The sequence below is a fragment of the Phacochoerus africanus genome, chromosome 2 (genome assembly GCF_016906955.1).
Source record: "Phacochoerus africanus isolate WHEZ1 chromosome 2, ROS_Pafr_v1, whole genome shotgun sequence".
NCBI classification, from domain to species: Eukaryota; Metazoa; Chordata; class Mammalia; order Artiodactyla; family Suidae; genus Phacochoerus; species Phacochoerus africanus.
In genome coordinates this window covers 17,789,711-17,861,799 of record NC_062545.1, presented here as the reverse complement: position 1 = coordinate 17,861,799, position 72,089 = coordinate 17,789,711, and positions in this window count along the sequence as shown.

Below are 72,089 nucleotides of genomic sequence, written 5' to 3'. Positions count from 1 at the left end.
ATTGAGTCTTCAATGAGCCCATGCCTTGTGTTCAACTTCTAAAAAATACTGTTTTAAAGAAGATGAGTCTATGTTATGGAGCATATTGGGAGGAGCGAATCAGTTATATCCATCACTAATCTATCTTAAGCAAAGTTTCAGCCCCTCACTTCTATAGCTAGTTGTTTTGAAGATATGGAAGAGAAGCATGTTTTCATTACTACTTTCATTACTAAATCAAAGAACATTTTTTTACTGACAACAGTATTAATCAAAGGACAGAGATATTTTTCATTCAATTGCTATTTATCGAGCACTTCTTTGGTACTGACTATCAGATAATAGACACTCAATGGAAATGTAGATGCAGACCCTACACCCGTGGAGCTTGTAGAGCAGTAGAAGAGACTGACTAATAAACAGACAGTTGCATGCATGTATGATAACCTATCTCCCCTTGTCCGCGTATGGCCCCCTAACAACAAGGGTGGACCTCAACAACCATGTTAAGATGCAGGACTCTGTATCCTTCAGCCACTGTGATTATCCCAAGGTTGGGTACGTACTTCCCACTGGTTGGGCAGAATCTCTTTCCTGTCTTTAAGGATTGGGATTGAGAAATGCTAGTGTATCAGAGTGGATGGCTTGAACTGGGTAAGGAGGAGCTGGGGCCAGAAGAAAAGGAGCATTTGAGCTGGCATGGAGATGCCTAACAGAGAATGCTGGCCTTTAAGAGAGATGTAAGAAGAGAAGGCAGGAGACTGCAAGACTCTGAAGGGAGGAGGGGAGGGAGACCGAGCCATGACTTAGCTTCCCGGCTACTGAATTGGTTCCTACCTTTCTTGAGGCCTAAGTCGTGCACCTTTGCTTTGGGTTCCATGAGATATCCCAGCGCATTCTTTCCGTAATGTTTTAGCTTGCTTTATTTAAAATGCGGTTCCTGGAGTTCCTGTCGTGGCTCAGTGGTCAACGAATCCAACTAGGAACCAAGAGGTTGCGGGTTCGATCCCTGGCCTTGCTCAGTGGGTTAAGGATCCGGCGTTGCCGTGAGCTGTGGTGTAGGTTGCAGACGTGGCTTGGATCCTGCATTGCTATGGCTCTGGTGTAGGCCAGTGGCTACAGCTCCGACTCGACCCCTAGCCTGGGAACCTCCATATGCTGCAAGAGCAGCCCAAGAAATGGCAAAAAGACAAAAATAAAAATAAAAAAAGACAAAAAGATAAAAATAAAATAAAATGCGCTTCCTTTAGTTATTTCGAAAATATCTGGACTAAGACAGGTTCTTATAGGGATAAGACTGTGATGTTATGAGATCACCTAGGAAGGAACTAACTCAATTTTATGGGAATCCTGAAGGATTCCCAAGTGAAGTAGTATCTGAGCTGAATCTTAAAGAATGAGTAGAAGCCAGCCAGGCAGAGAGCAGGTGGGGAACAGGTAGAGGGAATAGCACACGCCGAGCCCAGAGGCTAGATACCATGGCACAGCATAGGAGCTATAAGAGGTTCTCTGTGGGTGAAGCATGGGTAGGGTGGTATATGTTTGTGGGAAGCAAGGATCAGTGTCAGGGGATGAGGCTTGGGAGGTAAACCGGACCCACATCATAGAGGGCCTTATCAAGTCATGCACCTTGTAACTTGGAATTTGAACAGAAAAGGCTTCTTTCAGAAAACAAATTCTGTTTGGCTTGGGCAGAAGCAGCACCATGCCAAGTCCCACTGGAGCCTGAGGCATAAAAACAAACATCAGTAATACTCATTCTGTCCTTATTTAAAGTGTTGATGTTTTGTTCATCATGGATCTTTTGGCGTTAACATCAACTTTTTAAAATACTGCATTAATGGGGTGGACCGAGAGATTGGGGTTGATAAATGCAAATGGTGACATTTAGAATGAATAGACAATGAGGTCCTACTGTACAGCACGGGGACTGTGTCCAGTCTCTTGGGACAGAGCATGATGGGGGGATGATATGAGAAAAAGAATGAGCACTTTGCTGTACAGAAGAAATTGATACAACATAATAAATCAACTATACCTTTAAAAATACAAAATAAAATACCGCATTAGCAATGTTGACTAAAAGCAACCTGCTGTATAGCACAGAGAACTCTACCCAATGTTTTGTGATAAGCTATGTGGGAAAAGAATGGGAAAGAGAATGGACTTGTCTGCATGTATAAATATATACATGTATAAATGAATCACTTTGTTGCACAGGAGAAATTATCATAACCTTGTAAATCAACTATACCTCAAGAAAACTTTTAAAAATGGGAAAAAAGTAAAAATTAGGTGTTCCCTTTGTGGCTCAGCGGTGAACGAACCTGACTAGGATCCATGAAGATACGGGTTCAATCCCTGGCCTCGCTCAGTGGGTTAAGGATCCAGTATTGCTGTGAGCTGTAGTGTAGGTCACAGATGCAGCTCGGATCCAGCATTGCTGTTGTTGTGGTGTAGGCCAGCTGCTTGCTGTAGCTCTAATTTGATCCCTAGCCTGGGGATTTCCATACGCTTTGGGTGCAGCCCTAAAAAGCAAAAAAAAAAAAAAAAAAAAAAGATTACTGCAGCATTAAAATATTGTTTATCTTTATTACTGCTTTTGTGGCTGCTCCCTTAAATTTTACACTTGAAAGAGGTGCCTCACTCACCTCACCTCATCCCTGGCTCTGGAGAGAAGCCAGACATTTAAAACTCATGCCACAGATGAGATTTGCTTCAAGCAATACAGCATCACATTGAAAACAATGTGCAACAACTGCTTAATAATTTTTAAAATTACATCCTAAGCCATGGTCCTTTTCTTCCATCAAATTTCCTAAAAACAAATTCCAAGGTAGGAGTTGAGTATTGAAGGGTTCCTTGGGCAGTACTCAGAAGGGAGGTGAGATTCAGCAGAGAAGCTGACCTGCCGAGCAGAGAACTCCCCAAGCTGGAGGCAATTATGGGCTGGAAAGCCACTTTTGATTAGTCCTAATTGAGGCAAGGGACCCAGGCCTTTGTGCCCATATAGCGTAGGCCAGCCATTGGCTGTGGGTGCTGCAGAAATGGTAGGGCAGTTCCCCAATGCCAAAGGCAGTTTCCAGGAATTGATGCAATAGTCAGGAACTGATGTTTAAAGTTTTCCTGTAGATCGTTGCATTTCATAGCTTTTAGACGCTGACCCTGTATTTACATATAGTGAGTGGGCCAGAAAGAGTTTAGCAGGTACTTAGGTGGAATCCTGCATAGTAGTTACATTGTGGAAAAGCGGTAACTATTAGTATGAGTAATAGCTGTAAAAGAACTGTAAATATGCCATAATATTAAGTAACTGGTTCAATATTTATGTCCACTGTGTTTCTTTCACTGTGTGAGATGTTGAGGATTTAAAGAACAAAACAGACAGGGCTTCTCAGTCTTTGAGAGATGAGTAGTTGCATGTGAGAGCCTTCGTACGGTTTTCATTGCAATAAATGTCTTGACAAAGGCATGCACAAGGGCTGTGGGAGAGCCCAGCTTGGGTTTTGAAAAGCAGAGGATGTCTGAATTGATGCTCAAAGGATGACAGAGAGTTATTCAGATGTGAGTGGTGAAATATGGAGTTAAGAAAGAAAGGGCCTCTTCCTAACATTACATGTAGTTCGGCAAGACCAGGGGATGGTGTGGGGTGATAAGAGAGAAGGCCACACCACACAAGGTCGTGAGCATCAGGAATAGAAGCAGCCACTCCGTGCCGTGTCTTCCTCCTTAGTCCAGTTGGGAATGGAGAGGTGGCAGCAGAGCATCCTCTCTGGCTCAATCCACTGTTCTATGATGGGGGTACTTGGAGCTTTGTAAAATTCTAGAAATTGAAAACTCTACCAGGAAATAGGTATGCAGTATCAGCAAAGATCATATAATTCTGCTTTACAATGTGTATTTGCAGCATCATTTGTGGTCTGAAGTGACGTTATATTTAGAAAGTCTATGACTAATTAAATTGGGCTGGAACATGTTTAGAGGACTTTTGAAAACAAATGCTCAGTCATCTTTGGCAATGTCTTTCTTGAAAGTCTAGCAATTGAAACATCTTAAAGTCTTTTTTTCTCCAGCTTGCTATCATATATGTTATTTTCCTCTTGGTTATACTTTATCTGTATAGTTTATGCTGATGCAAATGTTGGAGACGGCACCTACCTGTGTTTAGTGTGTTTTGTGTGATATGTAACACATCATCAGGGAATTTAGGTCTCTTTTACATGCCATCTGGTGATTCAGTGATATGTGTGTGAATAAACAGTGACTCTGCTGTTTAACTACTTAGTATGTGCATTTAATTAAGTGCACAAATTCCTACAGGCATGTGGTTAAAGGGGCTTTGGCAGATTTCCCCTCTGGAGGGCTTGGCATTATGTAGCTGGAACTCTCACTGGCATTGGAATTCCAAACATGCCTGCAATTGCAACAATAAGTAGTGGTTTAATATCGTCAAGGCTTTATCATCTCACGTTTCGGTTTATAGCCCAAGCAGTTTAATAACTCACATGGAAATAGAGTCTAGTTATTTTTAGATGTACTATTATCTGTTTGCCTTATACAAAATTATCGTTTATGAACCAAAGAAAAAGGGATGAATACCAAAATGACAAAGCAACTCAATGAGCATGGTATTTAAAAATTAAAAAAAAACCCACAAAACTAAAGTATTTCTTCTAAAATGCAATGACCAAAACATGATACTTTGGAATTTAAACTATTTCAGACTAAAATTGAGTGTGTGTGTGTGTGTGTGTGTGTGTGTATGTGTGTGGTATTTTTGAATGGGCACCTTTCCCAGTAGATAGTATTGAATCTCATTTGAAATGACGCATGGGGAAAAGAATGAAAACCAGGAAGAGATCGCCTCCAGCTCTCACACCTTCTCTGATTTAGAGAGAATGAATATATCCTGGATCTCAGTTTAGCTTTAACAATCATATCCCCTGAAAAGATGCAAAATAAAAGCAAGCATAAACGAGATGTGATAGAAAGTCCCATTTGACTTGATCTCTAGACATCAGGACATCTGTGTGACTAAATGCTCTGCTTACTTCTCAGCAACTTGTTTGTGATCAACAAAGAGAGAAGGGGGGCGAGGAGCGCAGGGAAGCCCCTCAAGGTGTGAGCATCTGAGGAGGTCAGTGTGAGGCTGCAGGAACACCCTGTCTTCCAAACAGGCAGGTATTGATCTGTCCTTGTTGGCTGAGAGCTCCCTGTGGAAAGGCTGCAGCCACAGCTGTGGGCTTGGAACCATGTTACGACTTGCCAAACAAATCCCCAATTAAACCAAAGAAGAAAGAGACAGTGAATCTATCTTTCCTTCTGAGGATAATCAGAGATTTTTTAAAAATCCTCTTGCCTGGTGAAAGAGACACTGTCATTGTAAATTGCATACGTGATATATATATGATATATATGATGCTTGTTGTATTCCTGATGCTTCTTTTCCATTGCTGCTTCTTGCTGGAGACTTCGAATCCCAGAACAGATTCCTGTAAGGTTTTGTAGACAGTTTGGCAGCTGAGAAACACTGTATCTGCCAGAGCATCATTTTATCTGCTAGGAAGTGTTCAGATCGTTCTTGAACGCCATATATCGTTCCTCAGAACGTGGGTTGGTGTATCCCCCTTAGCGCCTGCGTTTTTTCTACTCATGACCAGGAAAGTAGTAAATATAATGTGTCTATATTTGCTGGTCTGTGACGTGACCTCACACAACTCAGACTTCCACCTCAATCACCTTCTGGAAAGTTCCTGTAATCATGGAAACCCACCACCTCCCTCTGTGGTCATCCTCCCTCTGTGGTCATCCTCCCTGATCACTCTGCGTATTGGGCTCCACAGTTGCGCCTCCTCCTAGAAAACCTCCTCCTTGAGCTCCCAGGACAGGGCAGACTCCCACCCCAAAGCTGGCCTCCTGCCTTTCTTAGTCTCCTGTAAAAACTTCATTAGTTTGGATTCCTCCTTCCTGTCGATCTAGTTTATAGCTTTCACAAGAGTCTCTCCTTTCCCCTGGCCCTTCCTAATCTCATCCACTCTCGTGAAACAATAGCCTTTTTTTTTTTTTCCAGAAACTCAATCTCAGCCTCGCAGCCACACCCTAGACCATCCTTGTCATCCACGAGCAGACAGGCGTTACCTCCCATTCTGCAGATGTAAACATGGAACTCGACTCAATGCCCATTGTCTTCTGAGTCACACTGGCTCAAGTCCTAGCTGTTTTGTCTCTTTTCCCTGGTTTTCTGACTGCCTGCAAGCCATGAGAATGTGCCTGGCAGAACTCCTAATTGATAGAAGGCACCTGCCAGGCTTCCTGCTCCCCCCTGGTGACCTGCTACAGGACATGGGGGTACCAAGAATCACCGCTTCCTGGAAGAGACTACAGGAGCCTCAGTGGCTTTGCCAGATCTCTCTCAGACTGCAGTCCAAGAGCCTTCCACCTTCCCTCCCTGCTGCCCTGGGGGGTCAGATTTGGCCCTGCCAGCCTCCCTAGGCTCTCTCCCCATCCCTCCCTCACAAGCATTTCCCCCACCCACCGCCGCCCCCTGAATCTTTGCAGGTCGAATTGTATCTTGGCATCTGATTCTCAGTGGATCTAAACTAATACAAATTCCCATCCAGATGGACATTTGACTATCCTAGTAATGATGCTGACAGACATCTTTGTCCTTTTTTTTCACAAATCTGTGTTAAGTTCTTAGGGCTGCTGTAACAGTGTCACCAACTGTGTGCCTTAAACAAGAGGAATTGATTGTCTCACAGTTGCAGAGGGTGAACGTCTGAAATCAAGATGTCAGCAGATTAGGGTCTGTTTGAACGAAAAATCGGTTCCACCGCCAATCGCTTCTTCCTGGTGACAGTTATCAGTTGTTAGCATCCCTAGGCCCGTAGGGGCACCAGTGCCATCTCTGCCTCTGTCTTCACACAGTGCTGCCCCTCTGTCTTCCATATTTTAACTAAAGTATAGTCAGCGGTCCTCCCCATCATGGCCAACCAGTTCCCTCCCAACTGCCTAATGCACCATATAAGGCCCTCTGAGGGTGGTGCTCTTCTTTCTATCCAGAGCCCACACCTCCGACCCTCCCACCCTAGTCTAGTCAAGCCTGAGTATCCTCTATTGCCTGAATGCTTCCCGTGCTTCCCTATCTCTTTGCCCCTTACACCCTCACTTCTTCTTCGCTGTTATCCCTCTCCTTCCCCACGATGGCTCCACTTAACAAAACACAGTCCATCTTCCAGACACACCCAAGGGTACCTTACGCAAGATGCCACAACCAGAACTGATCTTTGTCCGCGGAGATTTCCTATAGTATTATCGTTCCACCCCAGACTGCCTTATATTTCATGAGTTGTGCCTGTCTTATCCCCAAACTGTACATTTCTTGAAGATCTGAACAATAATATCTTTTCAGATTTTTAACCCCTAGACATTGCTTATCCATGTGTAAAGACACAGCAGGTGCTGACTTAAAACTCAATTAAAAGGATGAAATGTGTGGCATTCCTGTCGTGGCTCAGCAGAAATGAATCTGACTTGCATCCATGAGGATTCAGGTTCCATCCCTGGCCTCGCTCAGTGGGTTAGGAATCTGGCATTGCTGTGAGCTGTGGTGCAGGTTGCAGATGCAGCTCAGATCCTGAGTTGCTGTGGCTGTGGCTGGCAGCTGTAGTTCTAATTCAGCCCCTAGCCTGGAACTTCCATATGCTGCAGGTGTGGCCCTAAAAAAAAAAAAAGAAAAAAAAGAAATGTGGTCAAGCTACAGGGGAAAAAATATTATTATTTACGAAGAAGGATGAATTCATTGGATATTGGATTCATGGATATGGTGGAATACCACTCAGAAAAGTAGGGACTCTTCCTAGAGGGTAACAGTATTGGGGAGGGGGTGATGTAAGGTGGTTGAGAGGGGCATGAAGAGAGATGAGCAAGCAGTGATGCAGAGTGAGAGCCTTGAGAATATCAGCCCGTCGTCCTCAGGTCTGTGAATGAGAGGAAGCGAACCAATGTCTGCCAGTCTATCATGTTCCCACAAGAAAAGTGAGTCTGCTTCTAGTACCATCCCTTGTGCTAGGCAGTACCATCAGCAAAAAGAAGAGTAAGACGGGGTCACAGCAACAGTCATGTTAGCCAGCATATATGATCAAATGCATTTTGGTCTCTGCATGGCCAGCTTGCAATAAGGAGAGGTGAGAGGAGGAAGTGGTCCGCCTGGCATTCTTGGACCATTAAGCCATGACCCTCTTTCAGCTGCTCTTCCACCTTTCTCTCCCACTATTTTTTTTTTTTTTTGGCCAAGCCCATGGCATATGGAAGTTCCCAGGCCAGGGATGGAATGCAAGCCACTGCAGTGACCCAAGCTGCTGCCATTACAACACTGGATCCTTAACCCACTGCACCACAAAGGAATTCCTCTCCCGCTACTTTTTATGAGACACTCTTGAACTGAAATTGGATACCATTTGGACCTTGCGTAGACTGTATGGTGGATTTCACTCTGTCTATGTCTATATCATATATGACCTGGAGATGACTTCACGTCCCTCTGTCCGATATCTTCCCCCATCCTTAAATATGCTCCAGCTTTTCTCCATGAACCTCTCTAGTGACTCTAACCCATGTGAGCACACCCTTTTGACAGCATTTCATTTGTACCTCTCCTGTGACCACTGTTCCCCTCTACCACCCTCTTTGTCTGCACATCCTTCCCTGCAGGACTCTCAGCTACCTGGGAACATCAGTGTTACTTTTTGTAAGTATCTGATTTCCACGCAATGCCTAGGATGGTCTTTTATACACAATAGACATTCAATAAACATCTCTCTCTCTCTCTCTTTTTTTTTTCTTGTCTTTTTAGGGCCTCACCCTCAGCATGTGGAAGTTTCTAGGCTAGGGGTCGAATCAGAGCTACAGCCGCCAGCCTACACCATAGTCATGGCAATGCAGGATCCGAGCTGTGTGTGTGATCTACACCACAGCTCGTGGCAATGCCAAATCCTTAACCACTGAGGGAGGCCAGGGATCAAACTTGCATCCTCATGGATGCTTATCAGGTTCATTTCCACTGAGCCACGATGGAACTCCACATCTCTTGAATAAGTAAACAAATGGAGTGACTAAGGACATTTTCATGGCAGAGTAGAGGTGACTTTTGCCTGTAAACTACTCCTTCGCCTTTGTTTCTCAGACACGTCCAACTATGTTTTGTGTTCTCTTCTTTAATTCCTCCCTGCTCTTCACAAGACTTCAGAATTCAGAGGAAAGAACACCCTTCATTTAACATATAAGAATACTGCAATTTAAAGTAATTGGTTACATACTGGAGACTCCAGCTGCAATGAATTTTAAATATTGTTTAATTTCTAGTGCATCGTTTCTGTACCATTTTCTTCTGTTTTGTGATACATACTTGAGGTAGCACAGCCAATATTTTTCACTTGGTAACTAATTAGCAACTGAAATTAGAAAGTTCATACACATTATAAATGTTCTGCACTTTGAATAACTTGACAGTTAAAAGTGTTTTGAAACAGAGCTAATCCAAAATGACAAATACCTATGTTTCCTGATCCCTGCGCTCTGGGAGCCCATAAGCTCTCGTTAAATCTAGATGTGCCAGCTGGGGGTGGTCCAGCTGGGGTTTAGGGCATAGCTTCCTTTCCATGCCCTGATCTGGATTCATTGTCAAGCACTCTGGATTGTTTCCTAACAATCTTTTACTCTCCTTAGAAATAACAACAAGAGTGGGGTTTTCTTCCTTTCAGATTCCTGTTACCATTTTCCCCTTTGTGCCTGCCTGTTGTCATATGTCCTAGTGCCTTGGGGTGAAATGAACTCACAGGAGATTTTGCAACAGGGGGCTGTCTTGTTGAAGTCACTGCTCATACAACTCCCTTCATGCCATAAATCAATTAACAGTTGGTTTTGTTCTAAAATCCTAAGGACGTTCCTTGAGAAAATCTGGGCAATAGAGGGGCTGAAACAATCTAAGAATTGCTCTGTCCTTAGATGATAACATCCTAATCTCTCTATCCCTTTCTTCTTTTCCTAGGTAAGTGGTGTTTTCGTTGCTTCAGGGAGTGGTGATTTGTCTGGTAAGTGTTCATTTTATTGTGGTTTATGGTGTTGCTTCAATGCTGTACATGAATTGCCTGAGAGAACCAAAACGCAAACTGGAAAACACGAGGGGACTTTGGATATGCTTTATATTGAAAGTGCTGATATGTGTTCAATCTTTTTTAGATTAAATTTTTTTTTTCCCTGAGCTCTTTGGAGTTATGTCATAGCACACTTTGTTTTCCAGGCTGGAAAAGGGCCCAAGAGTTGATTAAGTGTTGATGAAAATTTGCCTTTCAGAAATTCTTTTTGTGTGACTTTCTTTTCTTTCTTTCTATTTACTTCTTTCTGCTTTTGTTGAATGCTTTTTAATCCCCTCCATTCATATTTTGATAAACCGTAAAACTCCACACGGAGACACGTCGCTTAAGTTTTTGCTTGTGTTGTGTTACTCCAGTCTGTCTCGGCTGGATCATTGCTACGAACCTTCTTCATCTTCCAGTCTCCTTCAGTAAAAAAAAAGTTCCTTCCTCTGTAGAATATTAGATGGTCCATTGGTACTCTGCATAATGTGGTGCTTAAATCCTACTTTATAAAAACACTTTTATGAAGTGACTGAAACTGACACATGCCTACCTTTTCTGGTGATGCTGACACGGATACATTCTTTTATGGATTTCCTGCTGCAGGTTAGTGAGTGAGGGTAGTTGTTTTTCTAGGCATGTTTTTGAGGGCAATATTTCTCCTTTCAAGGAATGGCTGAGGAGTAATCCCAAAGGGAAACGAAAATCAGGGAAAAGAACTAGAGTCCTTTGATTTGTAAGTCAGATTTCATAATAGAATATATACACAACATCTGGTGGTTTTATTTTATTTTATTTTTATGAGCCTGGACGTCCACCTCAAGCTAATACAGAAGATGCTAGACCACAGTGTCTTTTGCATGAAAACAGAGAAAATTAGGCCTCTCTGTGTCTAACATGTCCTTGATTATCTTAAAAGCTATTGATTCAGGTTATTGGTTTTGTTGGAAGTTGTTTTTCCTGAAAGACATTAGATTTGTTTCTGCTGTGTTCTGTTATCTACTCCTTCACAGTCTTTATCCAAAATCTCTTGTTTTTACATTAACTAAATGATCTGAGATATATGTAGTTTGTTGCTTGAAGAGCCTTTTTAAAAAAATGTTTGGAATTATTGGGCTTTTGACTTTTGATAATCTGACCTTAAAACATGTTTGACTCACATTTATGGGTGTTTAATAGAATGTGTTTCAAGAAAAGTACCCAGAGGTGAACTAAATTGCTCCTGAAACATTCAAAAGACTGTAGATGTTGCTTTAAATAACCTGTATGGGCTTTTGACCCCATGCTGTTTTCAGTCCTGTACCAGAATTTTTCTATTAAAGATTCTGGATTAAAAAGATCAGAAAACAGGAGACAGAAAGATGGAAGGGTGAGGAAGGTTAGATTTCAAACTTGCATAGGCTGCTCCCCAGGCTTTGAACCCCATCAGAGATCCACAGACATGTGAACCAAGACATTATTTGAACGGCTTGCTTAACAACGGGCTGAATAGTGAACCACATTTTAAATTGACAAAGTTGGCCCATGCTGGGAGTTTTTTATTCTTTTGCCTTTTGACCTTATTGGATGCCATAAATGAGAGATGGTGGTGTAGGTTTGAAAAGGCCAGGCGCTACTTATTTATACTGCCCCTGTGGTGGGGGAAAAAAATTGGAGGGGGAACAAATGCTGTGTGTTTAACTCCACATCCCTTAGCTCAGGCAACAGTACTAGAAAGACACTTTGTTTCTAGTCTGTAACCCATTTTGGTTTGAGAGCTTCCTTTGTTATTTTAAAATTCTTATCACCACCCAGAAAGGTCAACTCTGGAGGAACGGCTGATTTTTATTTTCACTATAAAGAGAACTCAAAAATATTTTACGTGGGGTAAAGTCTACTTTTCACTTAGGGCTTATGAGTTATAGTGTGCTGCTTCTATTAAGAACATCTTCCACTTTGGTATCAGATGTACTCGAGTTTCTGCCGATGATGTGTCTACGATATTATTTTTCTTATTAAAAAATGCTGACCTAGCATATGATCTATAACATATAATAACCATAAGGTATTTCCACTGTGGGGTATAAGGAAGTCTGAGCATATGGGTGATAGTTGCACAGCCTTCATTTCTGTATTGTTTGAAAATTCTGTGGTACTACAAACTAACTGATACCATACCTCTTCAACATTAAATGTTTAATTATGCTAGGTACAATCTGTTATAGAGTATTTATTACAGAATCCAAATATGATCAAATGTATTATAGAATTGGGCTGAATTATGAAAAAATTATAATTAATCTCTGTTCCAGTGGCTTGTGTTAGTGCTAGGCTTATAATATTTAGTAATAATAGAAATATAATATATAGAAATATAATGTATCCTTGTTCTCATGAAACCACATCATCAGGGAGAGACACAGGAAATACTAACCTTAAAAAAAAAGGTGGATAACAGTAGAAAATGGGATATGAAGCATGGTATAGAAAGTAAGTATTTTAGGAGGATAAAGGACACTGAAAATTTGCACATAGTTAGCTGTGCAGAGAAAATCCAGTTTCTTTTTCTAGCACTAGTCTGACTTTTTTGAGCTCTCAGCATACCAGGTAGGGAGAAATTCAGACTTGTTAGTTAACAAATCTCAATCTCTTCTCATTTAAATAGTCGTGAATAAGTAGGCAAAGTTCAACTTCTTGCAGGTTCTGGCTCAAATAATATCTGCTCTTTCTACCCCAGCTACCACCCTTAGTATGTCTGGGTGCAGAAGAGGGCTTGGGGCATTGTGGTATTGAACTTGGTTTACCTGTGTCCACTGACCTGTGTCAAGGTTTGTGTGGTACGTGCGTGGCTGACAGGCTGCTGCTGTGAACTGTGGGTTTGCCTTTGGGGGCTTGACACATCCTCCTGAGATCTAGCTGACTCACAGTTGGCTCCCAACAGGTCTGATCGCCCTGTCTCCAGGGTGCAGGGACAGTCTGAGCTGGAGACTTCCCAGCCAGCACCATCAGCTACCTCCTCCACTTGCCCGACATGGCACAGTGCAACTCTGGAATATCTCCCCAAAGCAGCCCAAGTTGCCTGGGTGCCGTCACTGTATCCAACCCTTTGGAGCTCCCAGCTTGTTCCAGTCACCCTGGGAAATTGTTTCTCTTGGAAAACTCAAAGAGAAAGCAAGATAAAATTGCTTTACCCTCAGTGTTACTCTCATCCAATCTAACACATCTACCTGCTGGGATTTTGAGATAGAGAAGGTCGAAAATCTTTCTCTGCTTTCCTTACATCCAGAACTTTCTCTTTCCAAAGTCCTGGAATGATGTTCTACTTTCTTTGTGTTATATCCTGAGTTCTCTCTTCTTCCGGTATATAATAAATTCTAAGCTCTAGTAGCCAGGCTTGGCTCTGAGTATGCCAAATGAGAGAAAATAGGACTTTAAGCAATTCTTTGCTCTGTCACTTCTGACCTGCGTGACCATTGGCTCAGGACTTGATTTTGGTCATCAACAGCTGAATGCGACACTTTCTTTTCTCCCTCTTTCTCTTCCTTGCTTCCTTTCTTTCATTCCTGCTAACACAGTTCTAATGACTTCTATATACTATACAGTTTGATGCCCTGGGTTCGCTTGTTAGCAGCTTATATACGGAGGAATGCAAATGAGGAAAGCACATTAAAATGCATCTACCATATTTTGCCCCCTGCAAGGAGATCCATGCAGATTCAGCAGGATTGTATGTTCAATCAACCAAGACATTAGACATTGTTTATTACATTTGACACCTTGTGTTGGGGGCATCTAGAAGGACCGAGAAAGAATGAAGAGGAATTTGGATGGTTGGCCAAGGGGTCAACCATACACAGCCACCTTCTCTAAGTGATTTTAGCAAAACAGTGGTCCAGTAAGATGTTCTGAGAGATAGAGAACAAATCTGTCTGGGGTTGCTACAAATCATAAATCCACCTTGGAGACTCATAATGTATGTTAACATATTAACATTTCAGAAAATTCCTGCCATGTAAGGAGCAGAGGTAACATCATTTAACTCCTATTGGCCATATTCATGTAACATGAACAACCCAGAAAAGTTTCTTTGAGAACTGCTGCTAAAGTATAGTGATGAAGCTGGGAATGGTGTTTGGTGGGAACTTACTTAAGGAAAATGGGGCTTTAGCCACTTCATTCCATTTTATTGAGGACTAACGACATACAATGCACTCTATGGTTAATCAGTCCAAAAAGATGAATGTCAAAGGAGTTCTTGGGGACTTAGAGTTTCTCAAAATTTCTCTCCTTCTATTTACAAAGTATAAAATATTTACAGTCAGTCTGCCAAATAGTACAAATAAAACAATCTGCTTTTATTTGAAATATCAGGGTAATCACAGAATCCCTCAAAGTAGTTGAGTGTAGTGAATAGTTATTATATTTTCTTCTCTGGGTAGAGCTGATGTATTATTGGTAATAACTATCAATTTTACTTGACATTTTAACATATCATTAAGATAGTCCAAAATATTCTTTTAGGGTAATATTGTTTAAACTAATCCTTTTTGGTTATCTCGGAAAGGACCTGTATTAGATAATACTTGGAGCAGCCTACATTTCATTTTATAATGAATTATCTCATTTTTAATTGAAAATGTTACAACTTTTTATGTTAATCATGATGAAATGCCTCAGAGGATTTTTTTAATTATATTTTTATGGCTTGACCAATTTTATGTTTTAATTTTTAATTTCTTTCTCCTTTCTTCATCTTGTGTTCTTCTTTTTAATGTGCTTATATCTTCACTGAGTATCCTGGCATATTCAAAGCATCCTGCGGTCAATGTCAGTAGCACTAAGGGGTCAAAATCTCCAAATCCATTCAAGGGCACTTTCTTTGTCAATAGCCACTTTGTACTCATTTTTTAAATGTAGCACATTTTTAAAACAATATCACATATTTAAAATCTTTGTAAAACTTTTGAGTTCACTGTAAGTTCTTGCTTTATCAAAGGTTGTTTATTTGGCTATAGCTTCTCTAATTTTTACATTTTTCTCTTTCTCTCTTCGTTTGGCCATTTCAGCCATTTGACTATCAGAAGTCCTGTCAGGGAAAATAAATGGATATGAAATTCGAAGATAAATTCAGATAGATGTTAGAGACATTTAGCCTGGTGTTTTATACGCGGAAAAGTACAATGAGAACCAGACATTAAGAAGGTGAAATGCCTTGTCCAAGTTCAGCCCTGTGTTTTGGCTCCCAATCCAATTCTTTTCCTGTTGTCTCAAGTAGGATTTTAAAGAAATTTGAAAATATGCCTTTACATGAGATTTGGCGATTATCTACAGCAATTTCCCATTCTGCTTATGTTTGTTAAAAGCAGCTAAAATATATAACACAAATATAGCTCTACTCAACATCATAATCTTCCTTCAGTAAGCTAACACAATTATATATTATAGGTAAACACACTTATTATTTGAAATGTAAATATTTGCATAGATAATGTCTAAAATTTCCCAAATATGGATCATAACCTATCCTATGGTCTCCTTGTTCATCCACACATGTCTCTGAGCACTCAGTTTTAAGTGCAATGCATTTTGTTCATTGATGTGCCAACAAATAGCCTGTCATCGTGGTGAAGATTGGGTCTACACTGCAACGAATTGTCCCCATTTTTTAGAAAAAGTTAAAAGTATATTTTTATCATAGAAAAACCCGAAAGAAAATAGGGTTATATTTTTATAGGTTTTATATAAACCATTTTGGAAACTTCACAGATACAACAACTTAACATCAGCTTGTGACAGTGTCCAGCTGCCAAAGAGACATCTTAGAATGGGTTATAATGTATCTTTACACCAACCTGACTTACTTACACTGTGCCTTGGAAAGTGCTCATGTGGTTGATGTTCTACTCTTTTTATTTTCACTGAATTATTTTTACTCAAACCTAACATCATTGCTTTATCACCTTAAGTTCTTCAGTTTCATTATATTGAATTCCATTTAGTAAGTCAAATAGTTTGTACTCTCCTGCAATCTTAATTTAGAAAAGGATGTCTGCAGGTGATCAAAGTCCATTTTAGAATGTCAGATTGAAAACAGCAACCTAATCATGAGCCATTTGATGCCATCTTCACTTTAGATATGTTTGCAATTTGGAAGTTAGCAAGTTTTTCCATACATGGAGACAATGTTATGAAATTCTAGGATTATTTAATGGAACTCTTACAGGTAAATTTCATAACATGTATTAACACCAAGGAAACTGGTAAGGACTGACACACACTGCACATGGAATGTTTTAATTCATACAGTCTAATCTTAATAAAGACATTTAATTCCCCTTGTTTGACATTAACAAAGAAAAAGTTAAAGGTGACTTTATCTTGTTAAATTGTATGTCTTAATTTTGACTGCAATTCACCTGAGAGCACTCAGCAGAAGTATTTATTCACCTGCATTAATTTGGACTATTCACACCTCAACTGTAATGGATTAAAATCTACATTTTTATATAAAACAGGTATAAATGTTTTATTACTTGTGCATAATATTTCAAGGCAGTTGTGTATTTCATTTTGTTGCCTCAGTAAACTCTAAAGCCTAATGCTTTTGTTTAATATAAAAATTAAGGTTTCAGAACCACCTTAGTGATTGCTTCCCATGGAAGAATGCATTACTTCACAGATTTTCAATTGCTCAATAGTACAAAGAAATATTAAAAAATAATTTCCTAGATTATAACAAAGCCAATGTGTTATGTTGTTTTTCGCAATTAAAAATTTTGTTTTTAAAATTAATTTGAACAGCTAAGTCTATTAACATCAAAGAGTAAATCTACTTAAGTGAAAAATTATTTTCATATGTAAGCTTTTTATGAAACAATTTTATGAAGAATATTAATGAAAATTTTTTCTTACATAGTGAATCATTTACCTTATTTGATCTGTTTTCTTGGAAAGCAAATATATTTTCCTTATTATATCCCTCTTAGGAGATATTAAAATGTCATGTATAATATTTTTGTTTTACAACCAGTGATACAGCATTCGTGCAGCTAACTCTGAACATTTCTTTCTGGATGCCTCTGCACTAGTGAGAAGGCTCTAGACGTAGATAGTCTCAATTAAAGGGACAGCACAAGTGACAGAACACTTCACATCTACAGTTATTTAATTTCACAGCCAAGTGCATCAGCTCCTTCAATTCCCATAATCCAATGTTTGTCCCTACCCAACTGCATTGTGGAGAGACAAGGAATTTGCTTTTATCTATTCCTGAGCCTCCTCTTCTATCTTAACCCCTCTTCTATATGCTTAATCTTATAAGCTGATTCAACTGCATCGGATGTTCAAAGTGCGCAGAACTTTAATTACCAAGTTAAATCAAAGGTATCATTGCTATCTGTCATTAATCAATTATCAAGCACCACCATCCAGCAGGTCGCAGATATTTTTGTCCAAAGACGCACATTTTATCAAAAAGGAAAACATGCTTTTTTCAATCATAAAGAAAGAAGGAAAATTCCAAGTGAAAATTCATGTCAGAGACACTTCACCTAAAACCGAAAGAACCACAGGTTGTTGTTTTTGGCATTTGAGATTTCACTGGTGATTTAAGTTTTGTCTTTTTTCACGATGGAAAATTCTTAAGTAAGATTCTTTCTGTTCAGAATTTTAGAGGAAAGTTGAAACCTATCTGAATGCTAGAGCTCTCCTGAAATGAGAAACTACCCAAGTTTTTTTTTCCATCAACTCCCCAGCACAGTTTTTTTTTTTTTTTCCCGATGACCCATGAGTGACGAGGGATGTCTGAGCCACTTGGCCTGTTCCCCGTTGAAGGGAAATTTGGCAATCCTTAATCTCCACACTGGTATCTTTGTGAGTTTCCAAGGAAGGCAAAGCAGACCTTTCCCTGGAGCCTAACTTGGAAAGATTTCTCCTGTCGGCACCTTTCACTGCATGTTGTGTGTCTTTGTGGAAGTGCTCAGGGAAGAAGGCCAGGTTTTTCTTTGGTTCTTTCTGCTACAGGGCAAACTCATTCACAAAGCACGCCCTTCTCTTTCTTAGTTTCCAAGGGCAGAGCCTAGTAGACGTGATCCAAATCAGGGGCTACATGATGGTGCTTTCACACATTGCCCCTCCTCTGCTACCGTACCAGAGAACAGCAGATGTAATCTAATTGAAATCCACTGCAGGGATTTATTTATGTTTTGCTCAAGGAATAGTCCCCTTGCTTAAGTCTGGCATTTGAAGTGAACTGTGAATAGTGTTATATATAATGAATACTAGTAAGGATGCAAGTGCTTAGAGTATGTAAGCAGTGAGTGTTCATTAATTGTTTCATAGATTTAAATATATTAAGTCTCAAGAGCCCTAGACATTATGCTATGTTTGATGACTCTTGTTGATCCAACGATAAAAATAACTCTGGGAGTTCCTGTCATGGTGCCGAAATGCATCCGACTAGGAACCATGAGGTTGTGGGTTCAGTCCCTGGCCTTGGTCAGTGGGTTAAGGATCTGGCATTGCCATGGTATAGGTCACAGACATGGCTCAGATCTGGTGTTGCTGTGGCTGTGGCGTAGGCTGGTGGCAATAGCTCCAATTAGACCCCTAGCCTGGGAACCTCCATATGCCACGGGTGTGGCTCTAAAAAGACAAAAGACAAAAAATAAATAAATAAATAAATAAATAAACAAATAAAAATAATTCTGTTGCTGGGACTTTCCCGTGATGGGTGGTTGCCTTGGCATTGATAGAAATCTCGGAAACAAGGCAGGTGATGTTAAAATTTGCAAGCTTTCCTCTAGCCCCAGGACAGAAAACCAAAGCATGATTACTAATGTGCATGCATGTCAAACTATCCACATCCACATTAACTGACTTATTGAAAAGCTCAGTGCTAAACCATGACCTTTAAGGAATAAGCCTGTAACATACTACATAAATTCACAATTTATTTAGAACTTAGAATGGCTGCAGTTATGACGTATAAAGTCATAAAATCTCTATGAAATATGAAAAAATTATCTAAACCCAACTAGTAGATTGAATTATATAAAAATGCCAATATTCAACTATTTTTGATCAGCAAGAATGGAAATAACTACCCAAGGATCGGGAGCTGTACTGACCAGTTGAATTTTTAAAAAAAATTTTTATTAAAGTATTTACAGTGTTGTATCAACTTCTGCTATACAGCAAAGTGACCCAGTCATACACACACACACACACACACACACACACACATACGCATTCTTTTTCTTATCTTCCACCATGTTCTATCACAAGATATTGGATATAGTTCCCTGTGCTGTACAGTAGGACCTTATTGCTCATCTATTCTAAATATAATAGTTTGTATCTACCAACCCCAAACTCCTGGTCCATACTATTTATTCCTCCCGCCCCGCTTGGCAACCACAAATCTGTTCTCCATGTCTGTGAATCTGTTTCCGTTCAGTAAGTAGGTTCATTTGCGCCACATTTTATTTAATTTACTGTGGTAATTATTGTTTAAGTCTTAAAGAGCAATGACTGTCAAATTAGGATTTCACTAATAATGACCATGTGTTTCCTTATTTTTTTTTCTTGGGGAAAAAAATGTGGCATCGGCACACTGTTGTCAATGCCGGGCTTTCTTCTAATTAAGACTTAGTCCCAAAACCCCAGATCAAAAGTGCTAGTCTAGCATTTTGGAATAATCAAAGAGAAAACCAAAGGACTTCTGAATTTTACATATTTTATAGCTAGCTCTCTGAATTAACTGTAACAAAAATGTGACCCCGATATTTAAAATTGAAATAATTGCCTCTGTGGAAGGATAAGAGTGAAGTGTCCCTGATTATTAACTCATTGCATTCCTCTCAGTGCCTTAGGCAGAGGCAGATTCGGTTTTCAAACAGGTAGAACTCCTGTTTTTCTGTCAGAAAAACTGTAGGGATGTAGCATTCATAGCCTATAAATCTGTAATTTGAGCCATAGTACTTGAAAAGCAAAAACAATTTTGAAATATACAGGGTAGCTTACATTCCATTTCTGTGATAAAGTGTGCATGACAAAGTAATACTGAGATCATACTACAGCCATTTGGGATAAAGATGTCCATAGAAAGAAACCATGGGTATTATTTTAAAATAATTGCAGAAACTGTCATTTTCTGGAAATAGTAGATATATATACAAATCTAATCACCTGACCCATCTCATTTTTGCGTTATGGCTCCAGCTGAATTTCTTGATAGAATTATACCTACATTACCACCAGCTGCCTCTTCTTAGTCTTAAGTATAATTCCATTTGGGGATTCTGTTATTATATCAAAACAGAATAAAAATCTAGTTACATAGTTCGAGAGTCTTCACAATTGGGTGCTCTTTGATTGGGCACTGTGTGAACGGCTCGTCTGACGAATCCTTGACCCATCTTTATTACCTGGTTTTATCTTGGCATCCTTCAGCAGCACCTGCCTGGAAGTGACTGCAATCGTTCCAGTTGCAGGCACCGTGTGTTACTAGGACTGTAAGCACGGAAGTTATACAACCGGAAAGAGCCTCTTACAGTGAGAAGAACTGTAGCTTGGAAGGTTACATCCAGTCACACAGCTACTTCCTGGCAGGATGAGAGCTCTTTCTGTTCAACCTTCATTCCTTGCCTCACATGCTTGTAGGTTTAGATGCATTCATCCGCTCCAACTCTATAGGGGTATCTATACCAATACCGCATTCTTGATCCCCTGCCAGCACTCCAGGATTCATTAGGTAAGAGTAAGTGAGCAACAAATGAATCAAAAGAATGAATGTATTCTGACGCCCCATTGTAAGATAAGCTTCCTAAGAACAGGCAATATACATCAAGTTTCTTTAGTACCTTTTCATCGTGAAAATAGGAAGGAAGGAGGGTATATTCCTGAATTTGAAGCCCTCAAAATATCTTACCTGCTTTAATTTTTCAAAAAAACATCCTTGACAGTGGATTTTTCTGTTCCAACTCTGCTTAGGTAGAACACCCAGAAATCACAAACTTGGTTGCAGTTCCTCAGAGGAGTTAATAATTCAACTCTAAAGAAACAACATCAAAACAGGTTCAGAATGATTAAAGTGCTTGAAATCCTCTTGGGGGCTATTCACTTGTAATTTGTTATTTCTTGGACTGTCAAAGGCAGCTGTTGTGAATGGGAAATAATTGTTATTTACAGCCTTGTTTGCCTTTGATGGAGGCTTATGTGCTGCCTAGGTTACTGGGTTTGAAAAGGAAGAAGATTCACTTTCCCTTTTCCCCCCTCAGACAGTGGTTTGTTAAATCTGAAATAAAGCAAAGAAGATTTTTTAAAGTTCTATTAATAAAAAGAGAAGAATTCTATTAATAAAAAGCGAGACTTGGACTGTGTTCATGTCAAGTGGAATGAAATACTGATTATGCCATTTAATTTGTATAATGTGGGCTGCCAATGTGAAAACCTCAATGCAAGCAGTAGAACTTTTAGCCTGAATTATCTGATATTTCTGTGGATAGTTTTTATCCTGGATTAGATCTCAGATTTTTTTTTAAAGAAAAAAACAGATGTTCAACAAAGATTCTGAACAGAGTTGAGAAATCCGTTCCACTCATATGGGTAGGGATACTGTGCCCAGTTAACAAATGTGACCTTAATTCTCGAGAGCTGCAGAGTTCCTCTTGCCATTGAACTTGGCTTCCTCCTCACATAATTTGAAGATATGATATACATTCAAGGGTAGCTTTGTTGGCATGTGCAGATCCCTGGGTTTCGGCTGCACAGCGGCGAGGCCGTTAGCACACAAGAAGTTGCCTCTCTGCCATACACAAATTCAATTAAAAGCTCCAGATAAAACTTTAATTAAAAGGTTGTAGAAACAAATGCATGTGTACCAGGCCTTACAACTTTCCAGACTCTGGCTCTGCTGAATCAGAGGGAGTGAATTCTGCAGACAATGGGCGTCTTCTATGAACAATACCTGGCTGCCAGCAACACACATTCTTGGCCATAATGAAAAACCTGAAAGGTTTGGAGGCTGGTGCCCTGATACTACTGAAGGGCCCCAGTGTCCTAATTCTATAAGGAGGCCCCCTGAGGCCCCACTGTGGCCCCTCCTCAGGTGCTGCAGAACACAAGTGGGAAACGCCTGATATAGTTCATTCCCTCCCCCGCTCATGGAAGAATCCAGATGCTGCTGGACAGTTTAAGTGACAAGGAGCTCATTCCCTCAAAATTCTGTGTGCAAACACATTAGAATATTAGAAAGGCCTTGCATACACCGATGCAGGCCTTGTCCCTATAACTTCAATGTGCTGGCTATCATCTTAGCCTTTGGACCTCGAGAAATCCCTTGTCCACATCAAAGCACTTCAGGATTGTAAAATTAGGTGTAATGTCTTCCTTTCATAGTCTAACTATTCCCACTTATTTCCATCTCTCCAGAAATGACCTCATTTCCAGGCCATTGCTGCCCTCATCACACGCCTGGAATTGCTCCAGGTCATCCTGGATGTACTAGTCCAGGTATGGACAGACTAGTAGTGAATACAGCAGGGAATACTCCTTTCCTCAACGCTCTCAAGGCTGTCCTTCTACTAGTGATATCTCAGATGACACTTTTTGGTAGTGCAGTTTCACTGTTGGCACACATTAAGCTTGCAGTCAACAGAAAACAGCTCTTCTCCGCATGAACTGATGATTTTCCAGTTCCCTTAAGCCTCTAACAGGTTGGGTGTTGAAGTGATTTTATAGACTCTTTGGAGAACAGTCACTGAAACACATCATAATGCTTTTAGAATGTAAATATTTTTTTCTGCTTCTTGACTATCGAGGATTAGCCATAATGTTGGTCACCCCATAGTAGGACTGCAAGAAGTTGAGGTGGAATATCTTTTTCAATATAATACATGGAAGAAAACTGAAGCCCAAGAGCCAGAACAAGGAGCAAATATTTGCCCAGCCAGTGATGGCCGTGTGACCACAAGTTCCAGTTTGCCTGTTGTAATTTACTCAGAACATAGTCAGAAAAACATAACTATCTAGGTTTGGACAACAATTTAAATGATTGCCTTAAGTAAGGGCTCTTTATGCTGAATTACACTGACGGTTTCTTATGCCAACTCTGTTCCCCTTTGGAGCCACATTTAATAGCGGTAAAAAGCATTCAGAGACCTGGGATTACATTTTCTTCATAGATTCTGGCATCAGAACACAGTCCCATGGCAATTTGTCTTGAATGACTTCCACCGCTGACACCCCTCCCTCAGAAGACCTTCTATACAGAACACTTGGTAGACAAAATAGTGCTGACCAATCAGGTTCTACAAAGAGGATCTAACAATATTTTTATGGTCCTAGGAGATGTTTGGAGTCAAGGCAAAGTCAAGTCTAAGTCAAAGTTTAAGAAGCTAGACCCGGTTGGCTCTAGTTCTTTCCTTCTGTGACCATGTCAAAGTTGAATGCACAGGAAATGGTTAAGACATTTGTTTGACATCAGGAAAAGAGAGTTCTGCCATCTTTTCTCAGCTCTCTCCTGTAAGCCCAAAAATATATAGGGTATTTTAGGAGGCTATTGTTTAGGATTCATAAATGATTGTCATATTTATGGAGGGTAAATGAGATGAAATTGTATTCTTGGTCATCCAGAAGTGGTTATTTAGTGACACACCTTTCTAACTGCTAGGACCTAGTTTCTGGAAGCTGTAAAAATATGAAGTGATCCATAAATATACTTTGAAGACACACCGTGTGTTTGGAAGAATTTTTTTCATGCTTTGATTGCCTCTTTGAGATAATAGCTTGAGCAAGAAACATCTTGGTATATAATGTACGACAGTGAGCCAGTCGAGGGGTTTGAAAAAATGGTGACAGTAATAAATGCCAACTATTAATATTATTGTTTGGGGCATCTATTAAGTTGAATTAGGCCTAAGTTCCTTCATGAGAATACCCGTGAACTCTCATCAATCATGTGTCATTCCCAAAGGCGACCAATCATAATGGCTATTTCCCCTTTAGGACAATGCCAAGCTCAACGAATCTAAGTCCTGCTAGTGTCAGTAAAACTAAGTGCTCTCAGGGGAAAGATATAGAGGGTCTTTTTTTTTTTTTTTTTTGGTAGGAGCATTAAAAACAGTCACCAAACAATTGACTTTGATGTGACGGCTCCCAAAGCATCATTTAAAAGATTTTCTGTAATCATATTTAAATTGCTCATGATTAGAAGAGCTTACCTATGAATGTCTGTATTTTATTACTTAAGTCATAGATAAACTATATTGTATACAGAGTTCTCCCTGACACTTCGGACGAGTCATTTTATTTGTGTGTGTGTGTATGTGTGTGAGTACATCTGTGAGTGAGTATGTGTCTGTGTGTCTCTTTTGTTCCTCATGGTAAAATTAGGGAATTTATTCCCCAAATTGGAAAGAATCTTATCAGGGTAATGTAGCTAATTCTTTGACCACATGCAGATATTTTTAAGACATTCGAGACCTTTATCTTGTTTAGATACATAGAAGCCTAAGCCTCGTAGACATACATTGGCTCATACCCTCTAGACACAAAAAATTCTCTACCTTATAGACGCATGGAGGCCTATATCTTATAAATACACGGCTCTGTACTGGATAGACACATATAAGCCTACACTTTATGGACACATACTGGCTTATACTTTTGAGACCCTTAGAAACCTGTGCTGTATAGACACATGCTGACCTAAAAGTGTGTGGGCTTACAGAGGCCTCTATGTACCTTAGACACATGTTCAGGACTTTATCCCATATATACATACAGGCCTATATAACCTATCAGCACATATAAGCCTCTAGCTTATAGACACACAGAGGCCTCTACCTTGTAGAAAGTGTCCCCAAATTCCTAATGAGTATTTTAAAGGCCCAAGCACACACCATTGAGATGTCCTTACAATCACAGAATTTTCAAACTTCAAGGTTTGTTATCCTGAGTTCTCTTTTCTCTGCAAATATTTGATAGGCAAGATGACTCTGACTCCAGATAATCTGTACTAGACTCACAGATTTGGTCCGCAGGGACAAGCCTCTAAGTGTTCTGATTCAAGGCCATTATATATGCTCTTAGTGTATAACCATAACTATATATTATGTACATAACATGGAGAGAGCTTTTCAGCCAGAAGTCCTCTTTAGATGTACATTCTGTATTTAAAAAACATTGATTCATGTTAACTGATCGTGTTTATTCACCAAATCAGCTTCCAAATTTAGCACTTCATTTTTGTGCAATTTTTTTTCTAAACCTCCCTCATGCTTATGTTCCTTTATCTGCAGGTATCTGCAAATCCACCACAGTAACAAAATGAGGTCTCTTAAGATATTCTAAAGCATTCTGATATCTTTGCAGTTAATACATTTCATTTAAAACATCACCAAGGCAGGTTGTTGTCAGCTTGTAATTTATTTAAATTGCTATTGGCTTCATTTCCATTTCTCTCGTCTGCAGCTTAACATTTCAGAGACAGAAAGTGAATCTGAATTCAGAAAATGCAACATTTTTTTTTTGAAAATATGTGTTAATTCTTGCTAGGCCTGTAAGGAACAACTGGTTTCAAAAATTAAAAATAAATAAAGATACCTAATGTTAAGCCGGATACCTTCCTTTCAAAATGAGAAAATGAACATTTTCAGAAAGGCCGTCATGGATATTGGAAGCTGCCAAGCAAGCTGGTGCAGGCTGGGTCTAGTATGGAGTATTGATTCAGATGTCATAATTAAATGAGCCTGAGACTGAGCTCAGATAGAAACTGTTTGGAAAGATGGATAAAGAGTCAGGAAGAGATATGAGTTAGAATCTCTTTCCCTAATAGTACTTGTCAGAATTTCAAGGGTGAGAGGTTCTATCAATTGGAACAAGAACGGTCTGGGAGTGATAGGGTTTGGCACCTTATCAATTCTCTCCCTTCTAAGAGAGCATGTGTGTGACATCTGTGATTTATTTCCGATCTACCAGTCTGCTGAGCATGAGTCTTGGGTTTGCTGCCAAATTACTGTACTCGTCTCCATGCTAAAAGGCTGCTGTCACATTTAAGACTGTCAGAAATTCAGATCCTTCCCATGGGTGATCCCAGAGAACACATATAAGAGGGACTTCCCTTTGCTTATGGAGAGCAATGTGTGGAAGTTATTTTGTTGCAGATCAATTTATATATACCAAATTGCTCCCCCCCCCATTTCTGTATCTATGATTAATACCATGGTATAGCCATATCTGTGGAAATGTAAAATATAAAAACAAATTGTCTCCTGATCTCACCACCCTAACACAAATGCTACTTCCCGAGTCTCTGCCCATATGCACCCTATAATATTAACTTTCACACTCAGAAAAAAAAATTCCTGATTATCAGCAATTTATTTCCATCAGCAGACATTGCCCAAAGCAGCGAGGAGGAGCTAGTCTGGGTTGAATATGAACAGGGAGGTGGGTTCTAATACCTGTGACACAAGAGTGGGATGAAATGAATGCCCTTGCAACCACCTGTGAAAGAGACACACTTTCCTTTATCTTTTGTGCAGCCCTTGGGAGATCTTCTCATTCACCAGCCAACTTCGTACAGATGCGATCCTCTCATCTTCACATCCTTACCGTCGAGAGAGAGGAGCAGGCAATGTGAGCAAAGAGGACAGTGGTGATAGTTGATATTTTTCCTTCAATGCCATCTCCTCGTAGGCCTGTAGCAAGGAGGGCTATCATTTAAAGTGGACACGGCAGTTCCTCTGGCCATTTGAATCACGACCCTCTGACCTGGGAGCAGGCCAGCATCTCTAGGATTTATGGGAAAGACCTTACTCTTGCAAAATGGCAGTGCTCACCAATCATTTGCTCACCATCTCCCTCTTTCGGCTTTCTCCTCGTTATTAGAAGAGTCATTCTTTTAAGCCACTCAGTTGCCTGGGAACTATAGAGTGGACCCAGCAATAATTCTCTATGACGCATATCTCTACATAATCTTTTTCTGATCATTTGACCTAGCCTGTGCCCTCACCCCCAGCAAAATTTACAAATGTCTCTTATTCTTAAGGCTCTGCAATTAATTTTCTTAACTAAGAATAGCAAACACACTAGAAAATCACAGATTGTATTTACATTCTGAGAAGCTAACTTCCTGCCCATTTACAATATGTAGCGGACAGATATTTGAGAATGATCAAAAATATTATAGGAATTGTTTTGTAAGTGTTGGGAAGTGCTTCCCTTTTTAGAAATCTAAAACTGGAGTTCCCGTTGTGGTGCATCAGGTTAAGAACCTGACATAGTGTCCGTGAGGATGAGGGTTCCATCCTTGGCCTCGACCAGTGGGTTAAAGGATCTGGCATTGCCATAAGCTGGGGCATAGGTTGCAGGAGTGGTCTGGATCCGGTGTTGCTGTGGCTGTGGCATAGGCCAACAGCTGTAGCTCTGATTCCACCCCTAGTCTGGGAACTTCCATATGCCCGCAGGTATAAAAAAGGAAAAAAAAAATTTTTTTAAAAAAGAGCAGATAACTTGAATTATTTTTTTAAATAAGTAAATAAATAAAATCATAAGACCCTTAGTTAATCCGTTGCCCAACTCCCTAATCCCACAAATAAGGAAGAGGAGGTTCAGAAAACTTGAGTGCGTCAGCCGAGATTTTGAGATACCACAGTCTGGTACAGACTTTGGAGGCAGAAGACCTGGTAGGAATCACTGACATGCTTTGTACTTAATCCCTGGGAGTCCTTAAAGCCATTTACTCAGCTCCTTTCTGTACTGTGGTTTTCTCAACTCTAAAATGGAGAGAAGATACGTATGTCTAAAGTTTTTGTGAGGATTAAATGAGATCCTGTTAGCAAAATGCCTAGCACCCTTCCCAGCATGTTTTAGTTAATGGGAGCCACCCTTTAATTAATGGAAATGATCCCTCAGGCTGGAGTTGGAGGTGGTAATTCTTATAGAATTAACATTCTTACGCCACCCAGAGAGCTTGGAGCTCTAAGACTTCATCTCTCCTGTGCCACGCCCTCCTTGATCTGAGCGGTAAGGGGGGGGGGGGGGTCTGTGTGTAAGGAGCATCATCTTGAAGAAATACTTCTTCCTCCAGCATTTGGACTTTCATTCTCCTATCTAGACCTAAGGAGTGTTTGTGTGTGTTGTGCATTGAGACAATCCCTGCTGGAGAGTGTTGCCAGAAATAAACAAGCTTGTCAGGAGCAAATGATTCATTTCTCATCTACTCAGATGACATCTGGTTTAAGTGTGATGAATACATGCTTGTTTAAATCACATGGTGACGGTGATGCTATCTGACAGAGATGCTTGCAAATATTTGGGGAATCTCCTAAGTGCTTGCTACCAAAAGAGTGTGCTTATTTCACAGAGGACAAGGTATAAAGTTCAGTCTATCAAATCAGCGCTCGCCTCAGTCTCCTCAGGCTATGAGAGTTGCAGCTACACCTGCCACGGTTTGAGGATTAAGAAGTGGTTATTTTGACATTAAATGTGGATGCCACTCACAACGTGCTGATGTGTAACAAATGCTCAGTGGTCATTAGGACATTTGGGAGACAGCCTCTGAATAAAAGACATGTCAAGCGCACCTACATGTTTGAATGGAATTCGGTACATTTAATGGTTTGGTTATTGTTTTCATTACCTTTGCAGCTATTCACTGCATAGTGTTGAGTGGGTTGTATTATGCCAAACGCAGAAGCATCTGAAAGGAAATGAAGACGTGTGCCTGCCAGGGGACCTCACATGGCCACTAAGGAAATAATCAGTGTTAACATAATGCTTGATTATTCGGGTTCATAATGGAAAGACGTGGCATGTCCTGCAAAGCGGTTATATCCTGAGAATTATAAGTCATTCTGGATTATTCTTGCCAAGCCGATTCCTTGTCATCCTGAATAACCTGAGAATTAGCAGTATTTAGCTGAAATATATTGATAGTCATTTGCATGTAGGGAATTTAAATTATAGGTAGAAATTCTAAATTATCTGAATATTGAAAGTTGAAGGCTTATGCATAATGCATAGCAATTGCTCAGTGAGTTAGGAATAAACATTTACATGGAGAAAGTCGTGTGAAACCTGTGTCAAAGCGTAAAGAATGCATGCTTGATATATAGCCCCTTTAATAATATATTTATGCAAGAGAGAAAGAACAAATTTCTCTTTTTATGCATGACATCAATAGGTACTGTTTGAATAGCCCATAACTGTTTTTAAAGTACTTGCCATGAATTATGTCATGTGAGATAATATCCTTCTTCTATCCAGGTATTTAATTATATTTTTCAACAATATAATCGACATTTCGAATACATGGTTGTTTTCCCAAAGCATCAATAAACAAAACTAATTTTATGAGCTATTTATAAAAACTTATATAAAACTGGCCCCACATATTTCAAAATAATTGATTTTTATATACGATGTCTATCATCTCTATCATTATAGTTTCTGAAAATTGTTTCTAATTTACTCTCAGAAAAATGAGGAGGTTTATCCACAGCATTGCAATAGGCATGTTATGGCGCACCCAAAAAAAAGGCCAATTTATATGGAACACAAATTACAGATGTTCCAGGCATGTCCAGAAGCGTGAATGGAGGTGGAGTGAATGAATGCAAAACGGGGAGAGAGAAATCACCTCTGCTCTGATGACAACGAGCTTCAATTCATGGTAAGAGGTCTGGCGACCTAGACTTGAACGGGGTCTTGGAATATCTTGATCAGACTAGAGATTTATAAAAATATAAAATGCAGGCTTTCCCATTGTGGCTCAGTGGGTTAAGAACCCGACGAGTTTCCATGGGCATGTGGATTTGACCCCTGGACTCGCTCAGTGGGTTGAGGATCTGGCGTAGCCACAAGCTGTGGCATAGATCACAGATGCAGCTCGGCTCTGGCGTTGCTGTGGCTGTGCTGTAGGCCAGCAGCTGCAGCTCCAATTCGACCCCTCGGCTGGGAACTTCCACGTGCTGTGGGTGCGGCCCTAAAAAGAAAAAAGTATGTAAGATGCGGAAGGGTACATATGAACACATACATGTGTGAAAATGTATGTTTATATTCATATATGTGTGTCTGTGCATAGAAAGAAGAGTGAAAGGGTACAGGAAACTGAGGAGTACTTGAGAAAAAGTAAAGAAGAAATCAGTGCGTGAAAAGGATCTATTTTTGCTCTGTACATTATTATTTCAATAATAATAGTAATAGTGTATTACTTCAATTTTTTTGCAATGAGACTGTATTTATTTGTTACTTAGGTAAAAATAAATAAATAAGCCTAAAATGTACAATGATACCAAGAGTCGAAAGTGGGAGTTTCCATTGTGGTGCATCGGGTTAAGAACTCAACATAGTGTTCGTGAGGATTCAGGTTCAATCCCTGGCCTCGATCTGTGGGTTAAGGATCTGGCATTGCTGCAAGCTGCAGCATAGTTTGCAGATGTAGCCTGGATCTGGCATTGCTGTGGCTGTGGCATGGGCCCGCAGCTGCAGCTCCAATTCTACCCCAGCCCAGGAACTTCCACATGCCACAGGAATGGCCTTAAAAAAAAAAAAAAAGGAAAAAAAGAGTAAAAAGTGGACCAACCTAGTCAGATCTTCAGGTCTGTCTTTATTGTTTGCTGTGTTTTAAAGGAACTTTCTGGTTGGCTCTCAAGCAGTTGTGGTTCTAGATATCTTAGGAGAGTGAATGTCCCTCTTATGTCACTTGATATATTTCTGTCTGGTGGTTCACTGTTGAATAACAGGTCTTGGGGGGAGGAGAGGAGCTCTAATTCGTAATATTTGTTCATCTTCATGATGTATATACTTTCCTGGTGGCCACTTTTAAGCTCCCAACCTGACATTAAACAGTCCATAAAATCCCTGGAAATTATTGACTTTCATCACAGTGGCTCAAATTGTGGCATCTGAAGCTTTGATTCTCTGCCACAGGGATGTTCCTTTGGACTGGGTACCAGATTTCCCTGAAAACCTGTGCCCTGAGCTAGGGGTGGGGTCTCATGACAGGAGGGAGAGGAAGACTTGTTTATTAATCCTGTAGTCGACATGAGTGTGGCACTGAAACCCAGGGCTGAGTCTTGCTGAGCTGCTTCCAGGTCCAGGTGGCAGCTACCGCTCTTCCCACAGTGGCCATGGGCCTATTCCCAACCCAGCACTGCCCGCGTAGAAGCAGATCTAGTTGGCCTCTTCAAGCCCTTCATTTTGGAAATAATAATTCATAGGGTGCCTAAGAACAATAAATCACTTAGAAACTGGTAATGCTCCTTAAATATTTGCACCTGATGTGTTTTCTTCAACACATCCATGTGTTCAAAGGCTGCCCGGTTTTTTTCCAAATGGCATGTTGTTTGTATGATTCCTACAGATGTACATCCAAACAACAGGTCAGATTTAGAGGCAGAGAAGGCAGGACCTCTGTACCTCTAGGAGGCTTCCCTATTAAGACATGGTTTCCAGTCAAGGGCTAGTTAGCCAAGTCATGTGCTTTGAGCTGGCCTGGTAAAAGACAACTACATTGATGAAGGGGCTCTGACTTAACTAAGATGAGGCCTCTTTCAAGTGACTGCCTGGAAATCAGCAAAGAGGAGCCTGGGGCTATTGCTAAGCTTCCTGCTCAAAAAGCAAAAGAAGCAAAGGAAGAACAGTGTTTGAGGCTGTAGGCAAAGATGGATGCAAATGATGATAACACTTTGCTCTGTCCCCAATCTAAGAATATCTTCAGCCATAGAAGAGAAGGGACGTTTGCTCCTTTGTGAGGCCAACCCATCGCAAGTGGGAGTTGTAGGTACTGGTTTTGTCTGCAGTCAAGGAGGTGGCTGATTGATTTTTATACATTAGGCATCTTGATATTGGCAGGGGTGTTTAGGTGATGCAGACCAGAGAAAGTTCATTAACACAGTCAGCTCAGGATGGTTTAGATTCTCCAGGAGACCAGCTTTGCCCAGCATCCTACAGCGACCTTGGAAGGAGTCCTGGGGAATCTGTCCGTTGTCTATACAGCGATCCGGGGAAGCACATGTAAGAAAGACATGTTTGATTTGGGGATTATAGGCCTAAAAGAGGTAGCCCGAAGAATGTCTTCATCTCAGTTTGCTTTTGTTGCTTGCTGAGCATGCTGGCTCCATGGGAAGATTAGACCGTTCTTGTTTGTTTGGAAGAAGCATTCAGAAAACCCAAGGCCTTCAGCCTCCTGCAGTCACTAGGCTGGCTGGGGACGCCTGGTGCTCTGCCCTGAACTGAAGGTCTTAGTTAAAATTTCCTTTTTTCTCCCCTTCTAATCTACCCCGAACCAAGCTTATGCTTGGTTTATTATGTAGTTGTATTTATTTTATTCTTTGGTCTGTTTTTTTTTTTTTTTTTTTTGATCTGTGATCTCTGGATTTTCAAGCACTGATTTGTAGAAAGCATGCTGAGCAGCCCGAATGCCACCCCAGGCACTGCTCAGAAAGGATCACCAAATTTCAGCAGCCATTAGATCAAAGCAGAAACCAAAACAGAAAGGCTGGCTGGTGGGGAAACGCTGACCTTTCTGTGTGCTGGCTCCAAGCGCATATGGATTGTCCTTCCTGCCTGGGAGAATCATTTCCTAAGTCAAGTGGCTTTCACTGAAGAAATGTCAGCGTTATGATCAAAAGCTCCATGAACCTTCCTGAACGTCCAATGGCAAGGGTGAGGGGGCTTCCCTTGGGCGTTGCCTGAATAAGCCAAATAGTGTACTGGTTGGAATAAATTTTGCAGTTGTTTGTGTTTATGTTGCTTGAACCTGAAGATGGCTAATGGTTTTCCAATTCTGTGAACTCTTGTCTTCTGCTGGGCAAAGTTCTATGTGTACCTCTGATTCTCATTTCTGCATTATGCCCTATAGTTACCAAGTGGTATAACAGAAGTTGTTATTGTATGTCCTACCTAGGTGACGCCATGGAAGGAGTGTTTCTGATTTCTTGTTTGGTGTGGAATGAGGGATTCCAGTGAACCAAGGTTGTTGGGCAGTGCCTTGTGGGTTGCATTAACAATCAGATAAAGAATTGGTCACAAACTGCCTGTCACCACAATCTGTAAGCTATGTGAACTCCTGAGTAGACAATACTTTCTACCATGCGAATTACTGACAGAATCGTGGGTTAGGCATGGCTATGATTACAGAGCCTCTGCTGTACCAGGTAATGTGACAGAGTAGCTATCCTAAAGCAGCTTAAGAGCTAAGTAATATTTCTACATTTTACCACGTGAATAAAATCATGTCTCCAGGATCAAACACCTAAGTGGCAAAGCTGCAATTTGAATCTAGATCTCCCAACACCAGAACCTCCTCTCGCTCCATGATTCAATGCAGCTTTAGTGGAAAATGAGGAAGTGATAAAAGTGGCCTACCATAAATACACAGAAGCACCATTTTCGAGAGGGGATTTCTAATGGCACACTCAATCTACCTATGTAACTGCTGGCTCTAAATAGAGTTAAGTAAATCCTTTTAATGGAATAAGATGCTCAAGGGAGATAGCATTAACATATAAGATGCTTATCATTCGTTCCCCACATTCCAAACAGAAGCAAGAGATGGTTTGATAAATGAATTGAACAATAGAGTCATTTCACTGTTGCTTCCAGAAATACCTTTTAAAAACAGTGAGAAGAAGTTTGGTGTTATCGCAAAATTTCCCCATCAAGGATTGAAAGTTATTTTTTCATTCACATGCACTTTACACGTTTAACTTCTTTTTCTTTTCTTTTTTCGAATCGGCGTTCACAGTTTTTATTACTAAAGTATAATTGATTTACAGTGTTGTGTCAATTTCTGCTGTACAGAATATTGACTTGGTCATGCATATATATATACATTCTTTTCCTCATACTATCTTCCATCATGTTCTAGCCAAGAGACTGTATATGGTTCCCTGTGCTGTACAGTAGGGCCTCATTGCTTATCCATTTTAAATGGAATAGTTTGCATCTATCAACCCCAAACTCCCCATCCATCCCACTCCCTCCCCCCTCCCCCTTGGCAACCACAAGTCTGTTCAACTTCTTTTTCTTTGTGGGTGGTTGATTGAAATTATTTCCCCTAAATATAGAAAGCATTTGTGTCTACAGCCATTTAAAAAAAAAAAAAAAAAAAAGATGGCAAGAAGGTACATTCACCTTCAGCAATTGGTACTGCTGACAAAGGAGGATCCAAGTTAAAAACAAAATGATTCTTAAGTGGCATTAGAATATGGTATTCTTCCCTTTTTCTTGTTGTTCTTTATACTTTAAATTTGGCTTTGCAGCAAATAAAGATTTCCTGCTTCACTTGGCTTGGCCACCTGAAAGAGTCCAATAAAAGATCCACTAGGGAATTTTTGAAAAGAAAGAATGCAGTGGAGCAACAAAAGAGACGTTCAAAGACATACACACAGAACACTCACACCCAGCACACAAATGCATATACGCAGGCACATAGGCACACCCCCTCACACACACACACTCATACCCACCACACACATGCACGCACCCAAGCCAGTTAAAGTAAATGTGCAAAAAACCTAATCAGAGCTGACATTTATTAAGGGACTAAGATATGCCTTCCATGGTGCTAGGCAATCCAGCCCGTGAAAGCGTTAGCCTCTTTCTTTCTCAAGAGGGTGGGGCTGTGATTACCATCATTTCTCAGAAGAGGAAGTGAGAGCAGAGAAATACAGTACAAAGGAAGGGATCTATGCTGCTCTGAACTGTACTCAAACTATGCACATCATCTAAAAATTTACAAGCATTTCAGCTTAAATCTCTTACTCTGGCATTTTTTTTTCCTTCTACCATACAGCCCTGCAGAACTCTGTTCAGTGAGCAAATTGTGATGCAGATCCGTGTGCTGAGAATAAGCTTTCTGGACTGGGTGCCCTGACTCTGTGTGTGTGTGTGTGTGTGTGTGTGTGTGTGTGTGTGTGTGTGTGTGTGTTTGCCATTTCTTGGGCTGCTTCTGCGGCATATGGAGGTTCCCAGGCTAGGGGTCAAATCAGAGCTGTGGCCACGGGCCTACGCCAGGGCCACAGCCATGCGGGATCCAAGCCACATCTGCAACCTACACCACAGCTCACGGCAACGCCAGGTCCTTAACCCACTGAGCAAGGCCAGGGATTGAACCCGCAACCTCATGGTTCCTGGTCGGATTGGTTAACCACTGCGCCACGACGGGAACTCCTGGGTACCCTGACTTTAAGTCTCAGCAGCAACTCCCTGGATGGTGCGCCAGTGAAACAGCTGTCCCACCTCTGAGTCTCTCTCCATTGCCAGTCGGTCCACTGCACTCCTCTGGGAACACTTCCCCAAACACAGACCGCGTCACATCACTGTTCTGCTGCAAAATCCCTGCAAGGAGGTGGTCGGGCCTCAAATCTTGAGCTGGACTCCAAAGGCCTTTCACACACATAATACACATAATTCCCCCTCTGGATCTTTTGTATTTCCCATTCCCATTTCCTGTCTACATCTAGAAAATCTCTCTTTCATTCGAGACCTGGTTCACAGGTCACCCTCTTTCCAGGGCCCTGCCCAGCTCGCTGCCGTGCACTTTATGTCAGCATTGAGTGTCACGTGCTGACTGCGTTTATTCACATCTCGACACATTAGACTTTCAGCTACTTGCGAGGACCGCCTTCCCCCTTGTTTCCCAAGCAATGGGTGCAAAGACTGGGGTGGATTCAACCTTCAAAATACAAGTTTGTTTGGTATTTTTTAGCAATTGAACACATGAGTGAATGTCTTCACCCTGCTGTGGTCTCATTTCTCTCCAGCACTCTCCTTGCCGCTGTGTGTCCTGTTTGCTGGGAGGTGACCTTTTATTCAAGGTTCTTTTCAGGGTCCGTGCATCTGGCCAGGCAGTTCTTTTAAAACACCTTGCTATTTTCCCCTCTCAAAATGTTCTTGGTTTATCCGCTCATCTCTGAACAAAGCTATTTATGAGGCAGTGTTCCTGGTAGTTTGGCAGGGGGGGCCTGCTCTCAGGGCTTTCCTCAATTGATTTGACCCATTTTTTCACACATACGATTAGAAAACTGCTTCGGATGTGATTTCTCTTGAACAAAACCGCACCTAACATTTAGAGGGGCTCAAATATTGACTCTCTTTCTTCCATGCTTCGTTTACAGAGTTAAATAGAAACTGGGAGTTAGGAGGACTCCAAATTTACATTCCTGAATACTTAGGAATGTAATAGTCTTTGCTGGTTATCAAGCAAAGACAACAGAGAGCCTGCCTGGCCCAGAGGCTGAGCTGCAACCTGGGGTCCCACCCTGCACCTGCAGAACAGAAGTTTAGATTCACGCTGTGTGGAGTTCCCACTGTAGCTCAGCAGTCAACGAACCCATCTAGTATCCATGAGGATGTGGGTTCCATCCCTGGCCTCGCTCCATGGGTTAAGGATCCAGTGTTGCCACAAGCTACAGTGGGATCTGTTGTTGCTGTGGCTGTGGCATAAGCCCGGGAACTTCCACAGCCTGCAGGTGTGGCCATAAAAAGGAAAAAAAAAAAAAAAGAATCCTCTTTACCTAAAGGTCATCATTATTCTGTCACCACCTAGGTCACATTTTTTGTAATGCCATAAGGAACAAATGCCACATTCTGCCACAAAGGTAGCTTCTAACCAAGTTGGTGATAATGAGTCATGGAATTATCTGGACTCTCAAGAGAAAAGCAGCGTATCGGAAAAGGACCAAAATGCTGGCATTGTCACGTGCTGACATTAAAATGACACCCTTAGCATTTCTGATGATTTTCCCATGTTAACACCTAGGTATTTAGCTTAATAGTTGAGGAATAGAGGCTATTGATTAACAATTCATAGTTCATAGTCCCAGCTCTTCTTCCTAAGACCTATGGATAAGAGGAAAAAGTGTTGAAAGGACCAGCACTGCCTAATGGCCACTTCCTATCTTGCTAAAGATATTGTCGTCGAGGGGAGTTGTATTTCCTGGAATTGTTTTTCACATCCTATTTCTTAGCCTCCAGAATCCTCTGATTTTAAAAATTTTCATCAAGCTGTGAAAACTGTTCTGTAGTTTATCTTCCCCCAAAGGGAAGGTGTAGATGTTGACTAGAAAGCACTTTGTTTTACTCCAAATATTTGAGTCCATTTTTTTCAATTCAATTCTTGATTCTGCCGGTGTCCAAATCAGCCTTTGGGAGCCTGATCTTCCAAAAGCAAGGGCATCTGTTTTAGGTCCTGGAGAGCGTCTGTGATCGGTGGAGGGGGTGTGAAGAAGTGGATGGGCGTGGATTGGCATCTCTTTGGGTGTGTGATTACTCTTTTGTGTTTCTCCGCAAATGTTTGTCTGCTTCTCCTTTTGCCAAATCTGCTTGTCATTCCCTTGGAGTCGTTAAGAAACAATGTGTGTTGCTGTGCTGTGTGAGGTTTACCAGGATTTTGAGGTTTGCGAATCCCCAAATCCTGCAGAGACACACGTCTTGCTGGTAGCACGTGCATGGAAGAAGACTGAGACACAGAATGGCTTGACGGTCCTATTTCTCTGTTGGGAGCACCAAAAACCCTGGTGTTACCTTTAAGGGAGAGAAGAGCACACATCCTGAGTTTGAAACGTGATTTATGCTGGGGAAATCACACACTGTGCATGGGGTGGAACCCTAGAGACCAGATGGAAACAACAGCTTCAGTCCTAGCAAGGTTTCTAAAAAAGGAAAGAGGCCAATCTATTCCTGCACTTGCAGCTGCAGTTCCAAGTGAACTGATTGAACATCTAAACAAAACCAATGTGAAATTCATCGGGAAGCTAAGGCTTTCTATCACCATGTCTGGTTCAAAAGTGAGTTGTTATAGCAACAGGAGAAAAGTAAATGAGCATTTCACGTTGTACAACGAAGCCTGCCTTGGTTCTAAACAGCGCGGTCCATGCACGCCCAAGTCGTTTGAAGAATCCCATTTTAATTGTTAAGTCTGGCACCAAACCCACCTTTAAAACCCAAAGTTCATTTCAATTAACCTTATTCCCCAAATCGATATAATAAATTCTCTGGCCGGATGAGACAGAGCAACGGCCTGTCTGATGCAGATGACCTCAGGAAAATATGGTGCCATGGATTTCGGTGCTGAAGGATAGCCAAAGCGCTGAGTGGCCCTGAGCTCCCGGCAGGGTAACACAGAGCCTTTCACCTCTAAATCATTGTTTTTAATCCAGTATAGATTGGAAGCAGGCAAGAGACCTTGCTTTTTAACACGTGTTCGCTGACCTGTATTAAATTGGATGTTGATCTGGGTCCAGCTTCAAATAGACGTCTATAGGGTGGACATTTTCTGAGCCCCACTGACTTCCAAGAAACTAGGCTGATGGAGATCGGGGAGGCTTTTTGGGTTTGGTTTCCCCCTGCCCCTCTGCAACTGCAGCAGAGTGCCCTGTAGGGAGATTTCTTGGATCAGTGGTTGTGTCTTAGGCATCTTATAAGGAGCCTATCTCAAGGCTAACACATTTCTATTTAGCGAAGCATTTATAATGATCAGTGTTGAGGATTATCACATTTAAATTAATTTGTAAATATGTAAAACAACGAGGAAAGGAGAACCAACCCTTAGTCCCTGAGAGCGACCCTCCCACAAAGCCTAAGGCAAATTTTAATTATTAGCTATAACTGATGTGTATAATTAGCCTGGGCTAATATTCCCTGATGCCTTTCTATTTAAAGGCACAGACATGCTGTTAACATACCCAGACAAGTTTGCGGGTCTAAGAAATCATCTCCATGTCAGGATGAGAAGCACTAAATGAGTCAACAGACTGGCAATTTGGGACTCTGAGGGGAATCCAAACTCTTAAAGCCCTCACCAGAGGGGACCTGTTGTGTAAACAATGGGAGAGACCTCAGTCCCTCCCGAAGACACCGCACCCCCCATCTCCCGCCTCACCCCCCACCTCCCTCCTCACCCCCATTTGTGAAAGTAAGAAGTACATGCCCCGCCCACTTTCCCGGTCACCCTGGCAGAGTTCGAATTGTCCTGCTCCCTTGCTCTGCACCGCCCAGTGTCCCAACGCGCGCGGAGGATCTGACTCATCCAGGAGGATTTAACAGAAAGAGAAGTGCTCTGGACCCCACTATGATTTTTATTTATTTTTATTGGGATGTAGTTGCGGTACAAGGTTGAATTTGCTCTAGGTTTATAGCAAAACGTCTCAGTTATAGATATCTGTGTATCTATACACCTATGTTTATTCTTTTTTCCCACATAGATTATTTCAGATCATTGCGTAGACCTCCTGTGCTCTACAGTAGGTCCCTGTTAGTTATCCCCCCTCTATAGAGTCGTGTGCATGTGCCAGCCCCATCCTCCCAATTTATTTTAATTAAGCAAGCCCGGGAGAGAGGCCAGGAGCCTGAATTTTTAACAAGCTCCACCAGTTATGCTGATGATCATCAAGGCTTGGGTACCATTGCTGAATCACATCCCCTTGGGGGAAGGCCAGGAAGAGGGAACGCATTCCTCCATCAGTGAAATCCACCCCAGACGCTGGCTGGCACTTCCGCAAAATATCCTGAAAGCCCATCCAACCCCATGTGTTTCTTTTCACAGGCCGTCCTCCAAAAATGTCTAATACTAACATTTTCATAGATTCTGGAGCAATTTGATGTAATTCTGTAATTCCTATAGAGGAAAAAAAAAAAAAAAGTCTATATCCTGGACCTCCAGACCCTTCATGATCTCCTCTGTTGGAAGCTTCTTAGACCCTCTTCTGCTCCAGTCAAGCTCTTGATGGCTCCAAGTCTTTGTGGTGTTGTTTCGCTCAGCTCTTTCCCCAGATCTTTGCTTGGCTGCCTGTGTCTCAGCCCTCAGATCCCCCCAGCTCATAGATCACCTCCTTGAGTGGTCTCAGGACCTTCCATCTGGAGTAGGTCCCTCACCCACCACCCACATCCCTCCTGCCCCTTCATGGACTTGGCATTTCAAGACCACAGTTTTCCTACTTCGCCGTCCTTGTTATGTTCTGCTAATATCTTATGTATTATTTGTGTGTTGCTTGTTCCTCTTCCTGCACAAAAGTCAAGTGCAAAACGTCAGGAGTTTATAGTTGCTGACAGATAGCTGCCACCCCTAATACCTTACAGCCAGTGAGGCCACTGGATTCAGGCTAGCCGACTCCGGAGCCCTGTCTCCCAGGTCACAGCAGACAGAGATGTGGCACCATCTTTCAGTTTCACTTACATGCTGGCAGAACAGATGTCATTGTTATGAGTGTATTATGTTCTAAATGATAAATGAAAATAACTGTAAATCCAGATTCCAAGTTTCATTTTGAGTCCACAGAGTATTCAGTCTTTTTGTTTTGCTTTTTGGGACCGGAAGAAATTCATTTTGGATTACTTCCCATCTTAGAGGGCTGTGTCTTCAGGCCAGGGACATTCATTCTTACTCTACATTGTAGTTTTTATACTGGCCCAGTGAATCGACATTAACGAAAATCACCCTAGAGACACATACACTTAAAATGGGGGTGGGGTGGGCATTGAACAGATTGGCCATCCATTCCTGGAACTTGTCACATAGTAGATTTGGTGCTTCTAACACCAAATCCCACCGAGCCCTTGTCACTCAGTTCGGCATTAATGTTCAAGTTATTTTAAATTCATATTTTCTTCAAATATTTCCAGTACTCTCCCCCTTTTCTTTTTACTCTACCAAAGCCTTGTGCCTCTTCCTAATCCTCTTGTGAATCCAGATACATTTTTTTCCTTAAATTTTTTTTTTTTTTTGCAAGAGAACCGCCAAAGAGTTGACACTTGGCATGTGGTGATTCAAAAAATACACTGTCCCTTCGCACCACCCCTGATGTCTTTATCTGACAAAATCCATATGCTGTGTGATCACCATGGCAACTAAGTAGGATTGTAATTGCAACCCTGGAAAGCTAATTTTTTCACTCAAATTGTGGCATACGTTTAACCTGTCTGAAGTTTCAACAAATCATCTTTTAATGACAAGTGTTTTGAAAGGTCTAATTTAGCGTGTTTGTTTGAAGGCACATTTCTTTCCCTTCTTTAACTTAATAAACTAGCTCTAAAAGAGGGAGCAGGAGAGACTGCAATGTTTTCTGACCTTACCTTATAAAATTATACCTGATCATTTTATAGCAATGCATTCTAACTGCGTGACTCCCTCTGAAAGATACACAGACATCAGCATCCTCAGACCATGTGGTGGGAATCAAATAAAGCTCCATGGAGATACAGCCCTAGAAACAAAGGGATTTTGAGATCTAAGTTCCAGACTCTTTTCTTCCACCTGCCATTGAGGAAATGCTGTCTCTTCTGTGACCAGTGACATGAGTATTAAATTGAAGTTTCTCACTTAACAAACTTTAGCTGAGGTTAAATTTTCCTTGTTGCCAGTCATTTCTACAGTGGCAATTTTATTTTTCTAGATCAATGAAGTATTGCCTTTGGAAAATTATATGGGCCCAGTCATCAGATTCCACTGGGATGTGAGAGGCAGGAAGTGATGGATGAGAAATTTTAAGAACCTAGTTTTGACCAAGCCAAAAATTATAGGCATTGCCAGCAAGGAGGCTATGCTCTAGCCACCTGGAACTTTGTGATGTTGAAGAAAAAAACCCACGAATGAAATTTAAAAGATGAGGCTTCTAGTTCTGGCTCAAATAGTTTCCAGTTGTGCCACCATAACTCAGTAACATAAAGTAGATGGCTTGAGAGTATGAGCTATGTGTACTCAAGCTCAGGTTTGCCCAGGTCTCCTTGAAGGGTTTAGGGATAAGCTGACATGAATCTATCTGCATGAGGGACAAAAACCTTCCAGGGAAGACCTCAAGCAACCAGAAGGGAAAATGAAGCAGCCCAGCATGGTCCAAAGAGCAGAGGGTCCGAAAGAGAAAGATAAATACCATACAATATCACTTATATGTGGAATCTAAAATATGGCACAAATGAACCTATCTACAAAACAGAAGCAAACTCATGGACACAGAAAACAGACTTGTGGTTGGGGGGGGGAGGGGAGGGGGGTGGCGGCGCAGAGTGAGATGGACTGGGAGTTGGGGTTCATAGATGCAAACTATTACACTTAGAATGGACAAGCAATGAGGTCCCACTGTATAGCACAGGGAACTATATCCAATCTCTTGGGATAGACCAGGATGGAAGACAGTATGAGAAAAAGAATGTATATATATGCATGACTGGGTCACCATGCTGCACAGCAGAAATTGACACCACACTGTAAATCAACTATACTCTAAAGAAAAATGAAACTGTAAAGATAATAACAACAATAATAAAAAGGAGCAAAGGGTCTGAAAGGAGGGGAAGGGGAATCTTGAACCCAGCATAGTGTCCCCCCTCCCATCCAGAGCACCCTGGGACCCCCGTCCCAGCCAACCAGAGACCAGAGGCTGACCAGAAATGCAAAACAAAGAAAAGAGGTGTTTTGCTAGCATGACCACACCTCCCATAATCCCCTGGGTTTCCGTGCCTGCTGTCCTGGCAGAATTTCCCATTGCTTCTCCTTTCACTATCAAGTACCCTGGTTTTAATCACAAAGTATGTGGTCAGCTGCTTGGTGGTGACATTTCTGTGGGTTGAAGACCACCAGAAGGTGGTGGCATGTTGTAGAGTGTGTAACTATATAGCTCCTGGGGTGAACTGAGGAGCCCTAGCCCCCTCCCCGCCCCCTCACCCAGGTGCCTGGTGAGCCCTGAAATGGGTTCAGTGAGCTGGTGAGATTAGAAGAGTTAGGAGCGAGACTGCGAGGAGGTGTCAGCAGGAGCATCACTACCATCAGTGGAATTGGAGCCGAGAAGAGCCAGGTATGGAGGTAAGAGGGTGACTAACTGAAAGGCCAGTGCTTGGGAGAACCTGGGAAGTGCACCCTACAAACCTCACGTGTAGTGGGGCGCTGGGTGGAAGCAGAGAACCATGGCTGGGACTGGGGGGCCACACCTGTCCTGGCACAGGGGGCCCTCATTCTCCTTCCATCAGGCTCCCCAGGTGACTGGGGAAGCACATACCACGTGGGAGTAGCGCATACCATGTGGGAGTAGCGCATGCCACGTGGGAGTAGCACATACCACGTGGGAGTAGCGCATACCACGTGGGAGTAGCATAGGAGCAATGGTGCAGACTTCACATCGCTCTTGGGCTTTCAGACAATGCTCCCAGTGGTGGCCCTGCTGCTGGTGCAGCCACCAAGCTCATTCCAGGCAGAGATGTTTTCTTGGACTATCCATCCTCAACGACCCTTCTGATGATCCCTCTTCTTTTTCTTCTTCCCTCCCAATCTCCTGCCCCCACATGCAGGGTTAGCTCAGGTTTGGAAAAAACTATCCCTCTGTCCTCCTTCTGGCTTCTTCTCATCTAGACATTCTACCTAAGCTCAGGAATCTCTTTTCCCTTTGGCCTGAGATTTCATTAAACAAAGACCAGAAAAGTGGGCAGTCTAATTCTGGGCACACTCCCTACATCATGGCTCCCTCATAACTAAAACACAGAGCCAACTTCCTGTTTAGAAGGAGAAAAGAGAGTTGGGAGACTATAAAAGAAAAAAATGACAACTTACATTGGTTTTCTTTCTTTTTTTTTTAGGGCCACACCCATGGCATATGGAGGTTCCCAGGCTAGGGGTCCAATCCGAGCTGTAGCTGCCGGCCTACACCGCAGCCACAGCAACTCAGGATCTGAGAGCTGCATCTGCAACCTACACTGCAGCTCATGGCAATGCCGGATCCTTAACCCACTGAGCAAGGTCAGGGATCGAACCTGCGTCCTCATGGATACTAGTTGGATTCATTTCCACTGAGCCACGATGGGAACTCCTACATTGGTTTTCTATTGCTGCTGTAACAAATTGCCATAAACTAAATGGCTTAAAACAAGACTAATTTATCGCACAGATGTGCAGGTGAGAAGTCCTGGTGGGTTCAGCTGGTTCCTCTGCTCAAAGTCTCATGAAACCAAAATCGAGGTGTCTGCCATTGTGGGCTCGTCTCTGGAGGCCCTGCGGTTGGATGGGGTGAGAGTGGGGGGTCCGGTTTTAGTCTCCTTCATGCTTTGGGCCCAGATCCGTTCGGTGTGTCTACCCTTTCCTTCCCCACTGTCAGCCTGATGTTCTTCTCCGCTTTTAGCCACCTCTGCATTCCCTGGCTCAGGGCCTCCTTCACCTTCAGAGCCAGCGACAGTGGATCAAGTCCCGCTCACATTTTGACTCTTTCACTTCCTCTTCTGATGCATCTTTCTTTGGTTGCAAATAGAGAAAGTTTGCTTTTAAGCACTCAAGTGATTAGACTGGTCCAATAATAAATGATAAACTCCCTGTGTAAGCCTTGTAACTGTAATGACATCTGCAAAGTCCCTTTAGTCAAGTAACAGAACATGGTGTGTCACTAGAGGGCAGAGGCCATGGCAGCCAAAATTCTGACTCTCCGCAAATTGAATATCTCAAAACAGTGGCCATACACTACTGTTCTCTTTTTCCTTTTTATTTATTTATTTGCTTTATTAAAGTATAGTTGATTTACAGTATGGTGTCAATTTCTGCTGTACAGCACAGTGACCCAGTCATATAGATAGATAGATAGATAGATAGATAGATAGATAGATAGATAGATAGATAGATACACATTCTTTTTCTCATACCATCTCCCATCATTTCTAGCCCAAGAGATTGAATATAAGTTCCCTGTGCGGTACAGCAGGACCTCATAGCTTATCCATTCTAAATGGAATAGTTTGCATCTATGAACCCCAAACTCCCCATCCATCCTACTCCCTCCCCTCTCCCCCTTGGCAACCACAAGTCTGTTCTCTATGTCTGTGAGTCTGTTTCTGATTTGTGGAGAGGTTCCAAATAATGGCATTTGAAGCAACATGGAGGCAACTAGAGATTCTCATACTAAAGGAAGTAAGTCAGAAAGAGAAACACACTTCTATTCTTAGAGCGCCTTTTCAACTTCAGATAAAGCGAAAACTGTGAAGTAAAAAGCGAGGAGATAGAAAATGAACAGAGCCACGGCACACACCGGGGTGAGGATCAAATGAGGCTTGAGAAAGCTTTCACCAGAGAGACTGCTGTAACTCTGCAGGCAAACCTGGGGCTGTAGATCCGTTCCCCTGCCAGCCTTGTCCGAAACTTGCTTAACCCTGCAGGCCCCAGGCTGTCCCCCGGGCAACTAGGCAGCGTGAGCTTTGCATAGGACCTCTTAGAAATCAGACCAAGCACGCCCCAGTCCGTCCTCATGCCAAAAGGGCCAGCCCAGCAAGAGAAGGGAAGGACTGAACCACAGGAATCAGAAGTCCACAGGATACTGGGAGGAAAGGGGAGCCAGAATGGGAATGGCAGGCAGTTTTTGACACCATTTTTGTAAAGCAATGTATATGTTTCAACGCACAGGATTAGAGTGACTCTAAGCAGCTATGACATCCGGGTTCCACTTGGTGACTTTCTACGACCGAACAGTCCCTTTAACCTTACGGCCAGCTGATGACCTTGGCTTGTCTCTTCTTCAGAAATCCCTAACTGGCAGGACAGGGTGGCAGTGAGCCAAGCGAGTCTGAGATCCTGAGGCTGAAAAGAAGAGGTGTGATATCCCTATTCTTCCCCTTGAGTTGGGTCCATAAATTAGAACCTTGAACGAGGAGGCCAATGTGTTCTCAGGACAGTTATTAAAATGGCTTTTTCAGCGTTCTCCTCTCCAGTAGTACCGAGTTGTTTTTGTTGGAAAGAAAGTGATTCATGTGTTAGATCTTCTGTCATTATAAAAGGAGTCACAGCTCCAAGTCTAGACATTTATGATTAGTTCACAAGGACTTGTCCTTATGAAATAATCATTGTTTTATGCCACCAGCTGTAGTTTATTGATCTGATATGTGCCTGAAATTATTTAGATAGGGGAAAGAGAGCTTTCTTCTCTTTCCAGCAGGCAGAGGAAAAACTATCTGAGACTCCTGAAAATATGATAAGCATCTGATATTGGAAAGGCATTGGGGTTGTATTTTTATTTTATTAAAATCAATTTAAAATGTGCTCCAAATTCCAAGTTTGTACTCTTCTCCCTCCTCTTTATAAAGAAATGACTTTTTTCTGCAATTGTCTTCAGTTGTTAGTAATTTTTGTTTCCCAGAAAATATGAAGAAAGGTGGAGAGAGAGGAGGAAGAGAAGGAGGGAAAGAAAGAGGTTGGCGGGGAGAGGAGAGAAGCAGAAGAAGAAGACATTCTTACAGTTCCCTGGATTTTATCAATCTCTTATGAGCAGGGGAGTAAACACTGGGTTTAAAATATTTATGCCCATGACTGTGGAGTCATCAGCTAGCGAGGATGGGCCTAGAGGAAAAATTCTTATGTTCTCTTAAAAATTCTTATGTTCAGGTTTTAATGGCACTTCCATGATTCACTGTCTTATAACCAAATAATTTGGGGCGAAGTTCCTGTCTCTGGCTACATATCATTTTTATATGCTCTAAGAATGACTTCTTTCTATCTGTTTTACAGATGAAAATGTTAAGTGTAGCTTTCAGGTGCTAAGGCACTTAACTACATCTGTTCATATTGATAGGAAGGTATGTCCTCTTTGACTCAAGATTAACCTTTAATATTTATTTTATTGCTTATGCAGGATAACTCAGTGAACTCCATTTCCTGTTGATGTATGTCAGTGGTATTTTTCATTGCTTTGCCTGTTGAAGGACATGGTCATCAGCCCTACTGGGATGTGAATATAAGGAGTTCTGTATGAAAAGCTGGTTTATCTCTGATGCTTTCCCCAAACACTATAATTTGCCAGGTTATAGATTTGGGGCATCCTTTTTGCCGTATGTGATATGTCTCTTCTTTTTAGTTAACTGCAGGAACAAAATGTTACCTTTTCAGTGTCTCCCAGTGTGTCTCTAGAGTGTCTATGTATTGAATAAAAAGCCCTACACCAATCCATGCCATAAAGATAGTTCCTATGTCCACATCGAAAAGTTCTATAATTTTGCATCCCACGTCAAGTCTTTAATCCACCTGAAATTGATTTGTGTTTATGGTGTGAGGTAAGGATCTAAGTCCATTTCTTAGATGTCTGATTTTATTTTTATTAAAAAAGTCTGGCTCTGGAGTTCCCATTGTGGCTCAGCAGAAACAAATCTGACTACTATGCATGAGGATGCAGGTGCAATCCTTGGCCTCACTCAGTGGGTGAAGGATCCAGCATTGCCCTGAGCCGTGGTGTGGTTTGCAGATGCTGTTTGGATTCTGTGTTGCTGTAGCAGAGACCAACAGCTGTAGCTCTGATTTGACCCCTAGCCTCGGAACTTCCATATGCTGGCACAGGTGTGACCCTAAAAAAAAAAAAAAAAAAGTTTTATTCTGAAATAAGTCAGATCTTCCAGGTGTGAGCTCCCCAAACCACCTATTCTTAATATATTTCATAATAATCTGAGTTCTCATAAATTAAATTCTCTGTTTTCTCGTTTTAAGAACGGTATTGACTATTCTCTACCCTTTACTCTCGTATACATTTTAGAATCAGCTTATTTTATGATGTGCACACACACACAGAGAAAATCCCTGATAGAGATTAATAGATTAGAATTCTGATTGGAATTGAATTGATAGAATCAATTTGTTAAGAATGAGCCTCATAATGATTTTGAATCATTCCATCTCTGAACAGGATGTATCTATTCATGGGGTCACATGGGTGTCTTTCAGTAAAATTATAACATTTTCCACATAAGGTAGAAAAGCAGCTGGATTTATTTGGGGTGAAATTTACATTTTGATATTGTTATAAATAATATATTTTACAATGAAATTCCCCAGAGTTCCCATTATGTCTCAGCAGGTTAAGGACCTGATGTTGTCTCTGTGAGGATTCAGGTTCCAATCCCTGGCCTCGCTCAGTGGGTGAAGGGTCCGGTATTGTCACAAGCTGTGGCATAGGTCACAGATGTGGCTCAGATCTGGTGTTACTGTAGCTGTGGTGTAGGCTAGCAGCTACCACTCTAATTCAACTCCTCCTACTCAGGAACTTCCATATGCAGCTGTAAAAAAATAAATAATTAATTAATTTAATTCCCTGTTGTATAGAAGAAATGCAATTGGTGTTTGTATCTAGACAACTCTAAGGAACGCACATTATCCAAAAATTTCACTAAACTCTCTTCATAACTATAAGACCGTATCTGAAAACTGGAGAATTTTTTAATACGGATAGTTTTATTATCAACTAGTAATCATAATTTTATTCCTTCCTTTCTGTTTTATCTCTTTTCTTACCTTCTTCTATTTCCCATACCACCCTCAGTAGAAGTTAATGTAGGCAGTTTGTGATCTTCTTAACTTAAAGAGAGTTCGTGTGTTACATTGAGTATAGCATTTATTTATGTGTTTTTGAATAGCTACACGGTTTTCCTCTGTCTTTATCTGGTTAAGCATTTAAATGTTGCCCTGTTTTTAAAGTGAAATTATTGAGATCATCGTGTTATTTTTCTTCTTTGAACTGCTCATGTGATAAAATATGTTAATAGATTGTTTTATGTGAAACCACCCTTGCACTCCTAAGATAAATATGACTTGGCCATCTTTTATATTCTTTGGTGGATTCGTTTGCTACTATATTTGAGATGTTGGCATCAGCTTGTATTAATTAGGCTAGAAACTAAGATGCTATAACAAGGATACCCCACATAGAGTAGTGTGCATAAATAGACATATACTTTTCACCCTGGTAATCATCTGGAGTGGGTAAGTGGTTCATGGCTGGCAGGGCAGCTGTGTGTGTTCAGTACCTGGCTTGCAAGTTATACCACTTCCCAGCTAGTTAAAAGAGGAATAGAGAGCTCTGAACAGGATTCTTAGAAAGATGACCAGGGAATTGCCCTCATCAGATCCATTCACGTCTCATTCACCCATAGTTAATCCCATGGCTGTTATAGCTGCAGGGGAAGCAGAAAAATATTTTCTCAGGTTGAGTGGCCATGAGCTCAGGGCATATGCAGTTCCTTGTGAATTTCTGTTTCTAAAAGAAACAAAAACATGTGGATGGTCCACAGTTTCTAATACATATGGTCATGAGAAAGAGCAAACTATAATTTTCCTTTTTGTAGTTTTTGTCTCAGGTTTTGACATCAAGATCATGTTAGTTTGCCCTCAAAATGAGTTTGGTGAATGTTATCCGGTTGTCTACTTTTTAGTATAATTTGGGTAAATTTATAACAAAATTTTTTTGATAGAACTTATAGGTAATAAATACTACCTGGTGTTTTCTTCTAGAAATAATTTTGTTTAATGATGTCAAATATTCAATATATATGGTACTATTTAATCTTTCTATGTATTCTTGAGTGAATTTTTGGTGCAGTTTTAAAAGTAATTTGTCTATTAGCATAACGTTATTAAAATAACCTCTTACTATATTCCTAATCTTGTAGGGCATCTCAATTTATCTCATCCTTTCCTTTGGATTATAATTTCTCTTTTCTCATTTTCTTTTTTCTATTTGCTTTTGAGCAGTTTTGTAAATTTTAGTTGCTGTCCAAGAATAATTTTTGTCTGTCTGAGTCCTCTCTGTTGTGTGGTTGTTTTTTATTCCACTCATCTGTTCTCATTTCCTTCTTCTTTCTGCTTTGTTTGCTTTAATTCTGATGCTCTTGTACTGACTTCCTAAGATAAATGCTCAGTGCATTCATTAGGTATTACTATATCTGCATCCATATGTTTTGATATTCAGTATCGTCATTATAATTTTGTCCTAAAAAATGTTCTGATTTTTTGTCATTATTTCTTCCTTAATTCTTGAGGTTTTTTTACAAGCAAAATGCCTCTTGTGTAAAAAGAGGAAATAGGGAAACATTCATATATGTGCTATTCACTTCGAAAAGTAACACAAGAAAGATACATCAACAATGTTTGATTTCAACCAAGTTTTTAATGTATTTGTCATAATGGGAATCAGAGAGGAAGAAATTTAGGAAGTAATGATATTTCTCCAAATATACCTCTCTTTTTTTTAGTTTTACTTTTGGAAGCATGTTCGTGCTCTACATCTTCAAAAACATAAAACTAACCCAACAAGGTTGGGAGGAGAGGAACAACTAAAACTGAAAGCAAATGGAAACAAATGAACCAAATTGTATTTTAAATGATTTCCACGAGCACACTGAAAGAACACCAAAAAACTCTCCTTCCAGTAATTTATGAACACAGTGTTTGATTGTATACTCTTTGTCATGGGCAAGATTGTGGGGCATGAACTGCAGACACATCTGGAAATCTTTTTAGCTGAGTTTGGGATTTTTTTTTTCTTTTTTTCTCTTTTTAAGGCTGTACCCACAGCATATGGAAATTCCCAGGCTGGGGTCAAATTGGAGCTGCAGCTGTCGGCCTACACCACAGGCACAGCAATGCAGGATCTGAGTGGCATCTGTGACCTACACCACGGCTCAGGGCAATGCTGGGTCCTTAACCCACTGAGCGAGGCCAAGGATCAAACCTGCAACTTCCTGGTTACTAGTCAGATTCGTTTCTCCTGAGCCATGATGGGAGCTCCTGGGATTTTATTTTTATCACAATTTAGATGTATGACAGGACCCAACAAGTGAGTGAATGTGTTCAGGGGAGACAGGTCTGTCATTCTGAAAGAAGGGACAGGCAGCCATGGAGTGAGAGGGCAAGAACAAACCACATGGGGGTGGATTGGAATGGAGACACCAGGTCAACTCATGGTTTCCACCGTATGCATACATATGTGTAATGCAAGTGATTTGTGCCTGATCATACACATATGTGTGCACATAGGTGTATGTTTGCCTGGGTGTGTATGTAGATGCAGATATTTTCTAGGTCTAGTCACTGAAAAGCCATTGAAAACAAGCAATGACACTCTCATAGCTATGAGAACCCCTAGCACCCTGATCTTAGATTTTAATCCCATGCCTCACTAAAAGAAACCGTGGCTCTGCTGAGAAGTGGCTGACTCTAGATTCTCTTTATCTGCCTTTTTTTAAATTGAATTGCACTTGATGTATAATGTTATAAAAGTTACAGGTATACAATATAGTGATTCACCATTTTTAAGGGTTATACTCCATTCGTGGTTATAAAATATTTGCTATATCCCCTGTGTTGTACAATATTGGTAGCTTATTTTATACCTAATAGTTTATACCTCTTAATCCCCTACCCCTATTTTGCCCCTCTCACCTTCCTTCTTCCAACTGCTAACCACTAGTTTTTTCTCTATATAAGCGAATCTGCTTATTTTTTGTTATGCTCACTAGTTTGCTGTAGATTCTACATATAAGTGATATCATACAGTATTTGTCTTTCTCTGTCTGACTTACTTCACTTAGCATAATGCTCTTAAGTTCATCCATGTTGCGGCAAATGGCAAAATTTCATTCTTTTTTATGCCTGAGTAGCACTCCCCTGTGTGTGAGTAGTATTCTACTCTGTGTGTGCATGCGTGCGTGTGTGTGTGTGTGTGTGTGTGTAGACCGCATCTTCTTCATCCATTCATCTATTGATGAACACATAGGTTGCTTCCACATTTGGCAATTGTAAATAAGGCTGCTATGAACATTGGGCTGCATGTATCTTTTCTAATTATTATTTTTGGGTTTTTTTCAGATGTATATCCAAGTGTGGATATTGTAGTTCTAATTTCTGTTTTTTTGAGAAACCTCCATACTGTTTTCCACAGTGCTTTGCCTTTGTTTTGGAAAGATATTATCACTAAGCCTATACCTTTATGTTGACATGTATCTTTCTCTCTACATGTTGAAGATATTCCACTGGTTTTTTTTTTTTCTGTTGTTAATTTTGAGAAGTAAATTCTCAATCAAGGGTATTTTGGGAGATAATTTTATCCACTCCTCTTGTTTTCAGGATGATATTTTTGACTTTGGTGTTGTGCAATTTGCAAGTGTTAGGTTTGTTTATTCACACTATTCCATATAAATATTATAAAACAGCAATTATACTAGAAATAGTATAAAACTGAGGAAATTCTTAGCCGTTAATTCTTTCAGTATTGCCTCTGCCCAATTTTCTCTTCTCCTACTGGATTTCCAATAATATACATATGTGACATTCTCACTCTCTTATCCATACAAATTATTTTTTCATATTTTCCATCTCTTTGTATCTCTGTGTTTTGTTCTGGATAATTTTTCAGATCTGCTTTAAAATTCATTAATTCTCTCCCAGCTGTATATAAAAACTCTTAGCAGATGAGTTTTTCATTCCAAAGTACTATATATAATTTCTGGAAGTTCTATTTTAGTTATTTTTCAAATGTTTGGTCTTTTTTTGTCTACTTCTCATTTTACTCATATTTTCAAACTTGCTAGGTTTTATATACGTACTAAACATAATTATTTTCTATTCTGTGCTTGACAATTGTAATACCTGAAAACTTGGCGGGTCTGACTTGACAGTCAGTCCTTTCTGAATGCTGTGTTCTTTGTGCTCTCCGTTTTGGGGTTTTATTTTCTTTCTGTCTCATGAAGGGAATGTAATTTCCGGTTCTCCCTTACACTGAGCATATAGGCCATGCAGAGGCCTCCTTTTGTGGGCTCTCATATTAGTGACTTTGGGTGGACTCTGGCTGTCTTTGCCTCCTGCCCTGTATGTGTCAGAAGATCATGAAAGCAGATGCTCAAGTTCATTCTGATGGCAAATGCCCTCAAAGCCAAGCTTGTCTTCAGTGTGTGACATACCCTTTGGGTTCCTGTTTTCACTGAGTTTTGGCCTTTCAGTCTTAAAATACTTTTAGTATTTTTTTTTTAAATTTTAGTTGTTTTCAGCAAGAGAGTCAATCAAGGTATTTGGTCCACTATACTGCATATATTTTAAATGACTTGATTAATTTCATATATTATTGCATTAAATGATACTCAAAAAATTCTTAAAGTGAAAAGCTAGAAAATCATTGACTTACTCTAATATATATGCCCATTGTCACCTAGGAAGAAATATAAAGAAATAATAGCAGCAATACAGGGGTATCACTCTCTTCTGACCCCTGTCCTAGTGCTTTTTTGTGACTAAGGTGCTGGCAGAGGGGAGGTCGATGGGATTTAATGCCCCTGCTTAGTGGAGTCTGTACATAATTTTTTTTGGGCACATAAATTTCTATCCCTGTACAGTCTTTATTCTCTTCTCAGACCCAGCTTTCATTCCAGGGGCATTCTTAAGACAAACCCTAAGTCTGAGAGATTCACCAAAAATCAGTGACACACCCAGACACTTCAATTCTACCAATTATAATATTTGGTTGAACTCCTTTTTTGTTAAATCATAATATCTCCAGAGCATTGAGTAACAGAAATAATAATTAAATAATGTATCCTAAAATTTTCCCATGCAGTATTGTCTTTACGAATGCGTGTTATCCATTGCATGGTTGCAGCATTGTTTGACAAGTGTTTGGTTTCTAGCGCACTCACGTTACCTCTAACTCTTTGCTCTTACAAACTGAGCCACCATGAACGCTCCTGCAGATCATCTTGACTTAATATCTTTAATCATTTGCCTATAAAAGCTCCCAGAAGTTAAGCTGTGAGGTCAGAGGGCATGCAAATTTACAAGGCTTCAGATATACCACCCCACTGTCCTGCTGAAGAGTTACAATTTGCTGTCCACCAGTGCCCCAAGGTGCAGGGATGCAAGTAGGCTTTTTAAAAGGTGACATATTCAGAGCTGATCCCATGGTATATTTCAAATAAAAAATATTACCATATTTTATACATGGCTCCTTCCCTAGTCTAAAAATTGATAAAAGTTCTATTCCATCACTGTCTTATGCCTACTTAAAGATCTTAAAGAAAAGGCATCCCTTCCTTTTCTCTTACTGGCAGACATTTAATATCAGAGCGTTAATGCAGTTTTTCAAATTATTGACACATTTTTGCTCTGACAAAACCCCACCCGTCACAAGGGGACTAGTAGCCTGTGCTGTTTTTATAATTAATTAGCACTAATAGCATTGCCACAACAAATGAACAGATGATTTTCCTATCGGTATCTCCTTGAATTTTTCTTCTTGTCCACAGACCCCTTGTGTGGTGATGGCGCATGGAGTCCCCTGTAACTAATATGAATTAGTAAGGGTATGGCTTTTTTGACACTAATTCTGATTGGATTTGGTCACGTGGGAATCCAGTGATCCGATTTCTAGCCAGTAACATTAAAACACTGATCTTATAGAGTAAGCAAGCGGCTGGCTTCCCAGCATGGTTTCAAATTTGTTTTCACTTAACAGGACACAGGATTTTTGTTCTTTAGACCTCTTGCTATTCCTGCTTTTGACATGATGCTGTGCAAAATGGCATTTCTATATAAAGAGCTTTTGGCCAGGGGGCAGCATACCAGCAAGTACATATTTGAAATGGCTATTTTTCTCTCACCATGAATGGAAAGATATTTTAAGCACATGTAACTCCTTCCCAAGTTAACATCTGTCAGTTGCAGCGTGTGTAACTTTATCAGCTGGGAATTGAAACCCATTCATAACACTCCTGTTTGCAAACTTCTGTCATCAAGGCTGTTCAGGTTATAAGTTCTATTGCAAAGAGAAGCAAGGGCTTGAATACTAAAGAGAGGTTGAAATTTAAGTTAACTTTTGAAAATTGCCAAGGAGTGGCAGTTGCCTGAAAGCCCCTTTTCTGAGTGAAAGTTGGGAAATTTTGATGTAGGGGGCTGGGTTTGAATTATTACTGACTTTTTTTTTTCTTTTGTCTTTTAAGGACTGCATCTGCAGCATATGGAAGTTCCCAAGCTAGGGGTTGAATTGGAGCTATAGCTGCCGGCCCACACCACAGCCACAGAAACTCCGGATCTGAGCCACATCTTTGATCTACACCATAGCTCACAGCAATGCGGGATCCTTAACCCACTGAGCGAGGTCATGGATCAAACCCACATCCTCATGGATACTAGTTGGGTTCATTATCGCTGAGCCATGATGGGAACTCCCTGACCTTATTAAAGCTGAACTCTTCTCAGACACTGATGGAGTTTTCTGGTTGTTCATGTTGATCATTTGGCTGCAGCGAAGGTCTTTCACAGAGCTTTTATGTTGATTTTCCTTGTGGATTTGAGCCTAACAATATGAAGAATATTGAATCTATACATGGTCAACCCCATAAAAACTGAGTCAGAGAAAGGGGGCAGATAATTATTCTTAATTTGGTATGAAATTGCACACAGAATCATAAATATAACTGTGACCTGTGAAAATGAAGCAAAGAGAGAATTTATATGCTGGGAACGAGATTTTAACCAAAATGCTTCTGCATATTTTTTAGGTTCTCTAACATGTCATTTGTATAATGATATGTTTTTATTGTAGAATTATAGCCTTTACACTTTTTGTTGTTCTTGTCCTTTGGAAGCAATTAAATAGTTATTTTCAGTCCAAGGCTATAGAATAGATTTAAGTAATGCTTAAGAATTAGAGCAATGCATAAAATCGCCTGGGTGATTTGTTTAAAGTGCAGCTTTGTAGAGTTGCCATTGTGGCTCAGCAGGTTAAGAACCTGACATAGCGTTCATGAGGATTCGGGTTCGATCCCTGGCCTCACTCAGTGGGTTAAGGATCTGGTGTTGCCACAAGCTGTGGCATAGTTTGCAGATGCGGCTCAGATCAGGTGTTGCCACGGCTATGGTGTAGGCCTGCAGCTGCAGCTCTGATTCAACCCCTAGCCCAGGAACTTCCATATGCTGCAGGTATGACTGTGAAAAGAAAACAATTTAAAAAAAATTTTTAAATACAGCTTTTTGTGTTACCGTCTCCCATAATTCTAATTTGCTATATACCATGAATGGAGCCTATGAATCCACTTTTCTAACCAGCATCCTAAGAGATTCTGATTTTGGTGATCTCCAGAATAACACTATTAAAAATTCAATTTTTTTAAAAAAGATAAAACTTAAGAAAATAAAACTTTTATAGACTTTATAAATGGGTAATCTTGTTTTCCTGTATAATTTATTTTTGTAATAAAGGGTTGTGACTACAGCCCTGGTTTTTAAGAAGCGAGACAAACACACTATGTGTGCAAGGTGACCCAGGCTCCGGAAGGATGCAGAGGTGCCTTTACTAAGTCACTGTCCTGGCCTGTGTCACTCCTCCCTCCAAATGGGAAAAGAAAGCAGAAACTTTCTACCACCCGGATACATGGACTATAAAGCCCAAACCATCCAAACTGGTGACATTATATCCAATACCTGGATAATGCTTAATTCTTTCCAAATTGTTGGATTTTGTGAACCATAATTGCAAATGGACAGGCTTTAAAGTCAGACAGTAAACTAGATAATGGTAGCTTCTCAGAGGGTACAAGTTGAAGGGTAAGACAGGGTCACAGTCACATGACATGTAAACCAGCCCTGAAAGATAATCGTTTTAAAGGCTGCAAGAAAAAAAGACATGTCACAGCTTTCCTTGGCAGCTGTGTGTTCCAGGGCTCGCGATCTCTCAGCAGAAATCTTTCTGAGTTCCTAAGCCAAGGTGTCTGTGCCACATCTGGCCTGTTCTTGAGAGAAAGAGAAAAACTGCTCACCAAGCTCCCACTCCTTTTCCACAGACTGCTGGTCTGATGCAAAATCAGCACCCAGTTCCGTCTGCCTTTTCACACAAGCCTCTAGAAGCTTCATCCATGTTTCATCCCTGCTTCTTTTCCTTCTAGGCCCTTAAGTGTAATCTGATGATGCCCTGCAACTTTCTTTCTGTAGTTGAGGACCTGTTCTTGGAGGCCTTTCAAAACTCTACTGAATTTGTTGGGAAATTGTCTTCCTTAGTCCACTAGCGTGACCTCAGCAAGCCAGTTTTTTCTTCCTGGCTCCATTTTCCCCATGTGAGGGACGGGAACTAGGTGCTCTGGACTTGGGTTCTTTACAAACTCTTGAAGTCTTTGGCTGTAGAAATAGGGTGGAGTTACCCCAGAGTCAATTTGTGGCCATAAAGGACTCCGTTTTCAGTAAAGTGACTTGTTGGTCCTTTGTGCTTCTTGTTTTTGGCTAACATAATTATCTCTTCTGGAGCTGAGGATGATCTCTGATGAAAGAAAGGAAAGAAGAAGGGGAAGGAGACAAGAGGGGAGAGAAGGACCACAGAAGGGAAGGAAGAGACTAAGGAGCAGAGGGAGGAGGGGAAGAAGGAAAGAAAAGAGTAGCCAGCAGGAATAGCTAGTAGTCACGGGTAGCACAGTACACAGGTGACATTTATGCCTGTCTGATACCTGAGCGTATCCTGTACCAGAGGCCAGATTGATGGTCCTTGCGTTGTTTCCTGGAATTCATTATTAAATGATATTTATACAAATTCAGAGGAATTTATACAAAATTTATTTATTCATATATATACAAAATTGAGCCTAAATAAAACAAATGGCCTCGTTCGCCAGACTTCATGATTTGTGCACCCTCCCTCCCGGCCTCAGCTCTTCCTAAGACAAGATATTTGATGAATCTATGCTATTTCTTTGGATGCTCCCTTATTTAGCATCTGTTTTTTCTTGACCACACCTATGGTATATGGAAGTTCCTGGGCCAGGGATTGAATCCAAGCTGCAGCTTCAACCCACGCCACAGCCGTGGCAACACAGGATCCTTAACCCACCGCACAGGGCCGGGGATCGAACCTGAGCCTCTGCAGCAACCAGAGACAGCAGTAGGATTCCTCCCTCACTGTACCACAGCAAGAACTCCCAGCATCCATTTTTATTCATAACTTTAAATTTCACAAGTGGCATGAATAGGAGTTCCCATCGTAGCTCAGTGGAAGGGAATCTGACTAGTGTCCATGAAGATGCAGGTTCGATCCTTCCTCGCTCAAGTGGGTTAAAGTTCTGGCGTTGCCATGAGCTGTGATGTAGGTCACAGATGAAGCTCAGATCCTGTGTTGCTGTGGCTGTTGGTGTAGGCCAGCGGCTACAGCTCTGATTTGACCCCTAGCCTGGGAACCTCCATACGCCAGGGGTGTGGCCCTAAAAAGACACACACACACAAAAATGGCATGAATAGCCTGCTAAGATTTTTCTTCTTACTGGTTCATTTTCTCAATGGAGAAACCTGGGGTTTTACTGGAAGGTGTACTGTGGGACCACCCTGTGTGCAGAGATCTGTGTGTCCCTAGAAGAAGGCATTGGCCTAGAGCTTTTTGATTTCTTACAACTTATAAGATGCTGAGGTTACATCATTCCTCGTCACAGAATGTAATGAAGTAGCTTCTAATGTCTATGCTCATTGCCCAGCAGATGCCCTTTCCAGAAATGGTAGGAGAACTAAAGATTTCATGGATGGGAATATCTGCAGATCTGAACATATATATCAGTTTCTCCTTGGATGTAGAGGGTAACTCTGTGCTTTGCTTTCTGACACCAGGATGCTGAAAACTGATTCTGAAGTTAACTCTTAGGTATCAAATCAATTGGAAATGATTCCTCGAGTGGTCTGACAAGTCATGTCCCCTGCCATGAGATGATCTTAATTATTGACAATTCTTCTTTTTAAGTTTTTAATGACCACACCCTCAGCATCTGGAAGCCTCTGGGCCAGGGATTGAATCTGAGCGGCAGCTGTAGTGAGCAATGCCAGATCCTTAACCCACTGCACCAGGCTGAGGCTCAAACCTGCATGTCCACATAGACCCAAGCCACTGTGGTCCAATTCTTAACCCATTGCACCCCAATGGGAACTCTGATTATTGGTAATTCTTTTTTAAATTAATTTATTATTATTATTATTATTATTGAACTGGTACAATTTATTATTATTATTTTCATTACTCAAATGAATTTATCACATCTGTAGTTGTATAATGATCATAACAATCCAATTTCACAGGATTTCCATCCCATAACCCAAGCACACCCCCCACCCCCCAAACTGTCTCCTCCGGAGACCATAAGTTTTTCAAAGTCTGTGAGTCAGCATCTGTTCTGCAAAGAAGTTCAGACTGTCCTTTTTTCAGATTCCACATGTCAGTGAAAGAAAGCATTTGATGTTGGTGTCTCATTGTGTGGCTGACTTCACTTAGCATGATAGTTTCTAGGTCCATCCATGTTGCTAAAAATGCTGGTATTTCATTCTTTTTGATGGCTGAGTAATATTCCATTGTGTGCATGTACCACATCTTCTTGATCCACTCCTCTGTCGGTGGACATTTAGGTTGTTTCCATGTCTTGGCTATTGCAAATAGTGCTGCAATGAACATCGGAGTACATGTGTCTTTGTAAGTTATGGTTTTCTCTGGATAGATGCCCAGGAGTGGGATTGCTGGATCAAATGGTAGTTCTATGTTTAGTTTTCTGAGGAATCTCCACACTGTTTTCCACAGTGGTTGTACCAATTTACAATCCCAACAGTGTACTAGGGTTCCTTTTTCTCCACACCCTCTCCAGCACTTATTGTTTGTAGATTTTTTGATGATGGCCGTTCTGGCTGGTGTAACGTGGTACCTCATAGTGGTTTTTGATTTTCATTTCTCTAAAAATGGGCAGAAGATCTAAACAGACAGTTCTCCAAAGAAGACATACAGATGGGCAAAAAACTCATGAAAAGATGTTCAACATCACTCACTATTAGAGAAATTATTATTGGTAATTCTTAATAGTATATCTTGAGAAACAGCACATGAATCAGAGTGCTGATAGACCAGCACGGGCCCCCCTGCTTCTCACCATAGAAGGTGCTCCTCTTGCTGCACCTGGACTGCTGCAACCCACCTAAGCCTCTTCTCCAAGACACTTGGGCATTGGTCATTTGACATAATTCCCAGAGGACTCACCTGAACCATAAGGTGAGGAAAAATAAATTGGATACTACGTAGACTCAGGTAGCTTCAAGTGATGTTTCTACAGCCAACAATGGAAGCCAGAAAGAACCTCCAGAAATGTATGCCCCTGATGGGCTAAAAAGTGTTTCTTTTCTATTTGTACTAGCTTTTTCCTCCTCTAGGTCTTGAAAGCCAGCGCTGCTCTGATTTGTATTTATGTTCACATATTCAGTGTTCGAAAGTCTGGTTGCCTATGTTACTGCAACCCAACCAACCAGATTCTAGTAAGATCTCAAGAGCTGGTTATTGTAAAATCTCTTGTTTCAATGAGAAGGGAACAATATGAATTTTAGGCTTGGGATTGTACAGAGACCTTTAATTGATTTTATTACTATTATTTAGTCCAAGTGTAGATTTTTTTCCTCTGATAACCTATATCCTTGAATATTCTCTGTGGGGCATGCTAGAAAAGAAAGGCTAGCCTCCTTGTTGGAACTTTATGAAAGCAAGAGCTATAAATCACCTACAAATAGAGAGCCTGCTTCCAGATGTCACATCAAGACATTACGTCTAAATTTTCATTGCTATTGAAGGATTTAGCCAGACGACTTTTATTCCCTTTAATAAATGCGATTGCCCCTTCACTGCTGTGGAACATTCAGGGTTCAACAAATGTGACATGCTGCATTGATTATGCAAAAACTCAGTCAGTCCATGCCTTTTTTTTTTTTCTACAGACTTTATGACGTTATTTTGTCTAGACGCTGGTGTCCTTGTTGCCCTAGTTTTAGCATTTATGGCCAAATCACTTTAATCAGTTATCTCCTTCATTCAAAACTCTGTGTCCAAAAGAGTTTGACAGGAAGCAGACTGCCCATCTTTTCTCTTTTAGAGAGGTGAAGATGCAGCCATGGTGTGAAGAAAGGAAACAGTGTCTCTTCAACTGCACATCCTGTATCTTGATTAAAATACAAATGGGGGTCCCTATAACCTCTCCAACCACCACCTCGGAGCCCAGTCATGAAAACTTTGCCAACTGCATTACACAGAGCATTTCTACTTAGCCCCACATATTGTGAAGCTAAACCTAAGCTTCCACTCCCACTTGTGTTCTCTATGTTCTAGACAAAAGTAAGACAGCTAAATACATTTTGGAGTTCCAATTTAGGAAAAGTTTGGGGATATCAATTATTAGCCTTAGCACTAGAAATGGTCTTCCTTTTTAAAAAAATTAGGTTCTGTGTATGACTTCAAATAAATTTTCTAATGGGAAAAAGTTTATTTTATGATTAACCGCTTTTTGAAATGAAAAATGGTGATTGCTAATAATATGAGATCCTTTATATTTTTGTGAGTAGAGTGGCTACAACTGGGGAAAACATGATGATTCTAATTCTGGCTATAGTTTAACAGGAAGTCATCACCCAAGATGTTGAACTTGGCGCCTTTTATGTGTAACAGTTACTAAAATAGTGTCCATTATTTTAGCCACATAACATATATATAATAGGCTATATATGTTATGGTGGCAAAATATATATATATTATTTTGTTATATTCATAACCACATTTCTCATTCACTAAGCATTCGGCAGCCTAGGTGACTTTTTTCCTCTTTGCAAATGAACTGGTTAGATGTTCTCTGAAGTCCATTTCCACCGTAAAATGTTACGACGTTATGTTCTATGAGATAACGTGGCCATCTTGTCTCTTCTATGATCCCACCTGCTAACTCAGCTGTGACCTCTCCTGCTTCCCAATCAGACACACTGAAAATGTTTTATAGATGGATCAGCTTTTTCAGATCTGGTGAAATGAAGACACAAAGAAGGAACCAACTCAAATTCCACAGAAGAGAGTGACATTTAAAAGACATTCCTAACTTGAAGAGACTGGAGTCATCTTGGAGCAATGGCTCCTTTGCAGTTATTTGTTACAGAAACTCCTGGAATGGGGCTGTCTCATTTAAAATAGGTCAAGATGAAGTTTCATCTAGTTTTGTCTAGAATATAAAAGTCTATATGATTTCATAGCACCTAGTCCAACTCAAGCAATCTTGTGGAATGTAATAACTCCAATAAAGTGATGCCATGAAACACTTAAGGTAGCAATGTTCGAATAATGTTCTGACAATCGTTCTAAGCTGGGTGTTATTATCCTTCCCATGAAAAGGAAAGGGACAAGTGGAAAAGTATATATAATGAAGGGAAAAGCAGCTGTGCCCTCTGCCATTATCATAGGAAAGTCTTCATTTTTTTTTTAATTGAAGTATAGTTGATTTACAGTATTATTTTGGTTTCAGGTATGCAACATAGTGATTCACATCATTTAAAGATTACATTTGTAGATTACACATCACTTAAAGTTATTACAAAATAATGGCTATCTTTCCCTGGGCTGTACAATACATCCTTGTTCCTTATTGTATACACAGTAGTTCATAGTTCTAATCCCATACCCCTAACATGCCCCGCCCCAGTAACCACAAGTTTGTTCTCTATTTTTGTAAGTCTGCTTCTGTTGTGTTATATACCTTTGTTTTATTTTTTAGATTCCACATATAAGTGATAACACAGAGTATTTGCTTTCTCTCTCTGACTTAGTTCACAGAGCATAATACTCTCTAGGTCCATTCATTGTTGTTGCAAATAGCAGAATTTCATTCTTTTCATGGCTGAGTAATATTCCATCACACACACACACACACACACACACACACACACACGCACGCACACATTACATCTTCTTTATCCATTCATCTGTTGAGGATGCTTAGGTTGCTTTCATGTCTTGAATCTTGTAAATAATGCTGCTATGAACATTGGGGTGCATGTACCTTTTCAAATTAATGTTTTTCTTTTCTTTGAATATATCTCCAGGGGTGGAATTGCTGCATCATATTGTAATTTTATTTTTAGTTTTTTGAGGAACCTCCATATAGTTTTCCATAGTGGCGACACCAATTTACAGTCTTACAAAAGTGGACCAAGCTTCCCTTTTTTCCGCATCCTGGCCAACATTTGTTATTTGTAGACATTTTGATGACAGCCATTTTAACAGGTGTGAGATGATATCTCATTGTGGTTTTGATTTGCATTTCTCCAATGATTAGCAACATTAAGCATTTTTTCATGTGCCTCTTGGCCATCTGTATGTCTTCTTTGGAAAAATGCCTGTGGGGAGGTCTTTCTTTAGAGTCTAATTGTTCCTTAGTTCATTCATTCTTTATTTATTTATTTTTTATTTTTTGTCTTTTGTCCTTTTTAGGGCCTCACCTGCAGCATATGGAGGTTCCCAGGCCAGGGGTCAAATTGGAGCTGTAGTCACTGGCCTACACCACAGCCACAGCAACGCCGAATCCTTAACCCACAGAGCAAGGCCAGGGATCGATCCTTTAACCTCATGGTTTCTACTTGGATTCATTTCCACTGCGCCACGCCGGGAACTTCTTCTTCTTCTTCTTTTATATATTTTTTTAATTTAATTTTATTTTTTTAAGTAAGCTTTGACTGTTAAAACTGCCCTCTAATTCCGCACTGGTTTACTTCCTAGAATCACTCTTCATTCTAGCACCCGATCCTCCCAGGAAAACTGAGCTGCACCAACACAAAGCCTGGGTTTATTGCCGCAAGCCGTCTTTCCCTCGGTGCAGACTGTCTGGGACACCCTCGTGTGCATTTCACATCATCCCCCTTCGCGGTTGCCTAGCTCAAGATCCCATATGAAGTGAAAGAAGAAACTAATTTCCTCCTCAGATTTCTGTGCTCCTGGGAAACGTTATCTTGAACCATTTTTTAATTAGACAGCCCTAAGCCAGGAGTTTCCGAAATTCCACATCTTGATGCAGCTGACTTTATTCGGGGCACATGGAGACGGTCACACGCAGACATCTGCAAAGATTGCTGCCAGTTCTCTTGACCTGCTTAAGCCCTGGTGATTTCCTTCTGTCACCAGATCCCTCCTAAGTGCACAGCCAGTCCTGCTGCAGGGGAGTTTGGTGTGGAAGCAAATGTCCATGAGGGACAAGTTCAAGGCTATCCAATCACTAATTTTTCCGCCAGCTAAGGTGAACCTGAAGCCTAGACCACAAGAAAAGCCTCTCTTCTTAGTTCTGACCTTAGTTATAACATCCTTCCTCCTCACCACCCCTAAATTGTCATCCTTTAGGTCTAGAACGGAACTAAGTAATGGATACTCTGTCATAGGCATTTCCATAAGGTTAAGATGAAGTAACCTGTTTAACAAGTATTTCATTAGGAAGAATAAAAAAAGGTAGACTGAGAAATTCCAGTAAAAGTTTGTTATATAATTTTAAATGCTTTAGAATAACGTCACAATATCCTGCTTAAAAAAAGATCGGTCCTTTGTGCAAGATGTTATTAGTGAAGTCCTTGAAGCAGGTGGTGGAAAATGGCTTTTTCATTACTTCAAAGGCAGTATTAAAGGACCATGAAATTCAAAGCTCCTGGTTTTATCACAGACGTTTTTATGTCAGAATTTAAACATTTTCCTCCTCGACATTCTTCTAACAACTGTAGTTTTACAGGAAAGAATTGTTGTAATTGGCTCTGATCATAGTATGATTATTAAATGATAGGCATCAATTAAACTGATATTTAAATTGAAGATATTTATATCAGATAAGAGGAGAGTATGATTATAATTAAGTGCATAAAAAGTATAATCTGCTTTGGAGTACGCTTTTAACCATGTGATTATTTGCTGGAATATAAACTGCCTATTTCCTCTTTCTTCTGCCTATTTCCCCCTTGCTCACTGTCCCTAAGTATAAATAAAATGTTTCATACTTATTGTCCTTAACCTTAATATGATTATGAGGGTGCTTTATCTAGATTAGCCTGTTGAGACTGTGTTATTGAGGAATAGAAAGAAGTTGGAGATGATAACTCAGGATCACTCTTGTGAATGCAGAGTTGTCAATGCACTTGAATTCCCCAGAGTCAATCTTTTGGTTCCTGGGATTTTGACATGTGTTATTATTATAGCATTAGCACTGATATAATAATACAATTATAATGTGCTTGCCAGGGATTTAGGGACTTAGCCGTTGTGCCATTTCATCACTTTTACGGATATTAAAAAAAAAGTATTAAAACCTGTTAAATAGCAACATTTGTAAATTTAAAGTATTTTTTCAACCTACTGGGGATCAGAGAAGCTCCAAAAAATCAGATTCACAGATTTCAACATTAATACTTTCTTGAACAAATGCACTCTCTAAGACCACAAAGGGATTATCTCGTCATTTTCACACTTCTTTTCACTTTGAAACTCTTGGAAATATAGTTGTTTATTGACATGTGTCTGTGTGTCTGTTCATCTACATCTAAAACATGATCAGATGCGTTTCTTTTTTTTCTGTTTCTATAATATCGTTCTTACTGGCTGCCTCTCCATGTGTTGACAAGCAGCCAGACATGATCCACGGGGGTTGACCCCACTCCAGCTACAGGGTGAGGCACCATTAGGCTAAATTTATCAAGGGAATTCCATTCTTCCTACCACCGCCCAGAGGTGATGATATGATCTCACTTTATCCAATTCAAGTCAAACTTTGGATTTTTCTTGAACGATAAAGAGAGAAATCTGCCCACTACCCCTCCAACCTCACTGCACATGACCTGGAGAGAGAGCATGTGGGCTGAGTTCTAGCCGCAGCCACCTTATCAAGGGAAGCCAGCCTGAGGATGAAGCCAGTCTCTCAAAGATGAAGGAGCAAGAAGAACTGTGGAAAATGAAACGGAACCCCTAACTGAACTGCACCCAAAGGCCCACCTCTTCACACTCAGTCACAAGAGCCAGTTAATTCCTTTCATGATTTAAACCAGATTGTAATGATGTTCTATTATTTATTTGTACCAAAAGCAGGTGCAGAACTTGGTACTAAAGGTGTTTTGCTCATCACAAATCCCAAAATAATGAACAAACTTCATCTAGGTAAGCAGAGCAATTTTTCAATGGTTGGAAGTTGGCAGGTCCTATTATGTAGTCACAAAGTAGCCAGTTAAATGATTGCCTGTTGAACCTAACAATAGATTTCAAGTGCTATCCAAGATTGTAGTATTCAGTGATTTCGTATGAAAGATTTCTGCTTTCACCTAAGTCCTTCAAGAGAGAGACAAGATTGGCCTAAAACTAACCAATCTGAAAGAAAAAAGTAAAGGTAATATGGCTTTTCTAAGAGAAGCCCTCTCTGCAAGTGACTTTCTAAATGAGTGAAAGTCTGGATTTTCTAGAGACAGTTTGAAAAATCAAATTCTATGACCCACGATTAGATCAGTTGGAGCAAAAGCAGGGAGGCAGGGCTATAACAGGAGGTGAAGCTATATCTGGGGAAAACCTTGTCCTTAGTTCTTTCCCACTAGCTGGAATTCCCAAAGAAACCTCAAGCCAAGGTAAGGCTTTTATTGATTGCTAGGGCAATCTCCAGGCTCTTATAATCTCATAGCTAGCCCCTTAAAGTGATGCGGGCCCAGAAAGAGAATTCTTCCCAATGTTCATCTTTGGCATAATCCGAAAAAAACAAAGGATAGAGAAGACAGTCCCAGAGAAAAGGACTAAAGTCCTGACTATATCCTTCACCCCTCATGCAAGGCAAGGACCACTCAGTGCTCTGTCCAGCTGGATATAAAAAGTGCTGTGGACCAATGACCACTCTGTGTTGCTTCCTATTCTCCTTTTTAAAGATAGTCTTTGTATTGTAGCTTGCCATCCTCTCTCCACCCTTGTGTGTTGGAGGAGGGCAAGGGATGGATAACTTACCATTTGTCAACTTTTAACTGACCATTAGGAATTATATTAGAATTTGATTTTTGAAAAACAGGCTTCACCTAGAAATCCTACACTTGAGTTTCTGGTAACTGGAAGAGACTTGATTGCCTGCCTTTAAACTCATGGTTCTCAACTTTGATTGCTATGCCAAACCACCCGGGAATTTTAAAAAATTCCTATGGCCAGGTTGCACCACACTGAATTAAATTAGAGTCTCTGAAGGAGGCACCCAGGCATCAGGTGATCTCTTCATGAAGACCGGTTGAGAACCACGGCTTCCACTTAGGGATGGGGACTTGGGGAGCCTGGATATAGGGAGGAGGATGCATATGGATGTTGGTTTAGCAAAGACTGTTGTGGGTCTTTTTGCTAGTTCCTCAAGTAGTTTCACTCCTCTTCTTTTGGGTACCAACCATGCTCTTGATTGAACCTGTCCTAGCTTTAGTCAATCAGAGGAACACACATATCATACTGCAGATGTTCATTCAGGAGAGGACAGTTGACCTACTATGTCCCAATGAAAGTAAAGCTCTAGACTTTTGCTTTATGGTTTGGAAAGAGAAAACATGAAGGAAAAGTATTGATACTGAATGTTTTTGTATAGAGTCAGTTTCCAGAGAATATGAGACCCTGGATAACTGCAGCAAAAGGGTGCTAGAGCCCAGAATGTGTCATAGCTGAAACCCACCCTATCTCTAAATGGAGCCAATAAGTTTAGTCTGTTGATTATGACAGTTGGAATTGGCTTTTCTCTTTCAGGAAACTGAAAGCATTCCAACTGATAGGCCCTTTAGTGGACATAGTCAGTGCTCTAGTATGATTCTTCTGGATTCCTTTTGCCATTTTCTACCATTTCTTCTTCTTCCAATGGCCAGTACTATGACATTCCTCTGAGGACTGCTTTCAGGCCACTGGAGCTGCTTTTTATCAGAGTCAAAAGCACCTTGGATTCACGTCCTCTCCAAGGCCGTCCTTAGCCAGTCACTTCCCAGTACACAAGCATGAAATCCAGCATCCTTACCTAGAGCCAAACAAACTCTGAGCCCCGTTGTGGGATTTGAAACTTCATGGGCTTTCTTCCATTCCTTATCCAACATGACCAACACACTTCCCCATTTTTCCTGGGAGCAATTCCTTTAACAAATGACTTGAGCACAAATCCTCACTTGGAGTCTTCCTCTGGTGAACCCAAACTATGACACATGCTGGGTTCTATGTGCCAAGGTTTATGTGGAGCATGTAGTGTGGGATTGATAGATGTGACCAAGTCGTTCAATAGCCAATTGCCTCCTCTACGAATATTGTCTCTTATTATACATGTCAAGTGAAATACCAAAACATATTAGCAATAAGACACATGACAGAATCAAATTGCAGAGTGAAGTCCAGAGAGGTGATCTAGCAAACCTATCATGTTACATATAAAGCAGTTAAAGTCTAGTGAAGTCATGTGACTTACTCTGAGCCTCATGACTACTTAGTGACAAGGCCAGTGCCTAACGTCAGTGTTTTTCTGGTGCCGTAGGCGGCAACCTGTCTATTGATGTGCCTAATCATGAATTGCAAGCATCATATTTAAATCACATTTTCTCTTTTTTTTTTTTTTTTGGCTTTTTAGGGCCAGACCTGTGGCATATGGAGATTCCCAGGCTAGGAGCCTAATCAGAGCTACAGCTGCCAGCCTACACCACAGCCACAGCAATGTCAGATTTGAGCCTCATCTGTGACCTACACCACAGCTCACAGCAGCACTGGATCCTTAACCCTCTGAGTGAGACCAGGGATCAAACCCACAACCTCATGGTTCCTAGTCGGATTCGTTTCCACTGTGCCATGACAGCAACTCTTCTTTTATGAAGAAGTTAGTATCCCAGTAGCTGAATTGTTAAAGCTGAATACTATGTGAATATGATAAATACAGATCAAATGACACTTAGACTTGTGAACCATGGAGTTAGTTGATTCCTGAGCCCCAGAGTAGACTAGAAGAGGAAGAAATGTGATTCAGGAAGATAAAGGTCATAGACTGTGTTCTTAATTTATTCTAGAAACATAGTAGGTACTCAATAAATACTTGTTGAATAAAGCTTAGCGAGCTTCACAAGACCATAGGGAAGAGAGGTTCTAACATCAAAGGTAGAGAAGAGGTGGGCACACCTGAATTCAACTGGAATAGAGAAAATGAGCCTTCTGTGGGAGAGATGAAGGAAGTTGTTACTCTCTCACCCTTCTTCTTGGATCTAGAGCTCAGGAACTTGGAGAGCCCTCAGTTTGTTCCTGGGTGGTACCTCTGTCATAAAGAGGCAGATATTTCAACTATTTACCCCATTTTGTGTGTGTGTGTGTGTGTGTGTGCGCACGCGCCCACGCATACGTGCACATGCATGTAGCTTTCCATCATTCCACAACTCTAATGAGGTCTAGATAAATGTCTGAGCTGACCCGTAAGGCATTAAGAAAGGTACTGCTATACTACTTGCCTCTCCATTTGCCTCACGTTTTAAATGAGTGCATGATTTCACTCCCTGAAGTTAGCAGAAAGATGGCAAGAGTGACTCAGGAGAGATGGTCAAGGCACTGGGAGATTTTGCGGCTGGCAGCTGGAACCATGTCTCCACTGCCCTCGGTCTTCACCACATGAGGATCTTCTCTCCATTGTCTTCTTAGAAGCCTTGGATTGTGTTTTGTTAGTAAATGTACTTATTTTCCTTACACGAACCCAGGAAGATTTTTATTTAAAATAAACATAGATAATGCCTTAGACACGCCAGGATTGTAGTACAGACATTGAGAAAGTAGTTCATAGTAATCCTAAAGACTTTGCCAATCACGCTTGAATAGGCTTGGATATGGTTGCTATCCTGTCTCAAGAAAAGATAATCCAAGGTATATCTTTTAATGGAGGATAACCTGAGGACAACTCTGACCTAAAAAGAAAGACAGAGAGAAATACTTATACTCATGTACAGATTGTGAAAGGTTAAATAGATAGGGGGTTTAAATGAAATTCCAGAAATGTCAGCATTTTTTTTTCTTGCTTTTAATGCTTTAAAGCTCAGAGACTAAGAAGATAAAATTGCACTGTTGATAGCTTTCTAAAATTCTCTCTACAGTCCTGCCCGCATACTAAAAGAAAAAAAAGGTCAGGAGGAATTGGGGAAGCTTGCCATGAAATTAAGCTTTGTTAAATCATCTATTACAGTCCAGGTACCCTTTTGCCTGATTTCTATCTTATCTCCCATAATCATCAAAACTACTTCCTCAATAGCATATTATATATGAAGAAATCAATTATACAGTAAAATAACTTACACAACGTAGAGAAAATGCATTTAAAACTATGTTAGTCAAGTTCAAATGTACAGGAACATGACTAAGCAATGCTAACAAATTGGAAAATATAATTAATCATAAAAGATCTTTTAAAAAATCTTTTATAAAGTTAATCATTATTTGGAAGAAAATAAAGTCTTTTGCATTTTGCTATGTACTGAGAGGTGAAGATGATGCCTTGAAAACAAAATACCTTATATATAATTATTGAAGCTGGAAGAGCTAGTGGTTTCCTGTGGGATTAACCGCCAAGTAGTGTTAGGTGTTCCTGTGCCAGCGGATTTACACAAGGTTGCAAGGCATTTGGGTGCCTAGGCCAAGTTCTGGTGTTCACGGAGTTCTGTTAGTTGGCAAAATTTCCTGTGAAAGTTGACAAAAGTGAAATTCTGTTTATGAACTCCATTTTTCCATTGAATCTTATTTGAAAATGAGTTGTATTCAGTTAGGGAACAAATATTTGTTCACAATTTTCTTTAGGTTTTACAAGGTGTTGACTAGGCAAGAATGTCAGTGATCAGACTTACAACCTAAAGAAAAGAGATCTGGCTTTATTTGGTGACAGGAAGTCATTTTATCCCTTTCACAACCATTTCTAGTTCTTCTTTCTAAACCACTCAAACCAAACCTTAGCTCATCATCTCTCTTCCTATTCCCCGCCTCAGGTCATTTAGATTTTTTTTTATTTTAAAAAGTTTTATTTAAATATACAAATAATTAATATAAATTATTACAATGTTGTGATAATTTCTGCTGTACAACAAAGTGATTCAGTCACAGATACATTGTTTTGAAGATTCTTTTCCCTTATAGACTACCACAGAATATTGGGTAGAGTTTGTCTATGCTATATAGCAGGTCCCTGCTGGCCAGTCATTCCATATACCACAGTGTTCATATGCCAGTCCCAAACCCCAGTCCATACCTCCCCACCAGCCTTTCCCCTTTGGTAACCATGAGTTTGTCTTCAAAGTCCCATAAGTCTGTTTCTGTTCTTTTTTTTTTTTTTAGATTCCACATATAAGTGATACCATATGATGTTTGTCTTTCCCTAACTTCACTTATTATGATAATCTCTAATGTTGCTGCAAATGGCATTATTTTCTTATTTTTATGGCTGAGTAATATTCCATTGTATGTATGTACCACAGCTGCTTTATCCATTCCTCGGTCAATGGACATTTAAGTTGCTCCCATGGTCTTGGCTATTGCAAATAGTGCCATGGTGAACATTGGGATGCATGTATCTTTTCAAATTATGGTTTTCTCTAGATATATGTCCAGGAGTGGGATTGCTGGATCATATAGTAGTTATAGTAGTTCTATTTTTAGTTTTTTGCGGAAACTCCATACAATTTTCCAGAGTGGTTGTACCAATTTACATTCCCAACAACAGTGTGAGGGTTTCCTTTTTCTCTGCACCCTCTGCAGCATTTATTGTTTGTATACTTTTTGATCATGGCCATTCTGATTGGTGTGAGGTGATACCTCAGGTCATTTAGATTTAACACCAAGCAGAGCCCATTCACTACAAAGTATGAGAAAGTCAAGATGCTAAGACTATTTGTTAACATTTATCTAATACTTACTCTGTACCAAGTGATAACGTAAGGTTTTCTGATGTATTAAATTGATTAAATCCTAGAAAAAAGCCCTGTGGGAGGTATTTTCATTATTCCTCATCTATCAATGGAGAAACTAAGACATCACAATGTTATTAATGAAGGACTAAGGGTATTCTCAATGAGACAAGAATCAATGAAGACAGGTGGGATAAAGATAGAGGTATGGAATGGAGAAAATAGAATGATCTTTATCTCCTCCACAAAATAGGAGGCAATAGGAGGAGAAGGTGGCAAAACGGAGTTAAAAATAAAATGAATGTTAGTATATCTTGGCACTCTGGTAGTAGACATGTTACATAAAACTTTTACCTACTGCTTATTATAGCCTTTCTGAGAAGGTAATATCATTCCCTCTTTGATAAAAGAAGCATCTGAGGATTTGAGAGGTTAAGTTGCTTACCAAAGGCCACACAGTCTATGAACTCAACACTGTTTGCCACCGAATCTTGGTTCTTTCCCCTGTGCCATGTTACTTATCAATTCTCAAATTGGTGGGA